This window comes from Budorcas taxicolor, chromosome 6 (assembly GCF_023091745.1).
Source record: "Budorcas taxicolor isolate Tak-1 chromosome 6, Takin1.1, whole genome shotgun sequence".
NCBI lineage: Eukaryota > Metazoa > Chordata > Mammalia > Artiodactyla > Bovidae > Budorcas > Budorcas taxicolor.
The window spans coordinates 796,842-868,930 of record NC_068915.1 but is presented as its reverse complement, the minus strand read 5'-3'; positions in this window follow the sequence as shown (position 1 = coordinate 868,930).

Sequence of the window (72,089 nt, the reverse complement as noted above, 5' to 3'; positions counted from 1 at the left end):
AAATAAATGGGGAAACAGTCAAAACAGTGTCAGACTTTATTTTTGGCGGGCTCCAAAATCACTGCAGATGATGATTGCAGCCATAAAATTAAAAGAAGCTTACTCCTAGGGAGGAAAGTTATGACCAACCTAGATAGTATATTGAAAAGCAGAGATATTACTTTGTCAACAAAGGTTCATCTAGTCAAGGCTATGGTTTTTCCAGTGGTCATGTAGGGATATGAGAGTTGGACTGTGAAGAAATCTGAGCACCAAAAAATTGATGTGTTTGAACTGTGGTGTTGGAGAAGACTCTTGAGAGTCCCTTGGACTGCAAGGAGATCCAATACTTTTGCCACCTCATGTGAAGAGTTGACTCATTGGAAAAGACCCTGATGCTGGGAGGCATTGAGAGCAGGACGAGAAGGGGATGACAGAGGATGAGACGTCTGGATGGCATCACCAACTCAATGGACATGATTTTGAGTGAACTCCGGGAGTTTACAATGGACAGGAAGACCTGGTGTGCTGCGATTCATGGGGTCACAAGGAGTCGGACACGACTGAGAGACTGAACTGAACTGAACTGAACTGAAAATAAAAAATATACATATCCTGAAAAGTATCTGTTTTCTATACACTAATAACAAAAAATCAAGAAGAGAAGCAACAAAAATTCCAGTTTAAAATGGCATCAAATAAATAAAATATCTCAGAATAAATGTAAGTAATGAGTTGAAAGACTCATACTGTGAAAACTGTAAAAGATAAATGAAGATTATACAGAAAAATGAAAATATATTTAGTATTCACAGTTTGAAAGAATTAGTGATGTTAAAATGGACATTCTACTCAAACAACCTACAGTTAATGCACTCTCTATCAAAGATCAGTTTTTACAGAACTAGAACAAATAATCTAAAAATGTATATGGAACCATAAAAGACTCAGAATTGCCAAAACAATTCTGAGAGAAAAGAATAAAGCAGAAAAATAACTCCCAGGCATCAGACTACATTTCAAAGCTATAGTAATCAAAACAGTATAGTACTAGAACAAAACAGGAATCATAAATGGAATAGAATAGAATGACTAGGAATTAACCCATGTTCTGATGGTCAATTAATCTATGACAAAGGAGGCAAAAATATGCAATGGAGAAAAGATGGTCTCTTCAATAAATGGTGCTGGGAAAACTGGATGGCTATATATAATATAATGAAATCAGAACATTCCCTCACACAACATACAAACATGAACTCAAAATTGTTTGAAGATCTAAATATAAGATGTGAAACCATAAAATTCCAAGAAAAGAACATGGGCAGAATCCTCAATTATAAATCATAGTGATATTTTCTTGAAACAATCTCCTAAGTCAAAAGACATAAAAGCAAAAGTAAACATATGGAGTCTAATTCAACTTATAATCTTTTACACAGTGAAGAAAATCATAGATAATTAAAAAAAAAAACCCTACTGAAAGGGAGTAAACATTTGCAAATAATACAACTGATGATGGATTAATATTAAATTATATAAACATCTTATACATTTTAATAACAAAAAGGCAACTTGATTTTAAAATGAACAGAAGTCCTGAATAAACATTTTTCCAAAGAAGATATACAGATAGTCAGCAGGCACAAGAAAAGATACTCAACATTGCTAATGGCCAGTGAAATGCAAATCAAAACCACAATGAGCTATCACTTCATACCTGTCAGAATGTCTTTCATCAAAAAGTCAAATAACAGAGGTTTGGGAAGATGTAGATAACAGAGATTTTTAGTACATCATTGGTAGGAATGTTAATTGGTACAGTCATTCTGCAAAACAGTATAGACGTTTCTAAACAAAGTAAAAATAAAACTACCATATGACCTAGCAATTGTACACTTGAGTATTCGCCTAAAGAGCAACCACAAAAACCCCTACTTAGAAAAGATACGTATACACCAATCTGCATACCAGCAATATTTACAATAATAAAGACATGGAATCAACCTAAGTGTCCATCAGTATAGGAGTGGATTAACTAGATGTGGTATGTGTGTGTGTGTGTGTGTATAGAGTATAAATAGATAAATATTCCATAGTGTAAATATACAAGCACACACACACACACACACATATACATATATATATACAAACACAGACTATATAGTTAACAAAACAGACACCATCAATGGAATAACCATGAAAAGAATGAAATTTTGTGATTTACAATGATATGAATGGATTTGAAGTGCATTGTGCTAAGTAAAATAATTCTGTCAAAGAAAGGCAAGCAGTGTTGAGGTTACTTGTAGTGGAATCTGAAAACTAAAATAATAAATGAATATAGCAAAACAGAAACATACTTTGAGATACAGAGAACAAAGTAACGGTTACCAGTGAGGCAAGGAAAGGGAAGAGGAATAAGATAAGGGAAGGGAATTAAGAGATATAAATTATGATGAATTAAATTAAAAAGAAACAAGGATATGTTTTATATCACAGGAAAATATAGCCATTATCTTACAATAACATTAAGTGAAGTATAATTTATAAAAATATTTAATTATTATAATTTACACCTAAAACTATTAAAATATAATATTTTAAATTAACTATATATTAATACATACATATGTAAATAATTTAACAACTCTGAAACTGAAATTTGGTTAATATATAAATTTTATTGACATATAGTTGACCTATAGAATTTCATGTGCACAGTGAGGTGATTTGGTTATACAAATACACATATATCATTTTTGAGATTATTTGCCATCATAGATTATTATAAGATATTGACTATAGTTTCCTATGCTACACAGTAAATCTTTGTTGTTTGTTGCATATCTTTTTTAATTAGAAGTCTAGCATTCTAGTGATATTAAGTCAAACAAGTGGAATCAAAATGTCATAATATTTTCAGTTAGGCAAAACTTGTAAAGTATTCATATATATATATATATACATACACACACAAATGCAAAAAAGCAAAATAGCTGTCTGGGGAGGCCCTACAAATAGCTGTGAAAAGACGAGAAGTGAAAAGCAATGGAGAAAACGAAAGATATACCCATTTGAATGCAGAGTTCCAAAGAATACCAATGAGAGATATTCAAATTTTCTTAGCTTCTGCCATACAACAATGTGAATCATCCATAAGAATACATACGGCCCCTCCTTCTTGAACAAAGAAAGTATTTTTTAAAGCGTGTCTTTGGAAATGATATAGCTACTGAGATGCACAGGAGGGATTATGATCCATTCTGATCTGTAGCATATAAATTGATCCCAGTATTTCAGTTGGGCTAAGGACATTTGGGCAGCATTTCAGTTGAGCAAAGGACAAAAACAAACTGAGCATTAATTATAGACCTATGTTTTTAGTTGTAGTAGTTCCTAATACTTAATACATTTTAACAGTCAGAGCTAAATTAGTAACAAAAGTGTACATACCTGAAATTCAGTATTCCTATAGTTACCCTTATCTAGTAAAATTATGAGACTCTAAACTGCCATAGAAATTATTTCAATACAAACATCTTCAAAATTCAGCCATCCTATTATGCTTCAAATAGGTTAGATTGCAATCTCTGAAAAAATGTTAAGGATTGTAAAGGAAATAATATTGTTTATGGTTAATTAATATGGTTGTTTTTCTCTAATATATATGAAAAATATATAGTCTTTAAAGGAGAATGTTCTGAATATTTTTTATATTAACCTGTGTATTTATCTCTCTCATACATTGTTAATTTAGTTTAGTTTTCTATTTATGTTTCCATTTAAACTAACCATTTAAAAATATATATGTGTTAAAAGAATTAAACTGTGCATGACAAAAATTGAGCATTTCTCTAATTTTGTGATCTGAGAGTTTTAAATCTTGCTAAATAAAATAAAGGCTGTACTGAAAAAAAACAAAAACAAAAGAAAAGCAATATGTGAACATTTTTAATATTCCAAAATAAATAAAGTACTTTCCGTTACATAAAAAAAAAAAGAAAAGAAAAGAAAAAAGAAAACCTTCCTTAGCAATCAATGCAAAGAAATAGAGGAAAACAATAGAATGGGAAAGACTGGAGATCTCTTCAAGAAATTAGAGATTCTAAGGGAACATTTCATGCAAAGACGGGCTCAATAAAGGACAGAAATTGTAGGGACATAACAGAAGCAGAAGGTATTAAGAAGAGGTGGCAAGAATACACAGAAGAACTGTACAAAAAAGATCTTCATGACCCAGATAATCACGATGTCTCCTAGAGCCAGACATCCTGGAATGTGAAGTCAAGTGGGCCTTAGGAAGCATCCCTATGAACAAAGCTAGTGGAGGTGATGGGATTCCAGTTGAGCTATTTCAAATCCTTAATGATGATGCTGTGAAAGTGCTGCACTCAATATGCCAGCAAACATGAAAAACTCAGCAGTGGCCCCAGGACTGGAAAAGGTCAGTTTTCATTTCAATACCAAAGAAAGGGAATGCCAAAGACTACTCAAACTACTGCACAATTGCACACATCTCACACGCTAGTAAAGTAATGCTCAAAATTCTCCAAGCCGGGCTTCAGCAATATGTGAACCATGAAATTCCAGTTGTTCAAGCTGGTTTTAGAAAAGTCAGAGGAAACAGAGATCAAATTGCCAACATCCAAGGGATCATCAAAAAGCCTGAGAGTTTCACAAAAACATCTATTTCTGCTTTATTGACTATGCCAAAGCGTTTGACTGTGTGGATCACAATAAACTGTGGAAAATTCTGAAAGCGATGGGAACACCAGACCACCTGACCTGCCTCTTGAGAAATGCAGGTGAGGAAGCTACAGTTAGAACTGGACATGGAACAATAGACTGGGTCCAAATAGGAAAAGGAGTACATCAAGGCTGTATATTGTCATCCTGATTATTTAACTTATATGCAGAGTACATCATGAGAAACGCTGGGCTGGATGAAACACAAGCTGGTATCAAGATGCTGGGAGAAATATCAATAATCTAAGATATGCAGATGACACCACCCTTTTAGCAGAAAGTGAGGAAGAACTATAGAGCCTCTTGTTGAAACGAAAGAGGAGAGTGAAAAAGTTGGCTTAAAGCTCAACATGCAGAAAACTAAGATCAGGGCATCTGGTCCCATCACTTCATGGCAGATAGCAGTGGTAACAGTGGCTGACTTTATTTTTCTGGGCTCCAAGATCACTGCAGATGGTGATTGCAGCCATGAAATTAAAAGACACTTGCTCCTTGGAAGGAAAGTTATGACCAGCCTCAACAGCATATTAAAAAACAGAGACATTACTTTGCCAACAAAGGTCCATCTAGTCAAGGCTATGATTTTTCCAGTGGTCATGTATGGATGTGAGATTTGGACTATAAAGAAAGCTGAGCACTGAAGAAGTGATGCTTTTTAACTGTGATGTTAGAGAAGACTCTTGAGAGTCCTTTGGACTGCAAAGAGCTCCAACCAGTCCATCCTAAAGCAGATCAGTCCTGGGTGTTCATTGGAAGGACTGATGTTGAAGCTGAAACTCCAATACTTTGGCCACCTGATGCAAATAGCTGACTTATTGGAAAAAAACATGATGGTGGAAAGACGGAGGGCAGGAGGAGAAGGGGACAACAGAGGATGAGATGGTTGGATTGCATCATCAACACGATGGGCATGGTTTTGGGTGTACTCTGGGAGTTGATGATGGACAGGGAGGCCTGGTGAGCTGTGTTTCATGGGGTCACAGTGAATCTGACATGACTGAGTGACTGAACTGAACTGAATGTATGCAAAAGCTTTTCTACTACACTTGATAAAGGCTTGAGAAAGAACCTCAAAAAACAAAAGAAGAAATGGAGAAATTGGAGAATCTAAACTAAATGACATGGAATATACAATATAAAATAGAAAAAGTGAAACAAACTAGATAAATGATCATCATATATTCCAGTTGTCCAGATAGAAACATATCTGGAAACATATCTGGAGCCTTGGAGAGAAAAGCAATACCTGAGAAATTTCATTTTTCAAAAAATTTCAAGATAATTCTGATAAGCATCTGGATTTTAAAAAGTGATTACATATTTTTCTATTAGGTCCTGGTTTTGGTGATTTGGAGTTCTGTTATTTTTCTGTTGACCAATCATGATGAAATGGTATTAAGTGATTAATAATTACATATTCACAATAGTAAAATATGTTTATCTGCTTTCACAATCAATAGACAAAAAAAAGAGAACATTAAAATAGCAAGGCTCAATGTGAACATGATTAACAATAATATAAAATAAAATAGATACATACAATTTGGTCTTGGGGGGGTGCACTGTCAAGCAGAGTGTTGTGGCAATTGGAAATGCATATATGCACATGTTTTCATCCACCCAGACAGTCTATGCCTTTCGGTTGGTGTATTTAATCCATTTACATTTAAGGTAATGATTTATATCTATGAACCTATTAACATTTTCTTAAATATTTTGGGTTTATTTTCTATAGGTCTTTTCCTTCTCCTGTGTTTCCTACCTAGAGAAGTTCCTTCACCATTATTGTAAAGCTGTTTTGGTGGTGCTGAGTTCTCTTAACTTTTGCTTGTCTGGGAAGCTTTTAATTTCTCCATCAAATCGGAAGCAGAGTCTTGCTGGGTAGAGTATTCTTGGTTCAAGGTTCTTCCCTTTTATCAGTTTAAATATATGATGTCATTCCCTTCTGACTTGTAGATTTTCTGTTGAGAAATCAGCTGATTACCTGATGAGAGATCCCTGGTATGTTTTATTTATTTATTTATAAATTGAAGGATAATTGCTTTACATAATTTTTTGTTTTCTGTCAAACCTCAACATGAATCAACCATAGGTATACACGTATCCTCTCCTTTTTGAACATTTCTTCCATATCGCTCCCCATCCTACCCCTCTAGGTGGATGCACAGCTCATTTGAGTTTCCTGAAACATACAGTGAATTCCTTTTGGCTGTTTTACGTATGGTAATGTAAGTTTCCATGTTACTCTCTCTATACAAATACCTTCTCCTTACCATGTCCATAAGTCTATTCTCTATGTCTATTTCTCCATTGCTGCCCTGTAAATGAATTCTTCAGTACCATTTTACTAGATTCCGTATATATCCATTAGATTATGACATTTATCTTTCTCTTTCTGACTTACTTAACTTTGTATAACAGGTTCTATGCTCATCCACCTCATTAGTGAAAAGTGAAAGTCACTCAGTCATGTCCGACTCTTTGCAAACTCAAGGACTATATAGTCCATGGAATTCTCTAGGCCATAATGCTGGAGTGGGTAGCCTTTCACTTGTCCAGGGGATCTTCCCAACCCAGGGATTCACCTCATTAGAACTCATGCAAATGTGTTGCTTTTTATGTCTGAGTAATATTTCATTGTGTATAGGTACCACAACTTCTTTATCCATTCATCTGTCGATGGACATCTAGGTTGCTTCCATGTTCTAGCTATTTTAAACAGTGCTGCAGTGAACAATGGGTTACATGGATCTTTTTCAATTTTGGTTTCCTCCAGGTATACGCCTAGGAGTGGGATTGCTGGGTCATATGGTGGTTTTATTTCTAGTTTTTCAAGGAATTTCCCTACCATCATCCATAGTGGCTGTATGAATTAATATTTCCATCAACAGTGCAGAAGCATTTCCTTTTCTCCAAAACCTTTCCAGAATTTATTGCGTGTAGACACTTTTTTGATGGCCACTCTATCTGGAGTGAGGTAATATTTCACTGTAGTTTTGATTTGCATTTCTCGAGGAGAGCGAAAAATTTGGCTTAAATCTCAACTTTCAGGAAACTAAGATCATGGTATCTGGTCTCATCACTTCATGGGAAATAGATGGGGAAACAGTGGAAACAGTGTCAGATTTTATTTTTTGGGGGGCTCCAAAATCACTGCAGATGGTGATTGCAGTCATGAAATTAAAAGATGCTTACTCCTTGGAAGGAAAGTTATGACCAACCTAGATATCATATTGAAAAGCAGAGAGATTACTTTGCTGACTAAGGTCCGTCTAGTCAAGGCTATGGTTTTTCCATCAACCTCTCTCCTTCTACAATCTTCTTTCTCAAGACTACTTTGGCTTTTCAAGGTATTTTGTGTTTCCTTATGAAATGTGAAATTGTTTTAGGAAGTTCTGTGGAAGGAAAACGTTGGTAATTTGAAAGGGATTACATTAAATCTGTAGATTGGATTTGGTAGTATAGTCATTTTCACAATATTGACTCTTCCTACTCAGAAACATGGAATATCTCTCCATCTGTTTACGTAATCTTTGATTTCTTTCTTTAATATCTTATAATTTTCTGTGTACAGTTTTTTCATCTCAGATAAGTTTATTCCTAGATATTTAATTCTTTTTGTTGCAATGGTGAATAGGATTGATTCCTTAATTGCTTTCTGATTTTTCATTGTTAGCATATAGAAATGCAAATGACTTCTGTGTTTTGATTTTGTATCTTGCAACTTTGCTAAATTCATTGATTATTTCTCGTAATTTTCTGGTACTATCTTTAGGGTCCTATGTACAGTATCATGTCACCTGCAAACAGTGAGAACTGTACTTCTTTTCCAATGTGGATGCCTTTTATTTCTTTTTCTTCTCTGATTGCTGTTGCTAGGACTTCCAGAAATATTTTGGATAATAGTGGTGAAAGTGGACACCCTTGTCTTGTTCCTTCTCTTAGGGGGAATACTTTCACTTTTTCACCATTAAGAATAATGTTTGCTGTAGGCTTATCATATGTGGCCTTTACTTTGTTGAGGTAGGTTCCTTCTATGACCATTTTTTTTGGAGAGTTTTAATCATAAATAGGTGCTAAGTTTTGTCAAGGCCTTTTTATGCATCTATTGGGATGATCATATGCTTTTTCTTTTTTTCTTTTAATCGTTAACATGGTGTATCACATTGATTGATTTGTGTATATTGAAGAATTCTTGCATCCCTGGAATAAACTCAGCATGATCATGGTGAATGAGATTTATGTTGTGTTGCTGAATTCTGTTTGCTAAAATTTTGTTGAGGAATTTTGTATCAAAGTTCATTAGTGACATTGGCCTGCAGTTTTCTTTTTTTTGTGTTGTCTTTCTCTGATTTTGGTATCAGGGTGATGGTATCCTGGTAAAATGAGTTTAAAAGTGTTCCTTCCTCTGCAATTTTTTGAAACAGTTTTAGAAGGATAGGCATTAGCTCTTCTCTAAATGTTTGATAGAATTCTGTGAAGACATATGGTCCTTGGAGTTTTGTTTTTCTTTCTTTCTTTTTTTTTTTTTTTTTGGTGGGGGGGACTTTTGATCACAGCTTTACTTTTAGTGCTTATAGTTGGGTTGTTCATAATTTCTATTTCTTCCTGGTTCAGCCTTGGAAGGTTGAACTTTTCCAAGAATCTGGCCATTTCTTCCAGATTATCTTTTTTTATTGCCATATAGTTGTTCATAATAATCTTTTATAATCCTTTGTATTTCTGCATTGTCTGTTGTAACCTGTCCTTTTTCATTTCTTATTTTGTTGATTTGATTCTTCTCTCTTTTTTCTTGATGAGTCTGTCTAAAGGTTTGTCAATTTTATCTTCTCAAAGAACCAGCTTTTACTTTTATTAATCTTCACTATTGTTTCTTTCATTTATTTTTGCTTGAATCTTTATGGTTTTTTTCTTTTATTAATTTTGAGTGTGTTTTTTTTCCTTCTTCTTTTTCCAGTTGCTTTAGGTGTACAGTTAGGTTGTCTATTCGATATTTTTCTTCTTTCTTGAAGTGGGATTGTATTGTTATAAACTTCCCTCTTAGAACTGCTTTTGCTGCATCCCATAGGTGTCAGTTGTTATATATTCATTGTCACTTGTTCCTAGATTTTTTTTTTAATTTCCCTTTTGATTTGTTCAGTAACCTGTTGGTTATTTAGAAATGTGTTGTTTGATCTCCATGTGTTTGTGTTTCTTACAGATTTTTTCTTGTAATTGATATCTAGTCTCATCATGTTGTGGTTGGAGAAGAGGCTTGATACAGTTTCAATTTTCTTAAATTTACTGAGGTTTATTTTGTGACCCATGATGTGGTCTATCCTGGAGAATGTTCCATGTGCACTTGAGAAGAAGGTATATTCTTCAGCATTTGGATGGAATGTCCTGAAGATATCATTGAGATCCATCTCAGATAATGTATCATTTAAGACGTGTTTCTTATTAATTTTCTGTTTTAATGATCTGTCCGTTGGTGTAAGTAGGGTGTTCAAATTTCCTACTCTTATTGTGTTACTGTCTATTTCTCCTTTTCTGTCTTTTAGTGTTTGTCTTATGTATTGAGGTGTTCCTATGTTGGGTGCATAGATATTTACAATTGCTATGTCTTCTTATTGGAATGATCCCTTGATCATTATGTAGTGTCCTTCCTTATTTCTTGTCATCTTCTTTATTTTAAGGTCTATTTTGTCTGATATGAGGATTAGTACTCCAGCTTTCTTTTGTTTCCTGTTTGCATGGAATATATTTTTCCATCCTTTCACTTTCAGTTTATATGTGTCTTTAGGTATGAAGTGAGTTTCTTGTAGACAGCATATATATGGGTCTTGTTTTTGTATTCATTTAGCCACTCTGTGTCTTTTGATTGGAGCATTTAATCTGTTTACATTTAATGTAATTATTTATATATACGTTCCCATTTCTTTTTCGGTGTTTTTTTTTTTTTGGTTTGATTTTGTAGACATTTTTGTTCTCTTGTATTTTTTGACTGTATAAGTCCTTTTAACATTTTTTGTCAAGCTCATTTGATGGTACTGAATTCTGTTAACTTTTGCTTGTCTGAAAAGCTCTTGATTTCCCCATCAATTTTGAATGAGATCCTTGCCATGTACAGTAATCTTGGTTGTTAATTTTTCTGTTTCAGTACTTTAAATATATTCTGCAATTCCCTTTTGGTCTGCAATGTTTCTGCTAAAAGATTAGCAGTTAAACATACAGGATTCCTCTTGTATGTTACTTGTTGCTTTTCACTTGCTGCTTTTAATATTCTTTCTTTGTGTTTAGTCTTTCTTAGTTTGATTAGTATGTGTCTTGGCAAGTTTCTCCTTGGGTTTATCCTGTATGGGACTCTTTGTGCCTCTTGAACTTGACTGACTTTTTCATGTTAGGGAAATTTTTAACTCTAATCTCTTCAAAAAATTTCTCATATCCTTTCTTTTTCTTTTATTCTTTTAGACCCCTATAATTGAAATGTTGCTGTGTTTGATATTGTCCCGGAAGTCTCTGAGACTATCCTCAGTTCTTTTCATTCTTTATATTTTATTCTGCTCTTTAGAATTTATTTCCAATATTTTACCTTCCAGCTCACTGATTCGTTCTTCTGTCGCTGATATTCTCCTATTGATTCCTTCTAGAGTATTTTTAATTTCAGTAATTGTGTTGTTTATCACTATATGTTTATTCTTTTATTCTTTTATGTCTTTGTTAATTGATTCTTGCATTTTCTCTATTCTGTTTTCAAGGTTTTTTTTTTTTTAATCATCTTTGCTTAAAGCTCAACGTCAGAAAACTAAGATCATGGCATCTGGTCCCATCACTTCATGGCACATACATGGGGAAACAGTGAAAACAGTGGCTGACTTTATTTTGAGGGGATCCAAAATCGCTGCAGATGGTGATTGCAGCCATGAAATTAAAAGACACTTATTCCTTGGAAGGAAAGTTATGACCACCTTAGACAGCATATTATAAAGCAGATATATTACTTTGACAACAAAGGTCTGTCTAGTCAAGGCTATGGTTTTTCTAGTGGTCATTTATGGATGTGAGAGTTGGACTGTGAAGAAAGCTGAGCACCTAAGAATTGATGCTTTTGAACTGTGGTGTTGGAGAAGATGCTTGAGAGTCCCTTGGACTGCAAAGAGCTCCAACCAGTCCATCCTAAAGGAGATCAGTCTTGGATGTTCATTGGAAGGACTGATGTTGAAGCTGAAACTCCAATACTTTGGCCACCTGATGTGAAGAGCTGACTCATTGGAAAAGACCCTGATGCTGGGAAAGACTGAGGGCAAGAGGAGAAGGTAACGAGAGAGGATGAGATGGTTGGATGGCATCATCAACTCGATGGACATGGGTTTGGGTATACTCCGGGAGTTGATGATAGACAGGGAGGCCTGGAGAGCTGAGGTTTATGGGGGTCACAAAGAGTTGGACACGACTAAATGCCTGAACTGAACTAATCATCTTTACTATCATTTTTTTCTGAGCTCTTTTTCAGGTAGTTTGCCTATTTCCTTATTATTTATTTGGGCTTTTGGGTTTCTAGTTTGTTCCTTCATTTGTGTAGTATTTCTCTCTCTGCCTTTTCATTACTTTTTTTTTTTTTTTTTTAGCTTATTGTGTTTGAGGTCTCCTTTCCCCAGGCTTTAAGGTTGAATTCTTTCTTCCTTTTGATTTTGCCCTTCCAAGGTTGGTTCGGTTGTTTGTGTAAGCTGTATATAGGGTGAGATTTGTGCTGAGTTTTTGTTTGTTTGGTTGGTTTTCCTCTGATAGGCAAGGCTGAGTGAGGTGATAATCCTGTCTGCTGATGATTGGGTTTGTATTTTTGTTTTGTTTGTTATTTAGAAGAGACATCCTACACAGGGTGCTACTCATAACTGGGTGATGGCAGGTCTTATATTCAAGCGGTTTCCTTTTTGTGAGTTCTCACTATTTGATTCTCACTAGGGTTAATTCTCTGGTAGTTTAGGGTCTTGGAGTCAGTGTTCCCAAAACTTCAGGGCTTATTCTCTGGCCAGGAATGAGAATTCCACAAGTGGTTTGTAATAGCATTAAGTGAAATTAAAACAAATACCCAAAAATCAGAAACCAAAGATGAACCCCAGACAAATGGCAGTTACAAAATCAGGCAAATAATAATTAAAATAATGAAGTATTGACATATACATATACACCCATAAGCAAAATCAAAGTAGTCCGATAAAAATAAAGTACAATATATTGACCCAGCGAACAAAGCAAACCAAAAATTTTATCTACCAGGTAAGAATAAAACTAACTAAAGCACAAACTGGAAAACAAATCTAAAACTAGAAAACTAACAAATATGTTGATACGAAAGGAAAGAAAGAAACAAAAAAGAAAGAATAGATATGCAAAGTTAAGTAGAGGTAGATAAAGAAGATGTATATACATTAAAGATTAATTGCAAGGGGAAAACAACAGTAAGAAAAACAAAAAAAGGAATAAATGTAAAAAAGAACTATAAATTTTAAAAAATTAAAATTAACAAAAGAAAAAAAAAAAAAGATACAACAAAGGAAAAAAAGAAAAAGGAAAACTCCACAGAACTGCAAAAGCCCAAAATAGAGGCAAAGGTTTATAACTACAAAAAAATTATTACTAAAAAACAAAATCAAAAGCTTAATTAGATTTCATAGTGCTCATAAAATTGACAACTACAATGGGTGAGGGAGGGAAGGGAAAAATAAGAAAAAGGAAAATAAATCATCAAGAATATACAGAACAAGTCAAAACATAAGAATAATACATGGTTTTCTTGAGTCACTGCTATCAGTGTCCTTTCCTTCACTGGAAGTCACAGTCCACCTCATCTCCCTATAATGCCCTCCAACACTGTGCTGGTCTCTGGACCTGCTGTAGGGGAAGCTCAGGTTCTAATCTGGTCCTATTCCTTTGTGTTCTTGCCTCCAATGTCCAGAGCTATCAGAACTACTGTGTTTTCTTTTCTGGGGGTTCTCAATGTCCTTTTATATATTTATTGACATAAAGTTTGCTTAGTTGACCCTGTGGATTTAATACAGTTGGTGGGAAGGTTTTCAGTCTTTTCCTTAGCCACACTGCAGCTGGGTTTCAATTGTGGTTTTATTTCTACCTTTGCATTTGGGTCGCCCACTGGGGTTTGCTCCTGAGGCTGCCCTGGAGGACTTAGGTTTGCCCCAGTAAGGGCCAGATATGTAGGTGGTGCAACTGATTGAGTCACAGGTGTTTTTGCAATACACAGGGGAGTTGGCGGCTAGGACAGAAGGAAATACAGTGCCTCAGAAGGGTTTGGCAACCAGTATTGGCCAATACATCCACTGTTCTTGCCTGGAGAACCTCCCCCCACCCCCACCCCCACCCCCTGACAGAGAAGCCTGACAGGTCACAGTCCACAGGGTCGCAGAGTCGGACACGACCAAAGTGACACCATGTGCCTAAACACAAGACATTTTTTGCCTGTGGCATCTCTGTGCCAGTGAGGGTTCAATGTGAAGGTGGTACAGCTGCTTGGGTTGTGGGGACCCTGGGGATGCCAAGTGTGCAGGGACATGGACTACCTCCATGACAGGAATTATGGCCCTATCAGTGTCTTTTTTCAAGCCTCTTGTAGCTGGCAATCAGAAAATCTCTTTGGCCAGTCTTTCTCCATAGCTCTGACCATTCAGGCACTTACAGGGCTCCCTTGCCTGGGGTCTTTCTCTGATTTCAGTGTGTCAGGTACATAGAGGGTCCCCCTGGCTGGACTCCTACTCTGTAGATCGGTGCACCAGGCACTTAAAGTGGCACCCTGGGTGGGGGTCCTACTCTGTAGTTCAATGCAATAGGCATTTAATGGGCCAGCCTCTCAATTGTTCAGCTGTCAATGCTGGCATGTGGGGAGAGACAGGCTATCTTGATGGCTCCACTCCCTACACGTGACTCAGCAGTATCACCCTGCTCCCATGGCTGCCTACTTTCCTCCACAGGCTTTTCCCACCCCCATCTCCTCCCTCACACCTCCTTGATCAATCTCTCAGCAGTCAGTAGCAGCCCTCACCCTGGAGTTTTTCCACAATCCCTACACTCCAGCTCCCAGCCTCTGTGCCATCTAAGAGACCTGTTCAGGGTATGTATGGCTGTGTCAAGGACCGTCTGATTCTCATTCCATTTAGGCTGTCACAGATCAGCTGTTTCTCTCTCAACCTTAAATGTTTCTCTTCTGACTCAGACAACGGCCCAGATGTGGGGATCCCCCACCCACCAAGGGCAGTTCCAGTCCTATTAACACCCCTGTTTTTCCCCCTAGTTCCCTCATCCTAATGAGTTCTGTGTGGTTCTCTAAATCATTTTCTGCTTGTCAGGTACTTCATCTGCTCTCAGCTGGTGTTCTGCATGCACTTCTGTGTCTGAAGGTGTATTCCTGATGTATCTGTGGAGAGAGATGTACTCCATGTCCACCTACTCTTCCACCATTTTGTTCTCTTCTCCTTGTATGTTATATGTCATTTTTCCCTAGTTGTTTTTACTATTTTATTTCTGTCTTTATTTATTTATTTATTTATTTCAGTTTTTGTCTCAGTTTTTTCCTCCTTGGGCTTATCCTTTCTGGGACTCTCTGTGCTTCCTGGACTTGGTTAATTGTTTCCTTTCCCAGGTTCAGAAAGTTTTTAGTTATTATCTCTTCAAAGGAATTTCTCAGATTCTTTTTCTGTCTCTTCTCCTTCTGGGACCCCTATAATGTGAATATTGATGTGCTTAATATTGCCTAGAGGTCTCTTAGCCTGTCTTTATTGCTTTTCATTCTTTTTCTATATTTTGTCCTTCAGCAGTGATTGCCACCATTCTGTCCTCCAGGTCATTTATCCATTATCTGCCTCAGTTATTCTACTATTGATTCCTTCTACTGTATTATTTATTTCTGTTTGTTTGTTCTTTAGTTCTTTTAGGTCTTTGATAAGCATTTCCTGCATCTCCTCAACCTTTGACTCCATTCTTTTCCCAAGATCCTGAATCATCTTCACTATCACTATTCTGAATCCTTTTCCTTGAAGGTTGCTTATATCCACTTTATTTAGCTGTTTTTCTGGGGTTTTATCTTGTCCCCTCATCTGGGGCATAGCTTATTGCTTTTTCATTGTGATTAAATTTCCATATATGGTTTATTATTTATAATATGAGCCTGTTCTTCTTATTGCTTCTTCTGTCTGCCCTCTGATGACTGAGCCTAAGAGGCTTGTGTAAGTTTCTAGGTGGAAGGGACAGGCAATGGGAAAAACTAGGTTTGCTCTGGTGATCAGGGTCTTGCTCAGTAAAGGTTTAATCCAATTTTCTGCTGATGAGTAGGGTTGCACTTCCTCCTTGGTAGCTGTTGGGCCTAAGGTGTCCCAGCCTTGAGTCTATTGGCTCTATGGTAGGGTTAGTGGCAAACTCAAAGAGGATTTATGCCAACAGGGACCTTCCAGTGTTCCCATCCCTGTGGTGAGTCTCTGCTGGCCCGGGCCTCCACAGGAGGTCTCCAACACTATCATGTAGTTTTGGTTCAGTCTCCTTTGGGGTCACTGCTCCTCTCTTCTGGGTCTTGATGCAGGCAAAATGTTGTTTGTGCACTCCAAGACTGAAATCTCTGTTTCCCCCAGTCCTCTGGAAGTCCTATCTATAATCAAATCCCACAGGCACTCAAGGCCAGATTCCCTGGGGTTTTCAAATCCCTTTGTGGGATGCTCAGCCAGGGAAGCTTGACATGGGGTTCATAATGTTCAAAATAGTGTGATAACTTCCTTGGTATTATTATTCTCCAATCTATACGTCACCCACCTGGCAGGTATAGGACTTGATTTCATTGTGATTGTGCCCCTACTACCATCTCTCTGCAGCTTCTTCTTTGTTTCTGTACATGGGGCATCTTTTGTTGGTGGGTTCCAGCATCCTCCTGTTTATGGTTGTTCAACAGCTAGTTGCAATTGTGGTGCTCTCACAGGAGGAGATGAGCACATATCCTTCTACTCCTCCCTCTTGGACTGATAGCCTAGAGATTTTTTAAATTGATGTACAGTTGGTTTACAATATTGCATTCATTCATGATGTATAGCAAAGTAAATTATATATAGTCATTTATGTGTATATTATTTTTCATATTTTTCTTCATTATGGTTTTCCACAGGATATTGAAGAGATCCAGCATCTCTTTCTATAAGGCTGGATCAGTATAATAAAAATAAATGTAAACATTAGATGAGAAGACATGTGAAATTACAGTCTTTTTGTGAAGACCAGGTATATGTGGATTAGTATCTACTATAACATTTTTATTAAAATAACCAGTACCTTATCTTATTGTTGTTTAGTTGTTAAGTCTTGCCACCTCTTTTGCAACACCAAGAACTGTAACCTGTCAGGCTCCTCTGTCCATGAGGTTTCCCAGACAAGAATACTAGAATGGGTTGTCATTTCCTTCTTCAGGGGATCTTCTTGACCCAGGAATTGAACCCACCTCTCCTGTATTGCAAGGCAGGTTCTTTACCACTGAGCATCAGGGAAGCCTTATCTTATTTTTCCTATAAAACTTCTTGCTAAATTCATTGATAATTCTAGAATAATAACTGTCACATAAGAAAAAAAAAAAAGCTGTTGAAGTAAATGTATAAACGATTTCCCTAGGACAATAAAGCAATAGTACAGTGATTTCCCTAGGGCAATAAAAGTGTAAGTGAAAGTGAAGTTGTTCAGTCGTGTCGACTCTTTGCAACCCCATGGACTGTAGCCCACCAGGCTCCTCTGTCCATGGGATTCTCCAGGCAAGAATACTGGAGTGGGTTGCCATTTCCTTGTCCACGGGATCTCCCTGACCCAGGGATCAAACCCAGGTCTTCAACATTGCAGGCAGATGTTTTAACCTCTGATTCACCAGGCAATACATTTCTTTTTAATCTGGCAAATGACAAGAAGATACACTTACCACAAATCCCCAGAGAGTCCAGAAATATTCCCCCTTACTGCCTTTCTGGCAGCATCAGAATATCACTTCCCAGTGTGAAAAATCTTGAAAAGCAATTAAAACCAGTGCCTTTGGTAGGTTTATATTCATGTGAAATTGTGTTCTTAATAATGCCAGGACTCTGAATCTATTCTATGAAATTGCTTTTATTCAGTTCAGCACCATTTTCTAAAATTGTTTGCACGTATCTGTGCTCAATCAGTTCACTCATGGTTGACTCTGTACCACCCTATGGACTGTATGTAGCCTGCCAGGTTCCTCTATTCATGGGATTCTTTGTGCAAGAATACTGGAGTGAGTTGCCATGCCCTCCTCCAAGGAAATTTCCCAAATCCAAGGATCGAACTTATCTCTAGTGTCCCCTGCATTGGCAGGTGTGTTCTTTACAACTATCAGTGGCATTTGACTTGCTGCAATAATATTTTTCTGGCGAAGTACTGGAAATGTTCTTTTTATATGTAAAAAAAAAAAAGCATGGTTGTAACAGAAATTGAGATAACATCTGATTTCTTTTCCAAGTAAAACATGATCTTTTCAATAATTTTTAAACTTTCACCTTTAACTGTGAAAAGGACACAATGCTATGGATTCTTCCAGGCTACAGGTTTGTTCCTTTAATCTCTCCTTGGAGGTACCCAAATGGGAAGACAAAGAAGTCTTTCAGTCAGTGGTACCAAAACCTGTCTCTGCCTCTGCCTCAATATCTCTGTATTTTTCACACACACACACACACACACCTCTTTCATAGTCTCACACGTATAGAAATCCATCTGCCTTGTGTGTCTCATTAATCCTCCAAATTCTGTAGCTCCTTTGTTTCAAAGACTATTCACAATTCCAATAATGGGGACAAAATTATGTGATATATTTTGCACAAGCTTTAATTGAAATATAAATATGTGTTAAGCTATTTCTTTCAAAATAAATACATTTTCATGGTGTTAATGATAGGAAGACAAGAGGGAAAATGTATTCTTGAATTCTAGGGCAGCATTAATGAATAGAAGATTTATTCCTTCCATTTTCTGAGATATACTTGACATTTAATGTCATGTCTGTGCTCAGTCATATCTGATTCTTTGGGACCCTGTGGACTGTAGCCCACTAGGCTCCTCTGTCCTTTGGATTCTCCAGGCAAGAATACTGGAGTGGGTTACCATTTCCTTCTCCAGGGGATCTTCTCAACCCAGGGATTGAACCCAGGTCTCCCACATTGCAGGCAGACACTTTAACTTCTGAGCCACCAGGGAAACATACAGCACTGTATAAGTCTAAAACTTATACAATAATACTGTTTTATAACATCATGATTTGACTTACATATATTGTAAAATGTTTATCACAAAAAGTTTAGTGAACATCCATCATCTCATATAGGTACAAAATAAGAGAAATAGAAAAAAATGTCCTTGTAATGAGAACTCAGTATTTTCTCTCTTGATAACTTACATATATAATATACTGCAGTGTTAATTATATTAATCATGTACATTAAGTCTCTTAGTTCAGTTAAGTGGCTCAGTTGTGTCTGACTCTTTGAGACCCCATTGACTATAGCACACAAGACTCCCCTGTCCTTCACCGTCTCCAAGAGCTTATGCAAACTCATGTCTATACAGTCATTGATGCAATCCAACCATCTCATCCTCTGTCGACCCCTTCTCCTCCCGCTTTCAATCTTTCCAAGCATGAGAGTCTTTTCTATTGAGTCAGTTCTTCACATCAGGTGGGCAAAGTATTGGAGTTTCAGCTTCAGCATCAGTCCTTCCAATGAGTATTCAGGACTGATTTTTTTAGGATTGACTGGTTTGATCTCCTTGCAGTCTAAGGGACATTCAAAAGTCCTTTCCAACATCACAGTTCAAAAGCACCAATTTTTCTGTGCTCAGCTTTCTTTATAGACCAACTCTCATATTCATACATGACTACTGAAAAAAAAAGAAGTACCTTTGACTAGACAGACCTTTGTTGGCAAAGTGAAGTCTCCTTTTTAATATGCTGTCTAGGTTGGTCATAGCTTTTCTTCCAAGGAGCAGGTGTCTTTTTAATTAATGGCTGCATTCACCATTTGCAGTGATTTTGGAGACAAAAAACAAATAAATAAATAAAATTTGTCACTGTTTCCACAGTTTCCCCATCTAGTTGCCATGAACAGATGAGATTGGATACCATGATCTTACTTTTCTTAATGTTGAATTTTAATTCAACTTTTTCACTCTCTTCTTTCACTTTCATTAGTTCTTCACTTTCTGGCATAAGAATGGTGTCACCTGCATATCTGAGGTTATTAATATTTCTCCCAGCAATCTTGATTCCAGCTTGTGCTTCATCCAGCCCAGCATTTCTCATGATGTACTCTGCATATAAATTAAATAAATAGGGTGACAGTATACAGCCTTGACATAGTCCTTTCCCGATTAGGAACCAGTCCCATGTTCAGCTCTCACTGTTGTTTCTTGACCTGCATACAGAATTCTCAGGAGGCAGGTCAGGTTGTCTTATATTCCCATCTCTTGAAGAATTTTCCACAGTTCTTTGTTATTCACATGGTGGAGTAGACAATAAAGTAGAAATAGACTTTTTCTGGAACTTTCTTTCATTTTCAAAGATCCAGTGGATGTTGGCAATTTGATCTCTGGTTTCTCTGACTTTTCTAAATCAGGCTTGAGCATCAGAATTTCATGGTTCACATACTGTTAAAGCCTGGCTTGGAGAATTTTGAGCATTCCTTGGCTAGTGTTTGAGATGCGTGCAATTGTGTGGTAGTTTGAGCATTCTTTAGCATTGCCTTTCTTTGGGATTGGAATGAAAAGAAGCTTTTCCAATCCTGTGGCCACTGTTGAGTTTTCCAAATTTTCTGGCATATTGAGTGCACCACTTTCACAGCATCATCTTTTAGGATTTGAAATAGCTCAACTGGAATTCCATCACCTCCACTAGCTTTGTTTACAGTGATGCTTCCTAAAGCTCACTTGACTTCATATTCCAGCATGTCTGGCTCTAGGTGGGTGATCACACCATCATTATTATCTGTATCATGAAGATCTTTTTTGCATAGTTTTTCTGTGTATTCTTGCCACCTCTTCCTAATATCTTCTGCTTCTGTTAGTTCCATAACATTTCTGTCCTTTCTTATGCCCATCATTCCATAAAATGTTCCCTTGGTATCTCTGATTGTCTTGAAGAGATCTCTAGTCTTCCCCATTCTATTGTTGTCCTCTATTTATTTGCATTGATCATTGAGGAAGGCTTTCTTATCTCTCCTTGCTATTCTTTGGAACTCTGCATTCTAATGGGTATATCTTTCCTTTACTCCTTTGCCTTTCACTTCTCTTCTATTCACAGCTATTTGTAAGGCCTCCTCAGACAACCATTTTGCATTTTTGCATTTCTTTTTCTTGGGGATGATCTAGATCACTGCGTCATGTACAATGTCACGAACCTCCATCCATAGATCTTCAGGCATGCACTCTGTCTATCAGATCTAATCTTTTGAATCTATTTGTCACCTCCACTGAATAGTTGTAAGGGATTTGATTTAGGTCATACCTGAATGGTCTAGTGGTTTTCCCTACTTTCTTCAATTTAAGTCTGAATTTGACAGTAAAGAATTCATGACCTGAGCCACATTCATCTCCCAGTCTTGTTTTTGCTGACTGTATAGAGCTTCTCCACCTTTGGCTACAAAGAATATAATCAATCTGATTTCAGTATTGACCATCTGGTGTTGTCCATGTGTAGAGTCTTCTATTTGTTGTTTGAAGATGCTGTTTGCTATGACCAGTGCATTCTCTTGGCAAAACTCTGTTACCCTTGACCTGCTTCATTTTGTACTCCAAGGTCAAGTTTCCTGTTACTCCAGGTATCTCTTGACTTCCTACTTTTGCATTCCAATCCCCTATAATGAAAAGGACATCTTTTTTAGAGTGTTATTTCTAGAAAGTCTTGTAGGTCTTCATAGTATCATTAAATGTCAGCTTCTTCAGCATTACTGGATTATTGGATTACTATGATATTGAAGGGTTTGTCTTGATAATGAACAGAGATCATTCTGTCGATTTTGAGATTATACCCAAGTACTGCATTTAGGACTCTTGTTGGTTCGGATGGCTACTCCATTTCTTCTAAGGGATTCTTGCCCACAGTAGTAGATATAATGGTCATCCATTTTAAATTCACCCATTCCAGTCTATTTCAGTTCGCTGATTCCTAAAATGTCGATGTTTACTCTTGCCATCTCCTGTTTGACCACTTCCAATTTGCCTTAATTCATGGATCTAACATTCCAGGTTTCTATACAATATTGCTCTTTCCAGCATCGGACTTACTTCAATTACCAGTCACATCTACAACTGGGTGTTATTTTTGATTTGGCTCCATCTCTTAATTCTTTTTGCTGTTATTTCTCCACTCATCTCCAGTAGCATATTGGGTACCTACCGACCTGGAGAGTTCATGTTTTAGTGTCTTATCTTTTTGCTTTTTTATATTGTTCATGGTGTTCTCAAGGCAAGAATACTGAAGTGATTTGCCATTCCCTTCTCCTGTCGACCACGTTTTGTCAGAACTCCTCATCATGGCACGTCCATCTTGGGTGACCCTACACGGCATGGCTCATAGTTTCATTGAGTTTAACAAGACTGTGGGCAAAGGAGATGCCCCAGCAAGACAGTAGGAGAGGCAAAATCACATTTAGAATCAAACCCAATACCCACCAGAGATGATTGGAGGGCTCAAACAAACGTTTGTGCACCAGGACCCAGAGACCATATAGAGACTGAGCCAGAACTGTGTTTGAGTGTCTCCTGCAGAGGTATGGGTCATAAGTGGACTGCTTCAGGGTCGGGGCTCTGGGTGCAGTAGACCTGGGTATGGCATAAGCCCTCTTGGAGGTGGTCACCAATTACCCCATCATAGAGCGGCCAGAACTTACACAGGCCTGGGGAATAGAATCTTGGAGAGCACAAACAAAAGCTTGTTTTCACCAGGACCCAGGAGAAAGGAGGAGTGATCCCACAAGAGACTGACCCAGACTTGCCCGTGTGTCAGGGAGCCTCCAGCAGAGGTGTGGGTTGGCGGTGGCCTGCTGCAGGGTTGGGGGCACTGAGTGCAGCAGTGCATGCATGGGACCTTTTAAAAAGAGGTGACCATCCTCTTCATTTCTTCCACCATAGTTTGGCCTCTAGTCAAACAATAGGGGGGGAACACAGTCCCACCCATCAACAGAAAATATGATTAAAGATTTACTAATCATGGTCCTGCCCACCAGACAAGACCGAGTTTCCCCTTCAGTCAGTCTCTCCCATCAAGTTTTCATAAGCCTCTTATCCTTCTCCATCAGACAGCAGACAGAATGAAAATCAAAATCACAGAAAGCTAACCAATCTGATTATATATATATATATATATGTGTGTGTGTGTGTGTGTGTATAATGATGAGATATATATATACAGATATATAGAAGTGATTATATATAAAATAATATTATGTATATGTACATATATATATATGTATATATATGTATATTATCCAGAAACGTATTATGACTGGGCTTCCCTGGTGGCTCAGTGGTAAAGAATCTGTCTACCAAGCAGGAGATGTGGGTTTGATTCCTGAGTTGAGAAGATCTCCTGTATAAGTAAATGGCAACCCATTCCCATATTCTTGCCTAGTAAATTGCATGGATAGTGGAGACTGGCGGGCTACACTCCATGGGGTCACAAGAGTTGGACACAACTTAGCAACTAAACAACAACAACAAATAATGATTTATATACATAATGATGTTGTATATATGTAAATACATAGGTACATATATATATAGAAGTGATTATATGTAATGACATAATTACATATATATATGATAAAAATAAATGAAAAAAATAAAGGAAATAATATAAAGATCAATAAAATGAAAAGCTCGCTCTTGGAAAAGATAAACAAAATTGAAAACTATTAAACCCTTCTTTTTTACAAACCAAAAAGAGAAGGGAGGAGACTCAAAGCAAATAAAATTAGAAATGAAAAAGAAGTTACAACAGACAACACAGAAATACAAATTATCATAAGGACTAATATGAGCAACTGTGGACTTCCCTGGTGGCTCAGACGGTAAAGCATCTGTCTACCATGTGGGAGACCTGGGTTCGAGTCCTGGGTTGGGAAGATCCCCTGGAGAAGGAAATGGCAATCCAGTCCAGGACTATTGCCTGGAAAATCCCATTGACAGAGGAGGCTGGTAGGCTACAGTCCATGGGGTCGCAAAGAGTTGGACACGACTGAGCGACTTCACTTCACTATGACTATAAAATGAACAATCTGGAAGAAATGAACAAATTCTTAGAAAAGTACAACCTTCTTATACTGAATCAGGAAAAATTTGAAAATATAAACAGACCAATCACAAGCACTGAAATTGAAACTGTGAACAAAAATCTTTCAACAAACAAAAGCCCAGGGCCAGATGGCTTCACAAGAAAATTCTGTCAAATGATTAGAGAAAAGCTCACACACATCCTGATCAAACTGTTCCAAAAAATTAAAATTTTGCAAACTCATTCTACAAGACCACCATTATCCTGATACTAAAGCCAGACCTCCCCCCCCCAAAAAAAAATCACAAAAACATTCATCAGTGATATTAATCAGACCAATATCACTAATGAACATAAATGAAAAAATCCTCAGCAAAGTTCTAGGAAATGTAATCCAACAACACATTAATAGAATCATACACCAATGATCAAGTAGGACTTAACCCAGAGAAGCAAGTGTTCTTCAGTATACACAAAGTAATCAATGTGTTAAATCATATTAACAAATTGAAAGGTGAAATCCATATGATCATCTCAATAGATACAGGGAAAGTAGTTGACAAAATTCAACTCCCATTTAGAATAAACACTCTCCAGGAAATAGGCATAGCAGGAACTTACTTCAACCTAATAAAGACCATATATGACAACCCTATATTAGACACTATTCTCAATGGTGAAAAATTGAAAGCATTTCCTCTAAGATCAGGAACAAGGCAGGGTGCCTATTCTCATTTCTAGTTTTTATTATCATTATTCAATACAGTTTTGAAAGTCCTAGTCATGGCAATCAGAGGGGAAAAAAAGAAATAAAATGAATCCAGATTTGAAAAGAAGTAAAACTCTCATTGTTTACAGATGACATGACACATTACACAGAAAACCCTAAAAATGTCACCAAAAAAAAAATACTACATCTAATAAATTAATTTAGTATAGTCACAGGATATAGAATTAATACACAGAGTTGCATTCCTATATAATAACAATGAAAAATCAGAAAAAGAAAATAAATAAAGAATCTCATTCACCATTGCAGCAAAAATAATAAAATATGCAGGAATAGACATACCTAAAAAGACAAATACCTGAATTCAGAAAACTAAAAGATGCTGATGAAAGTAATCAAAGACAACACAAACAGATGGAGAGATATATCATGTTCTTGTACTGGAAGAACCAATATTGTCAAAGTAACTATACTACCCAAAGCAATCTGCAAATTCAATGCAATCTCCATCAAATTACCAATGACATTTTTCACAGAAATAGAACAAATCATTTTGCAATTCGTATGGGAACAAAAAAGACCTCAAATAGCCAAAGCAATCTTGAGAAATAAAAAGCTGGAGGAATCAACTTCCCTCTCTTCAGATTATACCACAAAGATGCAGTCATCATGACAGTACGGCACCAGCACAAAAACAGAAAAATAGACCAATGGAACAAGATAGAAAGCCCAGAGATAAACATATGCACCTGTTGTTGTTCAGTTGCTAAGTCATGCCTGACTCTTTGCAACTCTTGAACTGCAGCACTCCAGGCTTCCTTGTCTTTCACTATCACCCTGAGTTTGCTCCAACTCATGTCCATTGAGTCAATGATGCCATCCAACCATCTCATCCTCTGTCACCCCCTTCTCCTCTTGCTCTCAATCTTTCCTGGAAAGAGTCTTTTCCAGTGAGTCACCTCTTCTCATCAGATAGCAAAAATATTGGAGCTTCAACTTTAGCACCAGTCCCTTTAATGAATATTCAGGGTTGATTTCCTTTAGAATTGACTGGTTTGATCTCTTTGCTGTCCAGGGACTCTCAAGAGTCTTCTCCAGCACCACAGTTCAAAAGCATCAATTCTTCAGCTCTCAGCCTTCTATACGGTCCAACTCTCACATCCATACATGACTACTGGAAAAACCATAACTAACTATACAGACATTTGTTGGCAAAAGTGATGTCTCTGATTTTAATACACTGTCTAGTTTTGTCATAGCTTTTCTTCCAAGAAGCATCCATCTTTTAATTTAGTGGCTCTAGTCAATGTTTGATTTTATTTTGGAGCCCATGAAATTGAAATCTCAGATGATTTCCACTTTTTCCCCATCTGTTTGCCATGAAGTGACAGGACGAGATGCCATGATCTTCATTTTTTGAATGTTGAGTTTTAAGTCAGCTTTTTCACCCTCCCATTTCACCTTCATCAAGATATTCTTTTGTTTCTCTTTCCTTCCTGTTATTAAGGTGATATCATCTGCATATCTGAAGTTGATATTTAAGGAGGCAAGAATATACAATGGAGAATAGACAGCCTATGGTTCTGGGAAAACTGGACAGCTATGTATAAAAGAATTAAGTTAGAACATTATCTAACATCATACACAAAAATAAACTCAAAATGGATTAAATACATAAATGTAAGGCCAGAAACTATAAAGTTATTAGAGAAAAATATAGGCACCACAATCTTTGACAAAATCACAACAAATTTCTCTGTGATCCACCTCTTAGATTAATGGAAATAAAAACAAAAATAAAGAAGTGGGACTTAATAAAACTTAAAAGTTTTTGCCCAGCAAATGAAACTCTCAGCAAGATGAAAAGACAACCCTCAGAATGGGAGAAACTAATTGCAAACAACTGACAAAGGATTAGTCTCCAAATATACAAGAACCTCATACAGCTCAATACCAGAAAAACAAGCAACCCAATCAAAAAGTGAGAAAACCTAAATATGCATTTCACAAAAGAAGATATACAGATAGCTAGTAAGCACATGAAAAGATTATCCACATAACTCATTATTAAAGAAATATAAAGCAAAACTACAATGAAGTTATCACCTCACACCAATCTGAATGGCCATCACCAAGAAATCTACAAACAATAAATTTTGGAGGGGATGTGGAGGGGATAGGCACTGTTGATGGAAATGTAAATGATACAGTCATATGAAAAAACACTATGGAAATTTCATATAAAACTAGGAATAAATCTACCATATGACCCACTAATCCCACTACTGGGCATATACCCTGAGAAAACCACAATTCTAAAAGACACATATATCTGAATATTCATTGCAACAGTATTTGCAATAGCCATAGCATGGAAGCAACCTAGATGCACATCAACAGATGAATGGATGAAGGTGTGATACATATATTCATGAAATATACCCAGCCATAAAAAGGAACAAATTTGAGTCAGTTGTAACGAGGTAGATGAACTACAGCCTCTTATACAGAGTGAAGTAAGTCAGAAAGAGAAAAACAAGTATCATATATTAATGCATATGTATGGAATCTAGAAAAATGTTGCTGATGAAGCTAGTAAATAATGGAATTGTGGATACAATGGGAGAAGGAGAGGGTGGAATGAATTGAAAAAGTAGCATTGACATATATACACTATCTAATGTGTAAAATAGCTAGTTATTGGGAAGTTGCTATATAAAACAGGGAGCCCAGCCTGGTACTCTGTGATGACCTAAAGGGAGGAGATGGAGATAATTATATATATATATATATATGTGTGTGTGTGTGTGTGTGTGTGTGTGTGTGTGTGTGTGATATAAAATTATATACATATATATATATATAATTATGACTGATTCACCTAGTTGTGCAGCAGAAACCAAGACAACATTTTAAAGTAATTTTCTATCTGTTAAAAAAGAAAAGAAAATATGTTAAAAGAACTTTGGAGAAGAATGGTTGAACACAGTATTTAGAAGTGTATTGTTTAGCCTCCATGCTTTTGTGTTTTTCTCCTGGTGGGGGGACTGGTGTTTATTGGTTGGAGTTGGATATTGTTTTTCTGAAATTAAACATCATGCTCAGTGGTGTGTTATAGTGTTTCTGTCAGCTTGGTATGACCTTGAGCAGCCTGTCTGCTAATTGGTAGAGTTTTTTTCCTGCCTTGCTAGTTGCTTGGTGTGAGCATCTTGTAGTGGAGCTTGCTGACCTTTGGATGGTGTCAGGTCTTTGTGTTGAAATGAAGGCCTTTGAGAGAGCTCTCATTGTTAGTATTCAGGAGTTCTCTGGTGATCCAATGTCCTTGACTCAATTATCCCACCTTGGAGGTTCAGACCCAAAACCTTGCTGGAGCACCAACAGTCCATGAGCCATACAGCACAGAAGGGAAAAAAAGAAAGATAGACATAGGGGGAAAGAATTCAAGAACACATACAAACAAAGCACAAACAGAAAAAGCCCGGAGACAAATGTTGAAAGCAACATTAATCAAACAGGAATGCACAAACTCAAACTCCTACTCACACACACAAAAAGGAAGAGTAAAGAGAGAAATTGAAAAAGAAGAGGGCACTCAAACCAATAAAGCCATAAATGAAAAACAAACATTGAAAACTAGAGTAGCAAAAATACAAAACCAAAAACGTGGGGAAAGTGTAATACAATGAAAAGACATTGCAGAAATAGGAAAAATAATAAAATGAATTTATTTAAAAATAAAAGCACTAAAAAAAGGAAAAAGTAAGTACAAATAAAAATTCAAGGATTAATAAAAAGAAGGAACAGTGATAGAACAAAATTAATGGTAGTTAAGAAAAATATTTTGCTGTGACTTCAGTTGCCTTTACCACAAAGTGTGCTCCTGCCAATCTACCTACTCGGAAAGTCCTCCGATATTTCTAGAAAGATCTCTGGGCCTGCTGTGGGCACTATGAGGTCAGTTCTGACTCAGTTCTGGCCTTACTCCAGCTTATACTTGCTTCCAAAGTCCACAATTACCCCCTGGAGTCCACAGTCTCAAGCTAAATTTATGGATTTTATCCTCTACACCTGTTGCTACAGGAGTGAACTCCTTCCCTCTCCTTTGATCACACAGCCCCTGGTGCTCCATTTTGGTTTCAGCTCTGCCTCTGCTTATAGGCCTCCCTTCAGGCTGTTTCCTGCCAAGAAGAGGGGGGTCAAAGGCCAGGCTTGTTAGGGCTCACTAGCTCTGTTGGGGTGGGGAAACAGAAAAGTAAAGCAGACACAGTTGGGGTATGCGGGTAGTGCCTGTGGTGGTAGAGATCTGACAAGAGATACTTCAGTCTAAGGGGGCTTGTGGGCTCTTCCAGGGGAATTGGCTCCATGTTCTGCATCCCTCAGAAGGGCCAATTTAAATAACCTGCCAGGAAGTTGTGTGTATTGAGCTGCACCTGTGCGTAGCTTGGTGGCCACTGTGGTGGCCATCAAGCTCTGGGGTTACAGACCACAGCCCTGTCTCACCCTCTACCTCTGACATTCATGCCAGCCTTGACAGTGGCAGGCCCATGGGCATACCCACTTCTGGGGTCTTAGACCACAGCTACCTTATCCCACCTATGACACTCATGAAGGCAGGGTCCTGTGGTCTGCATGGGCATGGAGCTAGAGTGTCCCTGCAACAATGACCTCTTGCATCTCTGGGAGGCCCAGGCTTTATCCTGGACTCTTTCTGCTGTGTTGTACTCCTCCCCATCAGAATATCTTCTTAGCAGTCAACCTCAGTCCAATCTCCCAAGCCTGAGACTCAGCACTCAGCCCCTACTCACTGCGGACAGCATACAAACTGCTTCTAGTCTGGGGAGTGTTGGTTGACAATGATCTCTGTGGTGAGTTCTCTCCATTTGCCTTCTGAGCACCTGTTGTTGCATTTCCTTCTGAGGCGCCAAAGCTCCTCCGTGTCCATGCCTGTGAGGAGCTTCCCAACTTTCCATGCCTGTGAGGAGCTTCCCAACTCTTCCTTCTTTACTGCTCCCTCTGAAAGGTGCAGGGCATGTCTGGCTTTATCTCTTTATTTTCTGTTGCTTTTTCCATACCATTTTATGTAAAGATTAGCCTGCCTTTTTGGAAGTCTGAGGTTTTCTGCCAGTGTTCAGTAAGTGTTCTGTAACAGTTGTTCCACATGCAGCTGTATTTTTGATGTACTTGTGCAGAGAAACATGCTGTCCACATCTTTACTCCTCCACCATCTTCAACCCCTACTTGAGCATTCTTATGATCACTATTCTGATCTCTTTATTGTGTAGACTGCTTATTGTTACTTTTCTTAATTCTTCTTGAGTTTTTTCTTGTTCCTTCATTTGGAACACATTGCTGTGTCACATCATTTCACCTAATTCTGCTTTTATTTGTATGTTTTACAGAGGTTGGTTACTTTCCTCATCTGGGAGAAGTGCCTTTCTTAGGAAACATCCTATGGGGCCCAGCAGTGTACTTCCCTCACCAGAGCTACATGATTCAGGGGTGCCCTATGTGTGGGTTGCATGTGCTTTTCTGTTGTGGTAGAACTAAATACTATGGGTGGTCTTGTAGGCTTGGCTTATCCCTGGCTAGTTGGTATCGAGGTCCTGACCATTGCAGTAGCTGGCAGCTGCTGGTAGGTATGTGTGAGTCTTAATGCATTTTATTGCATGGCCCAGGGAGTAACCATCCTGGTGATGCCCAAAAAAATCAAATCATTGGGCATCTGACTGAGTGATACAAGATGTTTTATACCTGGTGTTCCTCTCTAGTGGATGAGATTATGGCCCAAGGGTTCCCCAAGCTAGTGTAGCCTGATGGCATGCCTAGGGATAGTCCTGGACCACTTGCCAGTGAATCTGGTCCCTGTAGTTTCTGTCTACAGGACCAGGGGACTCCAAAGCTTGTGTTGGCCTGCTGGCGTGTAGAGCTGTTTCCCCATTTGGCTGGCTGTAGGGTGTTGGTGGGTCTCAGGGCTAGTGCTGGCTCACTGTTGGGTGGATTTATCTCCTAGATCCTCTGGTAAAGAGGGCTAGATGCCTGGGCACCTCAGGGGATTTCAGAGGGGCTACAGTGGTCTGCTGGTGGCTGGCGATGTGTATTCATGAAGCTAGATGCTTGGCCTGGAGGGGTCTCAGGACTGGTGCCCACTAGCTGGTGAGCAGGGCATGACCTGGGGCTAATAATAAGAGGATTTCAAAATGGTTCTTGCCAGCATCCATGTCGACATGGTAGAATGATCTCCCCAAATTGGCTGCTGTCAGTCTCCATTCCCGAGATGATTCCCAGCTGCCTCCTTCCTCTCCAGGAGTCTCTTCAAAATCAGTTGGTATTTCTGCCATGGGCCAAACAGCAAACAATCAAAAAGACAGAGGGAAGTTTCTCTTTCTTATAGCCCTCCTGACAGCAACCCCCTAGCCTTCAAAGCTGAATGTTCTGGGGGTTCATCTTCTTCATGTGGGATCTCCAGACTATGGAATCCAGTGTGAGGCATGAATTCCTTGCTTTTGGGGAAAAACTCTCTGCAATTGTGATTATCCTTCCACTTGTGAGTCACCTACATGTGGTGTTGGCCTTGACTATACTTCATCTCCAGCTCTCCTACTGGACTCATTGTTCTTTTATTGTATCTTTAGTTGTAGAATATATTTTCTGCCTGTCCACAGGTTGCTCTCTTTGATAATTGCTCTGTAAATAACTGTAATTTTGGTGTGTCTGTGGGAGGAGGTGAGCTCACGGTTTTCCTATTCCACCAACTTCTAGGATAATGCTTTTGAGGAAAAGATTGCTGATTTTTATCAGATAAAATACTAGTATCTAAGCATATTTGAGAAAGCATTTTGGAGATAGCTTTCTGATCTTTGACCCTAAAATTATAGGGTCAATTGAATAAAAAATGGACTGCTACTTTTTGTTCAAAGACAATTGTCTCCAGCACTTAGATTTCCTTCTTTCTGCTCTTCTTCTACATTGTCCCCTAGGCTACAGTTTTCATGTTTCCTACACTTTCACAAATCTCACTGCTCAGATTTTGTGATTAGTCCCAAGGCAATAGCTGAAATAAGGGTGAATATGCACAGTGACATGGAAATAAGTTATGGATTTCACTACAGGATAGGCATAAGCTGATAGAAAAGAGTATAGAGTAGTAGCCATCAAAAACAGGATGAGTGATGGTATGGAAACCAAAAGCCAAGAGAAACTTGAGGGAATGGGAGTGGCTCATGACGAAAAATGTACCCAGGAGGCCAACTAAGATATAAAAATACATTGGACTTAGTTTTTGGTAAAGTGATGAGTTTGATTGAGAGGTAAAAGTAAGGAGTAAGGTGAAAAGTGGGCATAACACTTAACCTATTTATTTCAATTATCTGTTGACACATCTGTCTTCTCCAGGGTATTGTCTTTGACTCATACCTGTTTCCTTTGAGGTCTGCACTTACTCTTTTTAAGCAAAAACAGATTGGCTAAATTGTAAATAAATGATCTGGAAAATGAAACAGAAACTTGAGTTAAAAATCCTATTATTACTGTAGATGTCAGTAAGAATAATATGGATCAGTATTTTCTGTTCATATTAAAATCAAAATCAATGGAAATCACTCTCTAATGGGAAGCCAATTCAATTAATGACCACCCTTTCCTGACAGAGAAGGACATTATTGAAATTTCACAAGCATTATTACATTATATCATGGATATAAAAGCCTTCCCTTTGCTGATAATCATTAGCACTCCCTAGATAAAAGTACTATTCATTTGATTACATAAACCAAGTATCATATTGAACTATAGTCATATTGACTATCCTGTGTGTTTTATAAAAGCCACAGGGAGAAGTTGTTCCACACAGATTTTCTGTGTAGCTGAATGTTTGCCATTCTGGATTGGTCAAACACATAAAATTGTAATACTCCAGATATGACAGACTTCAGATGACCCAAGTTAGACTAGATAAAAGCATTCTTCTTTTTCCAGACAGAGTTACCTTCCTGAATCTGATCTAAGTTACCATGTCAGAGAAGAATTAAACCAAAAAAAGAGAAAAAAATAATAGCATGCTTTGTTCAGCCAACCAGATGAAAACTTTCAGTCATTAGAGGAAATATGAATTAAGGAAAAGCAATAATAGACTTTGGGAACTCTTATAATTCAGTAACACAAAGCAGATCTGCTGCTTCTTTCCAACTTGTGTTTTTTTTTTTTTAATTAATTTATTTCTTTTAGTTTATTTCTTTTAATTTATTTATTTCTTTAATTAATTCATTTACAATATTGTAGTGGGTTTTGCCATACATTGACATGAATTAGCCATGGGTGTACATGTGTTCCTCATCCTGAATCCCCTCCCACCTCACTTCCTATTCCAGCCCTCAGGGTTGTCACAGTGAACCTGGCCTGAGCACCCTGTTTCATGAATTGAACCTGGACTGGCGATCTATTTCACATATGGTAGTATATAACTTTCAATTATATTCTCTCAAGTCATCCCAACCCTGCCTTTGCCCACAGAGTCCAAAAATCTGCTCTTTATATCTGTGTCTCTTTTGCTGTCTCGCATATAGGGTCATCATTCCATCTTTATAAATTCCATATATATATATTAATATACTGTATTGGTGTTTTTCTTTCTGACTTACTTCACTCTGTATAATAGGCCCCAGTTTCATCCACCTCATTAGAACTAATTCAAATGCATCCTTTTTAATAGTTGAGTTCAGTTCAGTCACTCAGTGGTGTACGACTCTTTGCGACCCCATGAATTGCAGCACTCCAGGTCTCCCTGTCCATCACCATCTCCCGGACTTCACTCAGACTCACGTCCATCGAGTCCGTGATGCCATCCAGCCATCTAATCCTTGGCCATCCCCTTCTTCTCATGCCCCCAATCCCTTTCAGCATCAGAGTCTTCTCCAATGAGTCAACACTTCGCATGAGGTGGCCAAAGTACTGGAGTTTCAGCTTTAGCATCATTCCTTCCAAAGAAATCCCAGGGCTGATCTCCTTCAGAATGGACTGGTTGGATCTCCTTGCAGTCCAAGGGACTCTCAAGAGTCTTCTCCAACACCACAGTTCAAATGCATCAATTCTTTGGTGCTCAGCCTTGTTCACAGTCCAACTCTCACATCCATACATGACTACTGGAAAAACCATAGCCTTGACTAGATGGATCATAGTCAGCAAAGTAATGTCTCTGCTTTTGAATATACTATCTAGGTTGGTCAAAAATTTTCTTCCAAGGAGTAAGCGTCTTTTAATTTCATGGCTGCAGTCACCATCAGTAGTGATTTTGCAGCCCAAAACAGTAAAGTCTGGCACTGTTTCTAAAGTTTCCCCATCTATTTTCCATGAAGTGATGGGATCAGATGGCATGATCTTCGTTTTCTGAATGTTGAGATTTAAGCCAACTTTTCGCTCTCCTCTTTCACATTCATCAAGAGGCTTTTTAGTTCTTCACTTTCAGCCATAAGGGTGGTATCATCTGCATATCTGAGGTTATTGATATTTCTCCTGGCAATCTTGATTCCAGCTTGTGTTTCTTCCAGTCCAGCGTTCTCATGATGTACTCTGCATATAAGTTAAATAAGCAGGGTGACAATATACAGCCTTGATGTACTCCTTTTCCTATTTGGAATCAGTCTGTTGTTCCAAGTCCAGTTCTAACTGTTGCTTCCTTACCTGGATACAGATTTCTCAAGAGGCAGGTTAGGTGGTCTGGTATTCCCATCTCTCTCAGAATTTTCCAGTTTATTGTGATCCAAACAGTCAAAGGCTTTGACATAGTCAATAAAGCAGAAATAGATGTTTTTTTCTGGATCTCTCAGGCTTTCCCCATGATCCAGGGGATGTTGGCAGTTTGATCTCTGGTTCCTCTGACTTTTCTAAAACCAGCTTCAACATCTGGAAGTTCACAGTTTATGTATTGCTGAAGCCTTGCTTGGGTAATTTTGAGCATTACTTTACTAGCATGTTAGATGTGTGCAATTTTGTGGTAGTTTGAGCATTCTTTGGCATTGCCTTTCTTTGGAATTGGAATGAAAACTGACCTTTTCCAGTTCAGTGGCCACTGCTGAGTTTTCCAAACTTGCTGGTATATTGAGTGCAGCACTTTCAGAGCATCCTGTTTCAGGATTTGAAATAGCTCAACTGGAATTCCATCACCTCCACTAGCTTGTTCGTAGTGATGCTTTCTAAGGCCCACTTGACTTCACATTCCATGATATCTGGCTCTAGATTAGTGATCACATCGTCATGATTATCTGGGTCGTGAAGATCTTTTTTGTACATTTCTTCCATGTATTCTTGCCACTTCTTCTTAATATCTTCTGCTTCTGTTAGGTCCATACCATTTCTGTCCTTTATCAAGCCCATCTTTGCATGAAATGTTCCCTTGGTATCTCTAATTTTCTTGAAGAGATCTCTAGTCTTTCCCATTCTGTTGTTTTCCTCTATTTCTTTGCATTGATCGCTCTCTGAAGAAGGCTTTCTTATCTCTTCTTGCTGTTCTTAGGAACTCTGCATTCAGATGCTTATATCTTTATTTTTCTCCTTTGCTTTTCACTTGTCTTCTTTTCACAGCCATTTGTAAGACCTCCGCAGACAGACGTTTTGCTTTTTTGCATTTTATTTTCCATGGGTATGGTCTTGATCCCTGTCTCCTGTACAATGTCACGAACCTCATTCCATAGTTCATCAGGCACTCTATCTATCAGATCTAGGCCCTTAAATCTATTCCTCACTTCCACAATATAAACATTAGGGATTTGATTTAGGTCATACCTGAATGGTCTAGCGGTTTTCCCTAGTTTTTTCAATTTGAGTTTGAATTTGGTAATAAGGAGTTCATGATCTGAGCCACAGTCAGCTCCTGGTCTTGTTTTTTGTTGACTGTGTAGAGCTTCTCCATCTTTGGCTACAAAGAATATAATCAATCTGATTTCGATGTTGACCATCTGGTGATGTCCATGTGTAGAGTCTTCTCTTGTGTTGTTGGAACAGGGTGTTTGCTATGACCAGTGCATTTTCTTGGCTAAACTCTATTAGTCTTTGTCCTGCTTCATTCTGCATTTCAAGGCCAAATTTGCCTGTTACTCCAGGTGTTTCTTGACTTCCTACTTTTGCATTCCAGTCCCCTATAATGAAAAGGACATCTTTTTTGGGTGTTAGTTCTAAAAGGTCTTGTAGGTCTTCATAAAACCATTCAACTTCAGTTTCTTCAGCGTTACTGGTTGGGGCACAGACTTGAAAAACTGATATTGACTGGTTTGCCTTGGAGACAAACAGAGATCATTCTGTCGTTTTTGAGATTGCATCCAAGTACTGAATTTCAGATTCTTTTGTTGACCATGATGGCTACTCCATTTCTTCTGAGCGATTCCTGCCCACAGTAGTAGATATAATGGTCATCTGAGTTATATGCAGCCATTCCAGCCCATTTTAGTTTGCTGATTCCTAGAATGTCAACGTTCACCCTTGCCATCTCTTGTTTGACCACTTCCAATTTGCTTTGACTCATGGACCTGACATTCCAGGTTCCTATGCAATATTGATCTTTATAGCATTGAATCTTGCTTCTATCACCAGTGACATCCACAACTGGGTGCTGTTTTTGCTTTGTCTCCATCCCTTCATTCTTTTTGGAGTTATTTCTCCACTGATCTCCAGTAGCATATTGGGCACCTAATGACCTGGGGAGTTCCTCTTTTGGTATCCTATCATTTTGCCTTTTCATACTGCTCATGGGGTTTTCAAGGCAAGAATACTGAAGTGGCTTGCCATTTCCTTCTCCAGTGGACCACACTCCGTCAGACCTCTCCACCATGACCCACCTGTCTTGGGTTGCCCTGCAGGCATGGCTTGGTTTCATTGAGTTAGACAAGGCTGTGGTCCTAGTGTGATTAGATTGACTAGTTTTCTGTGAGTATGATTTCAGTGTGTCTGCCCTCTTATGCCCTCTTGCAGCTCCTACCATCTTACTTGGGTTTCTCTTACCTTGGGCGTGGGGTATCTCTTCATGGCTGCTCCAGCAAAGCACAGCTGCTGCTCCTTACTTTGGACGAGGGGTATCTCCTTACCACCACTGTTCCTGACCTTCAACATGGGATAGTTGAGTAATATTCCATTATGTAGATGTCATCACATCACAGCTTTCTTATCCATTCATCTGCTAATGGACATCTAGTTTTCTTCCGTGTCCTGGCTATTGTAAACAGTGCTGTGATGAACACTGGGGTACAAGTTATTATTATTATTTTTTTTTCAATTTTGGTCTCCTCAATGTATATGTCCAGCAGTGGGATCGCTGGGTCATATGGCAGCTCAGTTTTCATTTCAATCCCAAAGAAAGGCACTGCCAAAGAATGCTCAAACTACTGCACAATTGCACTCATCTCACATGCTAGTAAAGTAATGCTCAAATTTCTCCAAGTCAGGCTTCAGCAAATCGTGAACCATGAACTTCCAGATGTTCAAGCTGGTTTTAGAAAAGGCAGAGGAACCAGAGATCAAATTGCCAACATCCGATGGATCATGGAAAAAGCAAGACAGTTTCAGAGAAACATCTATCTCTGCTTTATTGACTATGTCAAAGTCTTTGACTGTGTGGATAACAATAAACTCTGGAAAATTCTGAGAGAGATGGGAATACCAAACCACCCAACTTGCCTCTTGAGAAATCTGTATCCAGGTCAGGAAGCAACAGTAGAACTGGACATGGAACAACAGACTGATTCCAAATAGGAAAAGGAGTATGTCAAGGCTGTAAATTGTCACCCTGCTTATTTAACTTATATGCAGAGTACATCATGAGAACGCTGGACTGGAAGAAACACAAGCTGGAATCAAGATTGCTAGGAGAAATATCAATAACCTCAGAAATGCAGATGTCACCACCCTTATGGCAGGAAGTGAAGAGGAACTAAAAAGCCTCTTAATAAAAGGGAAAGAGGAGAGTGAAAAAATTAGCTTAGAGCTCAACATTCAGAAAACGAAGATCATGGCATCCAGTGCCATCACTTTATGGGAAATATATGGGGAAACAGTGGAAACAGTGTCAGACTTCATTTTGGGGGGCTCCAAAATCACTGCAGTTGGTGACTGCAGCCATGAAATTAAAAGACGCTTACTCCTTGGAAGAAAAGTTTTGACAAACCTAGATAGCATATTCAGAAGCAGAGACATTACCTTGCCAACAAATGTCCGTCTAGTCAAGGCTATGGTTTTTCCAGTAGTCATGTATGGATGTGAGAGTTGAACTGTGAAGAAGGCTCAGCGCTGAAGAATTGATGCATTTGAACTGTGGTGTTGGAGAAGACTCTTGAGAGTCCCTTGGACTGCAAGGAGATCCAACCAGTCCATTCTGAAGGAGATCAGCCCTGGGATTTCTTGGAAGGAATAATGCTAAAGCTGAAACTCCAGTACTTTGGCCACCTCATGCGAAGAGTTGACTCATTGGAAAAGACTCTGATGCCGGGAGGGATTGGGGGCAGGAGGAAAAGGGGACGACAGAGGATGAGATGGCTGGATGGCATCACTAACTCTATGGACGTGAGTCTGAGAGAACTCCGGGAGTTGGTGACAGACAGGGAGGCCTCGCGTGCTGTTGTTCATGAGTCGCGAAGAGTCAAACATGACTGACCGACTGAACTGAACTGAACTGATGGCAGCTCTATTTCCAGTTTTATAAGGAACCTCCACACTGTTCTCCATAGTGGCTGCACTAGTTTGCATTCCCACCAATGGTGTAAGAGGGTTCCCTTTTCTCCACACCCTCTCTAGCATTTATTGTTTGTAGACATTTTGATAGCACCCATTCTGACTGGCATGAGATGGTACCTCATTGTGGTTTAAATTTGCATTTCTCTGATAATTAGTGATATTGAGCATCTTTTCATATGTTTGTTAACCATCTGTATGTCTTCTTTGGAGAACAAATGCGACCTAATTAAACTTAAAATCAGCGAGGAGGGTTCATGTTTGGGAACACATGTAAGAATTAAAGATTTTAAAATTAAAAAAAAATAAATTAATTAAAAAAATAAAATAAACTTAAAGTCTTTTGCACAATGAAGGAAACTATAAGCAAGGTGAAAAGACAGCCTTCAGAATGAGAGAAAATAATAGCAAATGAAGCAACTGAGAAATAATTAATCTCAAAAATATGCAAGCAGCTCATGCAATTCAATTCCAGAAAAATTATCTATGCAATCAACTTGTGTTTTAAAATGCAGTGCACGCTAAGTCACTTCAGTCATCTTCAACTCTCTGCAACCCCATGGACTATAGCCTGCAAGGCTTCTTTCTCTAAGGGATTCTCCAGGCAAGAATACTAGAGTGAGTTGCCATACCCTCCTCCAGGGGATCTTCTCCACCCAGAAATTGAACCCATATCTCTTATGTCTCCTGCATTGTCAGGTGGGTACCACTAGTACCACTTGGGAAGCTCTTAAAATGCAGAACAGAATTAAAAACATAAATCTTCCAGTTTTATCCTTCAATTTCCATATTTTATAACCTGTATGAAACAGCTATAATTGGGTCAATGTATCCTTCTGATGTCCAGAAATGAACAATAAATAGCTCTAATTAAAATCTGAAACTGATTTATAAGTAATGACTCTGGATTCCTTTAAGTTTGTTTGTTAGTTGCTATCACATGATTTTGAGAGTGGGTTAATGGAGATCTTGATAAATATAAGACCTCTCTTTAGCCTGATTTTAAATTTTTGGTTTTACCTGATTGTACCAAAAGATTATTTACTGTTTTGTGACATTTTGTGCATATTATAGTGGCTAAGCTACATATAAAGTTAGGATAAACTATAAGTAGATAAACGTGTAAAAATTCTGGCTCTTCCTTTTAAAAACTGTGATCTTGGGGGAAATTATTTAACCATATTGAGCCTCAATTTTCTCATCTGTAAGAGGAGAAGTGAAGATGATTATCATTACCATGCGGAATCATGGATGACACCTGCCACAACATGGAGGGATCTATATGGATACAAAGCCATTCTTTCCCTAAACGGTGTTGTAGTTGCAGGTGTATTAACTTGAAAATTGTGTGGTATGAGAAGAGATGGAGAAGATGATTTCTTCATGGACAGTTCCAGCCTCACCAGAAGATAGTTCTTGCATAGTTCTCTATGCAAAGATGCATAGATGGTGTTTCCTCTTTGGTCACTGTATTTACTATAGACACAAATGGCCCTACATCTTCCTCAGTCTGGGGAATGGAGATAAACTTTGGAATCCAAAGGTATGAGTCTGGGTCTCATTTTGCTGCTTATAGAGAACTGGTGCTTACTTAGCCTATATTCATCTTATTTAGAGAAATCTCAACTCTCTTATTTTATGTTTTAAATTACTTCAGAGACAAAGGTGGGGGGATGGGGAAAGGGTTATCATTGGAATATATGGAATCATGTGTATGAAACTTGAAAGTTGTAAAACTATAGAATTTAAAACATCTTTCATTTAATAAAAAATAATAAAATATTTTTAAAACTCATGCAAAAAAAACAAAAAGAACAAACCCTGTATTTTGATAACACAAAAAGTAATGATATTAAAAAAAAAGTCATAATAATATTCAGTTCTCCATGCTATTATTAACATTCAAAGCATCAGACCTGCTAGGAAGTCATTTGTATCTCAGTTCTGGAGAGCATTCAATATCATTTTATTCTTCAAAGTGAATGTAGCATTTTCGAAGTTCTTGACTACTTATCAGTTAAGAGGTAGTAATAAAAACTCGCTCCCTTTGGTCAGCAGTGTTTACCAGGGAGTAATTGCGATAAGTGAGACATCCTCCTGAAGCTGCAAGGAGATGCTTTGTAATTCAAAACACTGAGTTCAACATTCATTACTCCGTGCATCCTGAATTTGGAGCATTGATGTTTAATGCATAAAAATTAAAAGTTATATTGAATATATTTGTGACTACTCTTTCATTTCAGTTGTTCAGAAGATTTGATGACCAGGTAAGAAGACAAAGCCTATATTCACACGTGCATACAGGCACGTTCTCCATGCACTTAAATTGGTGCACCTTCCTGTAGTCAGTTTGCAAAGGAGGGAGCTGAGACCAAGGGTGAAGACCTCACTGAGATGTCAGGAGAGACTGCAGCAAGGTTAAACACTGACTTGGCGAGTTCGACATCAGCTGCTACTAGCTGTTTTATGAACATGCCTCATCCCTTGGATAAAATCACTGTTTGATCTAAAATATTTCTCACGGACCAATTTAAAGACCTCTCAAAACTTAGAGCTTATATAGCTCTTCCTGGGATTCTGCCAAAAATGTTTGGATTTCCTTTCTTGAAATAACCATCAAGAATAGCTTTTTAAGACACATATAGACATAGAAACCACTTTAGTTACTTTGTAGTTGCATTTTTTAAAGTTAAAATCTGTACTACCCATCTCAGTTACTGAGTTCATTCATCTTTGTCTCAGTTACTCTCACTCCTTCTGAAATTGTGAATGAAAATCTGCTGACAATGAGTTTATGAAAGGTATTTTACTAGTTTTTGTAGGTGCTCCAAAATAACAGTTCCAAAGATATGTTTAACAATGACTATCCTATGTCATACTTACTTTATAGTTTGTACTGTGCTGTGCTTAGCCACTCAGTCATATCTGACTCTTTGCAACCCCATGGACTAAGCCTGCCAGGCTCCTCTGTCCATGGTGATTCTCCAGGCAAGAATACTAGAGTGGGCTGTCATGCCCTCCTCCAGGAGATCTTCCCAACTCAGGGATCAAACCCAGGTCTCCTGCATTGCAGGCAGAGTCTTTACAATCTGAGCGACCAGGGGAGCCCATGAATCCTGGAGTGGGTAGTCTATCCCTTCTTCAGGGGATCTTCCCAACCCAGGAATCAATCTAGGGTCTTCTGCATTGCAAGGTGAATTCTTTACCAGTTGAGCTATCAGGGAAGCCCCACTCTATAGCCTATTATGTGGGAAAAATGAACTCAATTACATTCCTAATGGAAATAGTAATTATTAAAGACAAGTTACATGGCATCTTGCAAATAATTTGATTCACCTGCTAAGACAGCATACTTAGTTTCTGTAGTTGGCCTTTGCATGTGTGGCACCTGTCACAATGTCTTCTAAGTCACTAACAAGTTGCATATGGGCCCAGAAGGACACATTGGATCTAAAATAAAGCAATTATTTCTGAAATGTTTTCTAAAATACTAATTCCTTGAGATGCTCTAATGCTCTAACTTTGTGATATTATATGAAACTTGAAAACACTGCATATTACATTCTCTTGGAGAGATACAATGCGTATAGGCATTTTTAAAGCTCTGAAAAACATTCAGTTAAAAAAAATGTTATCTTTGCTTTACAAAGGTTTTTTTTTTTTTTTTTCCCCCAATGGATTCCTTAATTCACATAAGAACAGTTAGCTTCCCACAAAGCTACTAATTTTGTATAACATGTATTGTGAAACACTGTGTCAAAATCTCTAATTAAAAAAAAAAAAATACAGGTTAAAATATCTCTCTATAGGAGCCTGAGTAAATGTTTTCTTTGTCATCCTATACATCCCTTATCCCTATTGGTTTCATTCTATTCTGAAAAGGCATAATAATCCTGCTTCCCTTTGATTTCTTTAAGGCACTTACATACTTAGAGAATTCAATGAATGATTTAGCAGTAAAAGTTTATGATATGATATAAAAATTGTATATCAAAAATAATTTCATTCCTTGTCTCTGAAGCCTGGGTTCCACTTAGTAAATTGGTCCCATAAAACAAAATATTGAAAGGAGAGGGAGAAAAAGGAACTTTATTTACAGTGGAAGAACTTAACAAGCATTACCTAGGCCAGTGGTCAAGGTCAATAACACGAGAAATAAATCATAATTAAATATACCTCTGGAATGATGCAATGGTACTGTACCCCAAAATTAATAATTCCAATCTAATTGTGAGGAAAAACTAGATAAACCCAATTTGAGACACATTACAAAATGCCTAACAAGTACTTCTCAATACTTCCAAATTCATCAAAAACAAAGAAAGCCTGAGAAGCTGCCACATACCAGAGAAGTTCAGTTCAGTTCAGTGGCTCAGTCATGTCTGACTCTTTGTGACCCCATAGACTGCAGCATGCCAGGCTTCCTTGTCCATCAACAACTCCCAGAGCTTGCTCAAACTCATGTCCATCGAGTCTGTGATGCCATCCAACCATCTCATCCTCTGTCATCCCCTTCTCCTCCTGCTTTCAATCTTTCCCAGCATCAGGGTCTTTCCCAATGAGTTGGTTCTCCACATCAGGTGGCAAACGAATTGAAGTTTCAGCTTCACCATCGTCCTTCCAATGAATATTCAGGACTGATTTCCTTTAGGATTGACTGGTTTGATCTCCCTGCAGCCTAAGAGACTCTCAAGAGTCTTCTCCAGCACCAGAGAAGCACTTTCTTGTAAATCTAAACTTATTCCAAATATAATGTTTATTTAAAAATAGTAATAATTTCATCTATAGTTTGTAAGTATGTAAATCAGATCATATGGAAAGAGAAATCATAAGTCAAGAGCATGAGTCTGGATCTACAGTGTCTAAATTTTTTAATTGAAGTATAATTGATTTACAGTATTTTGTCAGTTTCAGGTGTACAGCAAAGTGATTCAGTCAAACATATATATATATCTATTATTTCAGATTCTTTTTCCTTATAAATTATTACACAATATTGAGTATGGTTCCCTGTGTTATACAGTAGGTCCTTGTTCGTTATCTGGTTTTTATACAGTAGTGTGTCTGTGGATCTATTTCTGTTTTTTATATAATTTCACATGTATTATTCTTTTTATGATTCCACATATAAGCAATATCATATGATATTTGTATTTCCCTGTCTGACTTACTTGATTTAGTATGATAATCTCTAGGTCTATCCATGTTGCTGCAAATAACATTATTTTGTTAATTTTTATGACTCTATATATGTATCACATCATCTTTATTCATTTTTCTTTAATGCACATTTAGGTTAATTTCTTGTCTCAACTGTTGTAAACAGAGTAGCAATGTACATCAGGGTTCATGAACTTTTTGTATTTTTTAATTTATTTTTTTAACTGGAGGAGAATGGTTTTACAATGTTGTGTTGGTTTCTGTTGTACAATACTACAAATCAGCCATGGTTATACATAAATCACCTCCCTCTTAAGGCCCCCTCTCATCCTCCCATCTCACCCCTCTAGTCATCACAGAGTGGCAGGCTAGGTTTCCTGTGTTATACAGTATTAATAACTTCTCACCAGCTATCTATTCAACACAAGGTAGTGTGTATATGTTAATGCTACTTTCTTCATTCATCCTACTCTTTCCTTCCCTACTGTGTCCACAAGTCCATATTTTCATCTCCATTCCTTACCTGCAAATAGATTTATCAATCCTATTTTTCTAGATTCCATATATATGTGTTAATATATCATATTTGTTTTACTCTTTCTGACTTACTTCACTCTCTACTACAGGTTCTGGGTTCATCCACCTCACCGGAACTGACTCAAATTCGTTATTTTTTTGGCTGATATTCCATTGTATACATGTACCACATCTTCATCTATTCACCTTTTGATGGACATCTAGGTTTCTTCCATGTCCTAGCTATTGTAAATAGCTGTGAACTTGGGGATACATGTATCTGTTTCAATTATGATTTTTTCTGGGTATATGCCCAGTAGTGGGATTGCTGAGTCATATGGTAGTTTTATTCCTAGATTTTAAGGAATCTTCATAGTGTTCTCCATAGTAGCTATATCAATTTACATTCCCACCAACAGTGCAAGAGACTTCCCTTTTCTCCTATCCTCTCTAGCATTTATTCTCTGTAGATTTTTTGATGGTGGCCATTCTGACTGGTGTGAGATATTTCATTATAGTTTTGATCTGCATTTCTCTAGTAATGAGCAATGTTGAGCATCTTTTTATGTGTTTATTGGCTATCTGTACATCTTCTTGAGAAATGTCTGTTTAGGTCTTCTGCGCACTATTTGATTGGGTTGTATGTTTTTCTGATAATAAGCTGTATGAGTTATTTGTATGCTTTGGAGTTTAATCCTCTGTCAGTTGTTTCATTTGCAATTTTTTTTTCCCCATTCTGATAGTTGCCAATTTTATTCATTGTTCCATTTACTATACAAAAGCTTTTAAGTTTAATTAGGTCTCATTTATTTGTTTTTGTTTTTAGTTCCATTACTCAAGGAGATGAGTCAAAGGGGATCTTGCTGTGATTTATATCAAAGAGTTTAATGCCTATGTTTCCCTCCAAGAGCTTTATAGTTTCTGGGTTTTCATTTTTTGAGTTTATTTACTGTTTTGAGTTTATTTTTGTGTATAATATTAGGAAGTGGTCTGAAAGTGAAAGTGAAGTCGCTCATTTGTCTCAGACTGTTTGGGACCCCATGGATTGTGGCCTGCCATACTCCTCTGTCCATGGGATTTTCAGGGCAAGAATACTGGAGAGGGTTGCCATTTCCTTCTCCAGGGGATCTTCCCGACCCAGGGATTGAACCAGAGATTCCTGCATTGTAGGCAGACCCTTTATCATCTGAGCCAGCAGTGAAGCCCTATAAAGCCCTATGAAAGAACTAGGAAGAGTTCTAGTCTCATTCTTTTACATGTTGCTGTCCAGTTTTCCAAGTAAAGGGTACATGCACTTTTTGAGTTATGAGTTTCTTTGTGTATCTACCTAGGAGTGGGATTGTAGGGTCATGTTTTAGCTCTCCTTTTTTTTTTTTTTTTTTTTCAGGAACATCCTTACTGTTCATAGTGGCAGTCCCAATTTACATTACCACCAACAGTGAAGGAGGGTTCCCTTTTCTCCACATCTTTTCCAGCATTTATGCTTTGTAAACTTTTGATTGCAGCCATTCTGACAGAGGTTAGGTGATATCTCATTGTAGTTTTGATTTGCATTTCTCTAATAATTAGTGATGTTGAGCATCTTCTCATGCACCTATTGATCTCTTTGTCTTCTTTGGATAAATGTCTATGTCTTTTGCCTAGTTTTTGGCTAAGTTGATTTTTGTTTGTTTGTTTGTTTATTGAGTTGTATGAGCTCTTTGTATATTTTGGAGATAATTCTATGTCAACTTGCAAATATTTTTCCTGAGTCTGTACTTTTTTTTGTTTGTTTGTTTGTTTATTTATGGTTTCCTTTGTTGTGTAACATCTTTTAAACTTAACTAGGTCCCATTTGTTTATTTTTGTTTTTATTTCCATTACTCTATGAGACATATATACAAATACCATTGCATCAAAAAGAATAAAATACCTAGGAACAAGCTTATCTAAGGAGGCAAAAAAAATCTACACCCTGAAAACTTTAAGAAGTTTATGAAAGAAATTGAAGATGACACAGATTGAAAGACACACTGTGTTCTTGGATCAGAAGAATCAATATTGTCAAAATGACTATACTACCCAAGGGAGTCTACAGAGTCAATGCAATCTCTATCAAATTACTAATGGCATTTTTCCACAGAAGTAGAACAAAAAAAAATTTCAATTTATATGGAAACACAAAAGTCCCTGACTAGTCAAAGCAAAAATAAAAGGAAAATGTAGAAAGAAAAATGGAGCTGGAGAAATCAGGTACCCTGACTTCAGACTATACTACAAAGCCACATTGTTAAAAATATTATACTACTGACATAAAGACAGAAATATAGGTCAATGAAACAGGTTAGAAAGTCCAGAAATAAACCCACATACCTTTGGTCAGTTAATCCACAACAAAAGAGGCAATAATGTACAGTGGGGGAAAAGCTAGTCTCTTCAATAAGTGCTATTGGGAAAACTGGATAGCTCCACATAAAAGAATGAAATTAGAACATCCTCTAACATCATATACAAAAAATAAATTCAAAATAAAGACCAGATACTACAAAACTGTTAGTGGAAAATATAGACAGAATGCTCCTTAACAGACTGCCTAACTTTTAATCCCAGTTCTGCCACTTGCTAACTTCCGATGTAGTGTCTAAATTTACTTTCACTTTAGGGGGTGGTGGTCCTAAAATGGCAGAGGAATAGGACACGGGGACCACTTTCTCCCTGACAAATTCATCAAAAGAACATTTGAACGCTGAGAAAATTCAACAAAACAACTTCTGAATGCTGGAAGAAGACATCAGGCAACCAGAAAGGCAGCCTATTGTCTTTGAAAGGAGGTAGGACAAAATATAAAAGATAAAAAGAGAGACAAAAGAGGTAGAGATAGAGATCTGTCCCAAGAAAGGAGTCTTTAAAAAGAGAGAAGTTTCCAAACACCAGGAAACACTCTCACCGGCAGGTCTGTGGCAAGTCTTGGAATCTCAGAGGGAAACATAACCAGGAAGAAAAATAAATAAATAAATAAATAAATAAAACCCACAGATTACATGCCTAACGGCAACTCCCAGCAGAGAAGCCGCCCAGACACTCGCATCCACCTCTAGCAAGCAGGGTCTGGACAGGGAAGAATGGGCTGCATTGCTTAGGGTAGGGACTGGGCCTGAGTGCCCCAAGGGCAATCTGAGGGAACTAACGTGCGATAACAACCCAGACTGTGGGATAGCTAGAGAGAGAGAAAACAAAAGAGAGAGAGAGAGAGAGAGAGAGAGAGAGAGAGAGAGAGAGAGAGAGAGAGAGAGAGAGAACTATCCTGCAAAAAGCCCTAACCTAAGACACTGCATTCTTTGGTATTGCCTTTCTTTGGGACTGGAATGAAAACTGACCTGTTCCAGTCCTGTGGCCACTGCTGAGTTTTCCAAATTTGCTGGCATATTGAGTGTAGCACTTTCACAGCATCATTTTTCAGGATTTAAAAGAGCTCAACTGGAATGCCATCACCTCCACTAGCTTTGTTTGTGTGATACTTTCTAAGGCCCACTTTACTTCACATTCCAGGATGTCTGGCTCTAGATGAGTGATCACACCATCGTGATTATCTGGGTCATGAAGATCTTTTTTGTACAGTTCTACTGTGTATTCTTGCCATCTCTTCTTAATAATTCTGCTTCTGTCAGGTCCATATTATTTCTGTCCTTTTTTGAGCCCATCTTTGCATGAAATGTTCCCTTGGTATCTCTCATTTTCTTGAAGAAATCTCTAGTCTTTCTCATTCTGTTCTTTTCCTCTATTTCTTTGCATTGATCTCTGAGGAAGGCTTTCTTATCTCTTCTTGCTATTCTCTGGAACTCTGCATTCAGATGCTTATATGTTCCTTTTTCTCATTTGTTTTTCACCATTCCTCTTTTCACAGCTATTTGTAAGGCCTCCGCAGACAGCCATTTTGCTTTTTTTGCATTTCTTTTCCATGGGGATGGTCTTGATCCCTGTCTCCTGTACAATATCACGAACATCATTCCATAGTTCATCAGGCACTCTATCTATCAGATCTAGGCCCTTAAATCTATTTCTCACTTCCACTGCATAAACATAAGGAATTTGATTTAGGTCATACCTGAATGGTTTAGCGGCTTTCCCTACTTTCTTCAATTTGAGTCTGAATTTGGTAATAAGGAGTTCAAAATCTTTGCCGACTAAGGTCCGTCTAGTCAAGGCTATGGTTTTTCCTGTGGTCATGTGTAGATGTGAGAGTTGAACTGTGAAGAAGGCTGAGCGCTGAAGAATTAATGCTTTTGAACTGTGGTGTTGGATAACACACTTGAGAGTCCCTTGGACTGCAAGGAGATCCAACCAGGCCATTCTGAAGGAGATCAGCCCCGGGATTTCTTTGGAAGTTCAATTCAGTTCAGTCTCTCAGGAGGATCTGACTCTTTGTGACCCCATGTATCGCAGCACACCAGGCCTCCGCGTCCATCACCAACTCCCGGAGTTCACTCAGATTCATGTCCATCGAGTCAGTGATGCCATCCAGCCATCTCATCCTCTGTCGTCACCTTCTCCTCTTGCCCCCAATCCCTCTCAACATCAAAGTCTTTTCCAATGAGTCAATTCTTCACATGAGGTGGCCAAAGTACTGGAGTTTCAGCTTTAGCATCATTCCTTCCAAAGAAATCCTAGGGCTGATCTCCTTCAGAATGGACTTGTTGGATTGCCTTGCAGTCCAAGGGACTCTCAAGAGTCTTCTCCAACACCACAGCTCAAAAGCATCAATTCTTTGGTGCTCAGCCTTCTTCACAGTCCAACTCTCACATCCATACATGACTACTGGAAAAACCATAGCCTTTACTAGACGGACCTTAGTCGGCAAAGTAATGTCTCTGCTTTTGAATATGCTATCTAGGTTGATCATAACTTTTCTTCCAAGGAGTAAGCGTCTTTTAATTTCATGACTGCAGTCACCATCTGCAGTGATTTTGGAGCCCCCCCAAAATAAATCTGACACTGTTTCCCCATCTATTTCCCATGAAGTGATGGGACTGAATGCCATGATCTTCATTTTCTGATGCTAAAGCTGAAACACCAGTACTTTGGCCACCTTATGTGAGAAGTTGACTCATTGGAAAAGACTCTGATGCTGGGAGGGATTGGGGGCAAGAGAAGGGGATGACAGAGGATGAGATGGCTGGATGGCATCACTGACTCGATGGACGTGAGTCTGAGTGAACTCCGGGAGCTGGTGATGGACAGGGAGGCCTGGTGTGCTGCGATTCATGGGGTCATAAAGGGTCGGACATGACTGAGTGACTGAACTGAACTGAACTGAAGACACTGCAGGGCCCGCTCACAGAACAAAGGACTGAGTAGAGCTAGCCAGCTAGGGACCAGCCCATCCTCCACCTGAGACGGGCAGGTGGGGGCAGCCAGAGTTGGAAGAAGGCAATCGTGGCCCCAGAGGGACATCCTCTACCAAACTGTAAGCAGGCTTCATTGCTAACCAACACTTCTTGGGATTCTGAACAGTTGGCATCCACCAGGAGGGTCACAGACAGAGATCAGCTCCCCAGAAGAGACACACAGCACACCTGAGAAGGTGCACACGTTGTATACCCAGAAAACCGAGCAGCTGGGATGGGGGAGGTGATAAGACGTACCCCATAACTTGGGGTGACTGTGCTCAGCAAGCACCTGGTCACCTGAGCTGCAGACCTCGCAAGGGCACAAAATGCAAGCCCAACAGAGTCTGCGCCTTTGTGGAGTACCCGAGAACCTGTACCTGAGTGGCTTAGACCTCGGAAGTGCATGCAACCCAGGGCCCACCTCTGAAAGTTCTTTGCAAAGCAACCTAGAGCCTGAGAAGTGTAGACTGGGAAAGCACACATACAGTGAGCGGGGGCAAACCTCGTGCAGCTGAAACACTGTGAGCACTCCCTACACATGCCAGTGATATTTGTTTGCAGTTTTCCTCACTCCCCACAGCAGGACTGAACAAGTGAGCCTAAAAATGTGACCACCATTGCCCCCTTGTGTCAGGGTGGAAATTGGATACTGAAAAGACCAGCAAACAGAAGAAGCTAAAATAAAGAGAGGGAACCACTTTGGAATTGACAAGTGCAGCAGATTAAAATGCTGCAGTTAGCACCGACTATATAGGAAGGGGCCTATAGATCTTGAGAAGTATAAGCCAGATCAAGGAACTATCTGAAAATGAACTGACCCCACATTGTCCACAACAGCTCCAGAGAAATTCCTAGATATATTTTTACTATTATTATTTTTTAATTAAAAAAATATTTTAAGTCCTCTATTGCACCTTTATTTTTCATTTTATAACCTTGCACAAAAAAGACCCTATTTTTAAAGCAAACTTCACATATGTATTTTATAATTTTTGTGACCTTTTTTTTTTTTTTTTTAAATATTGTAGTTTTGAGAATCTAACCTCTACTCTAGATTTTTAATCTTTGCTTTTTGGCATTTGTTATCAATTTTGTACCTTTAAGAACCCAATCTTCAGTACCCATTTTTACTTGGGAGCAAGATTACTGGCTTGCCCACTCTCTCCCCCGCTTTGGACTCTCCTTTTTCTCCTTGGTCACCTCTCTCTCCTCCCTCCTCCTTCTCTTCTCTACCCAACTCTGTGAATCTCTTTGTGTGTTCCAGACTGTGGAGAACACTTAGGGAACTGATTACTGGCTGGATCTGTCTCTCTCCTTTTGAACATTTGGGTATAATAGCCAGGACATGGAAGCAACCAAGATGTCCATCTGTTTATAAAAGCCAGGACATGGAAGCAACCTAGATGTCCATCAGCAAAAGAATGGATAAGAAAGCTGTGGTACATATACACAATGGAATATTACTCAGCCATTAAAAATAATGCATTTGAACCAGTTCTAATAAGGTGGATGAAACTGGAGCCTATTATACAGAGTGAAGTAAGCCAGAAAGAAAAACACTAATACAGTATACTAAGGTATATATATGGAATCTAGAAAGATGGTAATGATAACTTTATATGTGAGGCAACAAAAGAGACACAGATGTATAGAACAGTCTTTTGAACTCTGTAGGAGAGGGTGAGGGTGGGATGATTTGAGAGAATGACATTGAAACATGTATATTATCATATGTGAAACAGATCGCTCATACAGGTTTGATGCATGAGACAGGGTGCTCGAGTCTGGTGCCCTGGGATGACCCAGAGGCATGGGATGGGGAGGGAGGTGGGAGAGGGTTTCAGGATGGGGAACAAATGTACACCTGTGGCAGATCCATGTCAATGTATGGCAAAACCACTACAATAATGTAGCGTAATTAGCCTACAATTAAAATAAATAACTTTATGTTAAAAATTAATTTACTTTCACTTTAAAAGTGAAAGAATGTCACACCTAATTTATAAGGTTACTGAAGGTATAAAATTGTTAGTCAGGCAAGCTGTTTTAAACAGCTTTTACAGCTACTAAGCACTCTATTAGCTACAACTTTTATGGTTATTACTCATTAACATGAGCTAAAATACTTTAAGAGTTCTAGTTGACAGTGACTAAAATATAGTTATATATATATTGACAAAATAAACCAACTGATATAAATTCAAGTACATCAATAATGGGCTTCCCTTTGGGCTCAGCTGGTAAAGAATCAGCCTGCAATGAGGAGACCTGGGTTTGATCCCTGGATTGGGAAGATCCCCTGGAGAAGGGAAAGGCTACCCAATCCAGTATTCTGCCCTGGATAATTCAATGGACTGTATAGTCCACGGAGTTCCCTAAGAGCCAGATATGACTGAGCGATTTTCACTTTCACTTTTCACCTCAGTAATAATAGTAAAGTGTTTCAAAAGTGGAAAACAAGTCCTCTGATTAATTCATCAGATCTTACTAAGGACATTATAAATGGTTCTAGGTGTTAAAGTTTAAACAAAATATTAGTAAACCGATTTCTTCAAACAAAGACTCAGATTATTAAAAACTACTTGTGAAGAGGCAGTTGATGGGACTTCTTTGGTGCTCCAGTGGCTGAGACTCTGTGCTCCCAATTCAGGGGCTCAGAGTTTGATCCCTGATCAGGGAACTAGATCCCACATGCTTCAACTAAGTGTTCACATGTCACAACTAAAAGATTCTGCATGCTGCGATCAAGATCAAAGATCTTGAATCCTGCATCTAAGATCCGGCACAGACAAATAAATATTAAAAAATAGGCAGTTGGAAACTATAGGAATGTTTAAACCTGGAAAATAGAAAACTCAGTGGCATAGGGTGTCTCCCTTAAATATGAGACATTTTCACATTAAATAACTCAATATTTATGTAACAACTGCAAAACAAACTTGGAAGGAAATTAAATAACTTGATCATACAAGACAACCATTGATACTTACCAAGGAGGGGTTGATGACATACACAAAGAATATAAAATGACTAACAGAACTTCCTCTTCAAAAATACAACACTTGATTATAATAAATTCACATTTTGAATGTCTATATATGCATTTTTTACATCGGTTCATTTATGTCATCCATCAATGTACTAAGGTGTATTGAAGGAGACAGTATGCAAAATGTGTTTAAGTGGTAACTATTTTAAAATTTCATAAGTTCTGCCTTTACTTAAAACAGAGTAATAAATATGTTACATGCTTTGAAACCCTAAAGCAGGGCTTCTGGTTCCAGACGAGGGAGAAGAACATGCACTCATCTTCTTCTCTCCTCGTCTATAGCACCAAAATTGCAACTAGCTGTTGAATAACCATAGACAGGATGATGCCTAAACCACCAAAAAAAAAAAAAAAAAAAAAAAATTCTCACGTCCAAAGACAAAGAAGAATCTGCAATGAGACAGTAGGAGGGGCACAATCATGATAAAATCAAATTCTTTACCCACCAGGTGGGTGACCCACAGACTAGAGAGCAATAATACTGAAGAAGTTCTCACACTATTGTGAAGGTTCTGAACCCCAGAACATTCCTACCTGGGTTTTCCACAAGGGGGTTGGGAATCCTTAGGGAATCTGGCCTTGAGAGCCAGTGAGATTTGATTATAGGGTTTCTAGAGGACTGAGTGAAACAGAGATTCCAGTCTTGGAGGGCACAAACAAAATTTTGCATGCACTAAGAGCCAGAGGAGAGAAGCAGTGACCCCATAAGAGACTGAACCAAAACCACCTGCGAGTTTTGGAGGGCCTCTTGTGGAAGCGTGGGTTGGCAGGGACTCACCACAAGGATGGGGGCACTGGAAGATCCCTGATGGCATAAACCTCTTGGGGGTTTGCCACTAACCTTACCATAAAGCCTGTAGACCCCAGGGTTTGGTTGCCTTAGGCCAAAAAGCTATGAGGGAGGGAGTGCAACCCCACTCATCAGCAGAAAATTGGATTAAATATTTACTGAGCAAGACACTGATCATCAGAGCAAGACACAGTTTTTCCCATCTCCAGTCCCTCCAGCATCAAGAAGCTTACACAAGCCTCTTAGCCTCATCCATCAGAGGGAAGACAGAAGAAGCAAGAAGTACAGTCTCACAGTGCCTAAAACAAAAACCATATTAAAGAAAGATAGACACAATGAAAAAGAAGAAAGTTATTTCCCTGATGAAGGGACAAGATAAAACCACAGAAAAACACCTAAATCAAATGGAGATAAGCAACCTTTCAGAGAAGGAATTCAGAGTAACGATAATGAAGATGATCCAGAATCTTGGGAAAAGAATGGAGGCAAAGATTGAGGAGATGGAAGAAATGCTTACCAAAGACCTACAAGAACTAAAGAATAAACTGAAATGAATAATACACCAGAAGGAATCAATAGCAGGATAACTGAGACAGGAGAACAGATAAATGACCTGGAGGACAGAATGGTGGAAATCACTGCCACAGAAGAGAGTATAGAAAAAAGAATGAAAAGAAATGATGAAGACAGCCTAAGATACCTCTAGGACAACATTAAGCACACCAACATTCACATTATAGGGGTCCCAGAAGGAAAAGCAAGAGAGAAAAGTTCTGAGAAATAATTTAAAGTGATAATAGCTGAAAACTTTCAAAACATGGGAAAAGAAATACATCAACCAAGTCCAGGAAGTGCAAGGAGTCCCAGGAAGGATAAACTCAAGGAAGAACACACTGAGACACATAGTAATCAAACTGACAAAATTTAAAGACAGAGGTAAAATATTAAAAGCAACAAGGGGAAAATGACAAAAACAAGGAAACTCCCATCAGGCTATCAGCTTATTTCTCAACAGAAACTCTACAAGCCATATTTAAAGTGATGAAAGAACCTGCAACCAAGAATACTCTATCCAGCTAGATTCTCCTTCAGATTTAAGGAGAAATTGAAAGCTTACCAGACAAGCAAAAGTTCAGAGAATTCAGCACCACCAAACTAGCTTTAAAACAAATGCTAAGGGTACTTCTCTAGGCAGGAAATACAAGAGAAGGAAAAGACCTACAGAGAGTAAACCCAAACCAATGAAAAAAATGGTACTCTGGTGGCACAGTGGTAAAGAATCTGCCTGCAAAGTGGGAAACCCAGGTTTGATCCTTGGGTCAGCAGGATCTCCTGGAGAAGGGAATGGCCACCTACTCCAGTACTCTTGTCTGGAGAGATATAGTCCATGGAATTGCAAAGAGTCAACAGTACTGAGAAATTAACATATTCAATAGGATCATACATATTGATAATTACCTTAAATATAAATGGATTAAATGCACCAACCAAAAGACATAGTTTAGCTGGGTGGATGAAAACATGTGCACGTATGGACTACCACTTACTGCATCATGCTGCTTGGTCCACCCCCCCCCCCAATTTTATATAATTATTTTATGTTGTTAAGTTAATCATGTTCCCATTATGGCTTTCAATTGTAATTTTCTTTTATTTTTGGTCTGATGATTGATTTTACTCTTGTGATTAAATAACTATTACTCACTTAATATTACTGAATCATGATTGGTTAACAGAAAAATAATAGAACTCTATATCACCAGAACTAGAATCTAATAAAAAAATTCTGCAATCAGTTTTTAAAATCCAGATGCATATCAGAATAATGTTGAAATTTTTTGAAAAATACAAATGCTCAGGTACTGCTTTTTTCCCAAGGCTCCAGGAATGTTTTGAATGAACAACAGTTGTTTAAGAACAACTTAAACTCATATTCCAGAAAGAGTGGGCAATGCAACTAGGTAATCTGAGCCTACATTTGTGGATAGTAGATGTGTCCTAGGAGACATGGAAACTTGAATTTGAATAACTTGAGAGTCAGACATCACTAAGATATTCATGTAGGCATTTGGAAATAATTCAAGCTGGCCCATTCAGAAGTCTAAACACCAAAGTGTGAACAGAAACAATTTGTAGGCATCTAGTTTCCGCTTACTTGTTGGACACTGAAATGCTAGTTTATTAGATGATTTTCCTATGACCACATAATTCTTCACTTATAAAAGTAAAACCATAATTCACGATTACTGATCCAACTTTTAGTTAGCCTTTAGAAATTCCCTTCTTGAAAGTAAAATAAAAATAAGAGTACCACTGATATATATACACTACCATGTGAAAAATAGCTAGCTAGCAGGAAGCTGCCATATAGTACAAGGAGCTCAGCTCAGTGTTCTGTGGTGACCTAGATGAGTGGGATGGAGCTGTAGGAGGAAGGCTAAAAAGGGATAGGATATACCTTTTCTTTTCTTGTGCTCCAAAATCAGTGAAGACAGTGACTGGAGCCATGAAATTAACAGACACTTGCTCCTTGGAAAGAAAGTTATGACAAACCTAGACAGCGTACTTAAAGCAGAGACATCACTTTGCTGACAAAGGTCACGGTCCAAACCATGGTTTCTCCAGTAGTCATGTTCAGATGTGAGAGCTGGACCTTAAAGAAATCTGAGTGCTGAAGAGTTGATGCTTTCGAATTGTGGTTCTGGGGCAAATGGACAGCAAGGAGATCAAACCATTCTATCCTAAAGGAAATCAACACTGAAAATTCACTGGAAGGACTGCTGCTAAAGCTGAAGCTCTAATACTTTGGCCACCTGATGCAAAAACAAAACTCATTGGAAAAGAGCTTGATGCTGGGAAAGATTGAAGGCAGACAAGAATTGAGGGTAGCAGAGGATGAGATTGTTGGATGGCATCACCGGCTCAGTGGACATGAATAATGAAGGACAGAGAAGCGTGGCATGCTGTTGTCCATGGGATCAAAAAGAGTCGAACATTACTGAGTGACTGAACAACAATAGCTGATTCACTTCATTGTATAACGGAAAGTAACATTGTAAAGCAACTATATTCTTTTTTTTTTTTTTTTTTAAGTTAAAAAGGGAAATAATGGGGAAAAAAGTTTCACCAGTGCTGCCAAAAACTGATTTCCAATCAGAGGGTCATCAGAGACAGAATTCCTAGGTACCTAAGGTTCTTTCTTTCTCTACACGAAGTGATGTTTCATGTCCTTTTTACTTTGGGAGGGGCAACATCTGAAGGGAAAGTAAGTGCAGTTGACCTGTTTGAGTTTTAATACAGATTTATAACACTGTTCCTCTCTGCTGCTGCTACTGCTAAGTCGCTTCAGTCCTGTCCAACTCTGTGCGACCCCATAGACAGCAGCCCACCAGGCTCCACCGTCCCTGGGATTCTGGAGACAGGCAAGAATGCTGGAGTGGGTTGCCATTTCTTTCTCCAAAGCATGAAAGTGAAAAGTGAAAGTGAAGTCGCTCAGTCCTGTCCGACTCTTCGGGACCCCATCGACTGCAGCCTACCAGGCTCCTCCGTTCCTGGGATTTTCCAGGCAAGGGTACTGGAGTGGGTTGCCGTAGCCTGATTGTTTTCAGGTAACAGTAAATATAGTCCCTTTGGCTTTTTTTTTTTTTTTTTTTTTAAGAAATAGATGTGAAGAAAATAAGCTGCCACATTAAATCATGCATCAAATTATTAGACAAAGGGGCTATTTGGTCTTGTGCAAGATACCAAAGCAGAAATTATGCTTTTCCTTTTTTGGAAAATGAAGATAACAGTAGTGCCCCCTTTATAGGGTAGTGGTGAGGATTAAATGAGATAATCCACGTAAAATCTGAGTTCAGTGACTGAAAATAATTATGCCTTGCTATTTTGGTTTGATACCAGCTAACTAGGATATATTTGGCATATAAAATTGTCACCAGAGAAAACCACAAGATAACTGATTACATGCTAAAAGGAATCCAAACGAATAAAACTGCAGCAGAAATTTACAGAAATGTATTTGTTACTTTAGACACTACATGTATGATATTGTGCTTAGTCAGTCTGTTGTGTCCGACTCTTTGTAACCCCAAGGACTATAACCTACTAAGTTCCTCTGTTCATGAGGATTCTCCAAACAAGAATATTGGAATGGGTTGCCATGCCCTCTTCCAGGGAATCTACGCAACCCAGGGATTGGACCCAGGTCTCCCACATTGCAGGCAAATTTTTTCACCAGCTGAGCCACCAGAGAAGCCAGTGCGATATTGTAAGTAATCAAATAAACTGTTCTTATTTTCAGAGAAATAAAAATATTTTGTAAATTAAAATAATCTATTCCCAATCTAAGAATTTTGTGGGATGATACTATGCTGAGGGCATGTTTGCACACTGTTTTCTGACTGAGGCTTAAATAGTTTATTTTCCACTTGAAAAAATTAATTTTAAATATAAATTGTCCCACAAGTCAGTTGTAGGTTTTGAGGTCATTTTGTGTTGCTCCCCGCTAAAGTAACCAGCAACATCATTTTGCAATACAGTGACCTACTTTACTCAAATCACTCTACATCACTTGGATATAATGATAGAATACTACTTTCCATCAATTTTATCGTAATGTGTTAGGAAAAACCTTGTTTTGCATCATTTAAATTTGAGTCTTAGTACCACTATAAATATGCTTCTCAGGTGGCTCAGTGGTAAATAATCCGCCTGCCAACGCAGAAGATTCAGGAGACAAGGATTCAATCCCTGGGTCAGGAAGATGCCCTGGAGAAGGAAATGGGAACTCATTACAGTATTCATGCATGGAAAATTCCATAGACCTCAGAGGAGCCTGGTGGGCTCCATGAGATGGCAAAGAGCAGGACATAACTGAGCATGCACACACTGTTATTAAATATAGATTGGATTAAGATCTCTGTCTCAAACAATAGGACTATTAGTGTTTTGATCTAAATAAAATGAAAAAAAAAAAAAGACAGAAAATTAAGCAGCTGAAAATACCCCTAATTTAGCAATAACACAAATAATTATGCTATTTAATCACACTAGGATCCTGTCTTACTTTGGCTGCAGTAATCAATACTATCAAGCATTTTCCATACTATATTGTCTCACACATATATTCACTGTAAAGTAATGCTTAGCACAATTTCCCCTTCTTTTTACAACTAAGAAGTACAGGATGATCTGTAAGCAACTTTTTCTAACTTAATGGTATTTTCTTCTTCTCATTCTTTTATCATTAATATTATAAATTTTTATATTTAAACTTTTAATTTCAAGATAATTTAGATTCACATAAATTGTAAGCTGTAATGAAGAGATTCCATGTAACCTTTGCCAGTTTTCCCAAACAGTAACATTGTGAAAAATCATCCTACAATAATTGTCATCAGGATGTTGACATCTATGCAATAAAGACATACCGCATTTCACCTCCAAAAGGACCCTTCTTCCCTTCCTTCCCTATCCTCTCTTAAAATTCTGGTAGTTTGTTCTCCATTTCTACAGTTTTGTCATTTCAATATGTTATATAAATGGATTCATGTTAAAAAGTATGTGACTTTGGTAATTAACTTTTTTCATTCAACATAATTCCTGGAGATTCATACAAGTTGCATGCTTCAATAGTCTGTTCCCTTTTATTGCTGAGTGGTATTTTGTGGAGTGAATATATGCCTTTTGTCTAACTCCTCCCCTGTTGGAAAATATCTATGCTGTTTTTTTATTCATTGATCTTAAATTCTGAGTTCACATTTGTAAAGCTTCTACTGTATGATACTGATTCTCTACTGTTTCTATAACCACCCAGACCTCTAGATCACTGTGTTCCATAAATGCAGTAGCTTCTATACTTTTCAAACATGTGGTTTTCTCATTCAGTCACATCTCTCTTGACTTACATCCTATTGGACAATCCTTTTGTATCTATGTGGATGTTATCTTACTGTTTCTAAATCAGAAGAGAAGACAGTCCATGTTGCCTGTTGCTGCTTAGCCTGGACTTAGAGAGCAGGGGAGAAAAATGATTACAGACACCACATAAAGGAAGGCTCAGCTCTCACTACCCAAAGGAAGGCCTCTGTCTCCCGTCTTCTCTTTCTCCTCTTCATGCTTTAGTTCTCAGATGCAAAGATAGCATCCCTCAATTCTGAATCTCCAAGTCCTCCCATTTTGCCAAAGAGGATACTGGTCATAATCTACCCGCAGAAAATGCAGAACGAGAACCGTCCATGCGTATCCTAGAGACAAAAACAGTAAAAGAAACAAGTAGTGGTTCCTTGTGCTAGAACAAGTATTTCCCAAATATTTCCATTCAATGCACATTCACGAAGTGGACAAACACCCTGCTGAATTCTGTTGCTGTGGGGTATATACACTAAGATAACCTAGTTCTCTATCCTGGCCAAAGGGAACTCAAATGGAAAGAGCAGATGAGAATAATGATCTTGCTGCACAATGAATGAATGTCAGCAAATACACCTGATGGCCTGAGAACATTGCCGCCCCCCTTTTAAAAAAGAGTGTGTATATATATAGTGTATATATATATAGTGTGTGGATGTATATATACATATTAAGTATCTAAAAGTATATATGTATGTGTGTATATGTATATAAAGTATCTAAAATGTGATATTTACAAGGTATTATTAAAAATCTTTTTTAACTTTTTTGAAGTTCAAAACCATTGAATAAAAATTCTGTGTAAGTCTTGAAAATGATTTATTTAGAAAATATTTAAATGGTACACAATCTTTCTTAGTTTTAGTCTTTTCAAGTTACAGGGTATCTTCCCAACCCAGGGATCAAACCCAGGTCTCCCACATTGCAGGTAGATTCTTTACCAGCTGAGCCACCAGGGAAGCCCAAGCAAACTGGAGTGGGTAGCCTATCCCTTCTCCAGAGGATATTCCTGACCCAGAAATGGAACCAGAGTCTCCTGCATTGCAGGTGGATTCTTTACCAGCTGAGCTACAAGGGAAGCCCTCATTACTATGCTGTTGGCTTAAATGCAAATGGACAGCTCTGAAGACTGCAGTACCTGATGTATCCTGATTCAAGTAGTTTGGCTTATCTGTGTGCACTTCACTTCACTCACTCAGTCATGTCCGACTCTTTATGACCCCATGGACTGCAGCACTCCAGGCCTCCCTATCCATCACCAACTCCCGGAGTTTACTAAAACTCATGTCCATTGAGTCGGTGATGCCACCCAAACATCTCATCCTCTGTCACCCCTTTCTCCTCCTGCCTTCAATCTTTCCCAGCGTCAGGGTCTTCTCAAATGAGTAAGCTCTTCACAGCAGGTGGCCAAAAATGATTGCAATATCCAAACAGGAAGCTGCAATATTCTTAACCTAACATTGGAGTTGAGTTTCTGTATTGTTTTTTCTGAATGCTGTGGAGAAACACACCCTAGGGAAGAATAAAGTAAAATCACTGAGTGTAAAAATTTTCCCGCAAGATTTTTTATGTTTTTATTTTATTTAATTTTACATCTTGAGCGTACTATGACTATTAAAACTGTTTCTTCGAGATTTTTAAGATGTCCTTCCCCCATTGCTTTTAAATGATCCATTAGTTGGGGAAGAAAGTGGGAAAATAATAATAGTTTTCTAATTCCATTTGTCTGAAGAAGAAATCCATCTTTTGTATGATTGCATCATGATGAAACATTATCAAGCCCACTCTTTAATGAACCTTAAAAAAATAAAGTACTCAGAGGGCTGATGAGCATAAGACCCAGCAAAAAATCATAGCCATCTTCTGAGATCCATTAAAGCAAGTAAGAAAATAGCCTGTTTTTTCATGTGACAGACCATCAACCAAAATTCTTTTGGCAAGGATATCCTTTCTTTAAACATTTAGTTATTGTTTTGGGCACAGAAAGTATATTTGAATGCAGCAGTCATTTAGTAAAAGAGACCAAAAAAAAAGAAAAAAGAAAGAGTAAGGCTCAGGGATATTGTGTGTTTTCACATAAAAAGGCTGCAACTAAACAAAACACAATCAAGGTGCAAATAAATTTGCAAGGTGCAAATAATTAAGGACCATTATTATTCTTAAAAAATGGCAGCAGCTTGTAGAAACTTTGTAACTTCTCTTTGGTGGGCAAGCTGGGTTTTTTATTTTCTCTAAAATACTTTATCCTTAGCAGATATCAGATTTTCATTGCATTTTATATCCATGTGTGTCCAAAGCACTTTATTTTTATTGTCTCTTTGCCTATCATAATAATCAATTATTTTCCTAAAATAATGATAATAATCAATCAGCAGTGTTTACTGAGTACTTTCCACGGTCAGCATAGTGCTAGAAGAAGTACAGAAACAAAAGGAACTCAGACAGAATACAATTAAACGCCATGTATGTGATAGAGAAGGTTGTTTAGAAAACAGAAGGGTGCATGAAATCTTCACAGGGCAAGAGGGACCTTGAGCTTGGCCTTGAAGTTCACGTAGAACAAACACAAGAGAAAGACAGAAGATTTTCCAGAACAAGGGAGAGCGCAGAGGTCAGATGTACATGTCTCTATGTTCACAAACGTATCCCCATAGCCAACATAATACCTCCCACTTAGTATGCATGGGGAGACTGTTGAAAGGTTATACGGTAGTGTATGCAGGTATTATTGATATAAGCAATGACCCTGGATCTTACAGTCTTCTGAAGCCATGCAGAATTCTTTTAAATTGAGGCAGTGAGCAAGGAAAGGTATCACTATCAATGTGAAATGCATCACTGCTGTGCGGTTTAAAAAGGTCAATTTACCCTCAAGAGTGGCAGTGACAATTACTGGATTATGACATTGCAAGAATCTTAAATATCATTGCAAGAATTTTCCACTGGATAGTACTGATGGAGCTTGGGAATGGACACCTTTAGAAGGGGGGTTGGAAGGACCTTCAGCTCATCTGCTTTTTCCAGACTTTGTCTTGAGTCCAAGCACCTTCAGTTCAGTTCAGTCACTCAGTCGTGTCCGACTCTTTGTGACCCCATGAACAGCAGCACGCCAGGCCTCCCTGTCCATCACCAACTCCCGGAGTTCACTCAGATTCATGTCCATCGAGTCAGTGACGTCATCCAGCCATCTCATCCTCTGTCGTCCCCTTCTCCTACTGCCCCCAATACCTCCCAGCACCAAAGTCTTTTCCAATGAGTCAACTCTTCACATGAGGTGGCCAAAGTACTGGAGTTTCAGTTTTAGCATCATTCCTTTCAAAGAAATCCCAGGGCTGACCTCCTTCAGAATGGACTGGTAGGATCTCCTTGCAGTCCAAGAGACTCTCAAGAGTCTTCTCCAACAACACAGTTCAAAAGCATCAATTCTTCAGCACTCAGCCTTCTTCACAGTCTACCTCTCACATCCATACATGACTACTGGAAACACAATAGCCTTGACTAGACAGAACTTAGTTGGCAAAGTAATGTCTCTGCTTTTGAATATAATATCTAGGTTAGTCAAAACTTTTCTTCCAAGGAGTAAGCATCTTTTAATTTCATGGCTGCAGTCACCATCTGCAGTGATTTTGAAGCCCCCCAAAAATAAAGTTTGACACGGTTTCCACTGTTTCCCTATCTATTTCCCATGAAGTGATGGGACCAGATGCCATGATCTTCGTTTTCTGAAGGTTGAGACTTAAGCCAACTTTTTCACTCTCCTCTTTCAGTTTCATCAAGAGGCTTTTTAGTTCCTCTTCACTTTCTGCCATAAGGGTGGTGACATCTGCATATCTGAGGTTATTGAGCTTTCTCCTGGCAATCTTGATTCCAGCTTGTGTTTCTTCCAGTCCAGCGTTTCTCATGATGTACTCTGCATATAAGTTAAATAAGCAGGGTGACAATATACAGCCTTGATGTACTACTTTTCCTATTTGGAACCAGTCTCTTGTTTCATGTCCAGTTCTAATTGTTGCTTCCTGACCTGCATACAAATTTCTCAAGAGGCAGGTCAGGTGGTCTGGTATTCCCATCTCTCTCAGAATTTGCCACAGTTTATTGTTATCCACACAGTCAAAGGCTTTGACATAGTCAGTAAAGCAGAAATAAATGATTTTTCTGGAACTCTCTTACTTTTTCCATGATCCAGCAGATGTTGGCAATTTGATTTCTGGTTCCTCTGCCTTTCCTAAAACCAGCTTGAACATCAGGGAGTTCACAGTTCAGGTATTGCTGAAGCCTGGCTTGGAGATTTTGAGCATTACTTTACTAGCATGTGAGATGCGTGCAATTGTGTGGTAGTTTGAGCATTATTTGGCTGTGCCTTTCTTTGGAACTGGAATGAAAACTGACCTTTTCCAGTCCTGTGGCCACTGCTGAGTTTTCCAAACTTGCTGGCATATTGAGTGCAGCACTTTCACAGCATCATCTTTCAGGATTTGAAACAGCTCAACTGGAATTCCATCACCTCCCCTAGCTTTGTTCGTAGCAATGTTTTCCAAGGCCCACTTGACTTCACATTTCAGGATGTCTGGCTCTAGATTAGTGATCACACCATCATGATTATCTGGGTCGTGAAGATCTTTTTTGTACAGTTCTTCTGTGTATTCTTGCTACCTCTTCTTAATATCTTCTACTTCTGTTAGGTCATACAATTTCTGTCCTGTATCGAGCCCATTTTGGCATGAAATGTTCGCTTGGTATCTCTCATTTACCTGAAGAAATCTCTAGTCCTTTCCATTCTGTTGTTTTCCTCTATTTCTTTGCATTGATCTCTGAGGAAGGCTTTCTTATCTCTTTTTGTTATTCTCTGGAACTCTGCATTCAGATGCTTATATCTGTCCTTTATTCCTTTGCTTTTCACTTCTCTTCTTTTCACAGCTATTTGTAAGGCCTCCGCAGACAGCCATTTTGCTTTTTTGCATTTTTTTCCATGGGGATGGTCTTGATCCCTGTCTCCTGTACAATGTCATGAACCTCATTCTATAGTTCATCAGGCACTCTATCTATCAGATCTTGGCCCTTAAATCTATTTCTCACTTCCACTAATTGCAAATGGCTGCGGCTGGTGCACTAAGCACAGCTGAGAGGAGCTAACCCATGTCCGAGGTCAGGGACAAGTGGCCTAGAGTGCCAGGCTGCAAAGACGCAGGAACGGCTGAGAGGAGCTACCCCATGTCCGAGGTCAGAGGCAGCGGCCGGGAGGAGCAACCCCACGTCCAAGGAGTGGTGGCTGCGTGCGTGCACGATGGGCTAGAGGAGCCATCCCACGTTGAAGGTCAGGAAGGGCAGCGGTGAGGAGATACCCCTCATCCAAGGTAAGGAGCAGTGGCTGTGCTTTGCTGGAGTAGCTGTGAAGAGATACCCCATGCCCAAGGTAAGAGAAACCCAAGTAAGATGCTAGGTGTTGCAAGAGGGCATCAGAGGGCAGACACACTGAAACCATACTCACAGAAAACTAGTCAATCTAATCACACTAGGACCACAGCCTTGTCTAATTCAATGAAACTAAGCCCTGCCCGCGGGGCCACCCAAGACAGGTGGGTCATGGTGGAGAGTTCTGACAGAATGTGGTCCGCTGGAGAAGAGAATGGCAAACCACTTCAGTATGCTTGTCTTGAGAACTCCATGAACAGTATGAAAAGGCAAAATGATAGGATACTGAAAGAGGAACTCCCCTGGTCAGTAGGTGCCCAATATGCTACTGGAGATCAGTGGAGAAATAACTCCAGAAAGAATGAAAGGATGGAGCCAAAGCAAAAACAATACCCAGCTGTGGATGTGACTGGTGATAGAAGCAAGATCCAATGCTGTAAAGAGCAATATTGCATAGGAACTTGGAATGTCAGGTCCATGAATCAAGGCAAACTAGAAGTGGTCAAACAAGAGATGGCAAGAGTGAACATCGACATTCTAGGAATCATCTAACTAAAATGGACTAGAATGGGTGAATTTAACTCAAATAACCATTATATCTACTACTGAGGGCAGGAATCCCTAAGTAGCCATCATGGTCAACAAAAGAGTCAGAAATGCAGTACTTAGATGCAATCTCAAAAATGACAGAATGATCTCTGTTCGTCTCCAAGGCAAACCATTCAATATCATGGCAAAACAAGTCTATGCCCCAACCAGTAACACTGAAGGAGCTGAAGCTGAACTGTTCTATGAACACCTACAAGACCTTTTAGAACTAACACCTAAAACAGATGTTCTTTTCATTATAGGGGACTTGAATGCAAAAGTAGGAAGTCAAGAAACACCTGGAGTAACAGGCAAATTTGGCCTTGGAATGTGGAATGAAGCAGGGCAAAGACTAATAGAATTTAGCCAAGAAAATGCACTGGTCATAGCAAACACCCTCTTCCATCAACACAAGAGAAGACTCTACACATGGACATCACCAGATGGTCAATACCGAAATCAGATTGATTATATTCTTTGTAGCCAAAGATGGAGAAGCTCTATACAGTCAATAAAAACAAGACCATGAGCTGACTGTGGCTCAGATCATGAACTCCTTATTGCAAAATTCAGACTTATAATTTAATAAAGTAGGGAAAACTGCTAGACCATTCAGGTATGACCAAGCACACTAGCAGGTATCCAAAGACAGAGAGCATCACTGTGTCAAAATCAGCTCTGTCTTGAGCTGTAGCTGACTGGAACTATTTTTCTTAAAACAATGTTCTCTTTAAAAAGAGTACTAGTTAAAGAACTATGAGCAAGGTTTGGAGAAACAGATAGCATTTTCATCTGCTTGGGTACTCTTGATGCTCGAATTCCAAGCTAGACAACTGGAGAGAGAACACTGTTCATAACCTCAGAGTCTTGGATCTTCTCTTCATTGCTGTAGTTCTTTCTTGCCTTTAAATTTTACCCACAGAGGACTGAGCTGTGCAATTTAGCATTTAGTGGATATATTAGCTAAAGGCTTATGTTTCTGCTCCTTAATTTTTGAGCAGATGGTTAATAAATGTGCTTGTGTATGTACATTTATGTTCAAATTGGTTTCTCTAAAAAGTAGGCCAGAAATTAAATAGCACTATTTTTTTAAATCTGTGACTCTCAGATATAATCCGTGTGCATCCATATCTCTCTAAAAGGACTTTGATCTCTCAGATAGTTTTAAATATCTCTACTATATTTAAAAATTATTTTAATACATGACACATATTATGTATATGGAAATATTCGGCTTTCCTGGTGTTTCAGTGGTAAAGAATTTGTCTGCCAACATAAGAGATATGATTCAATCCATGGGTCAGGAAGATCCCCTGGAGAAGGAAATGTCAACCCACTCAGTATTCTTGCCTGGAGAATTCCATGAACAGAAGAACCTAGTGGGCTACAGTCCATGGGGTTGCAAAGAGTCAGACATGACTTAATGACTAAACAACAATGACAACTAATTGGAAATATTAGCAATTCCAATTGGCTTCTGCAAAATACAGTGGGATGATGTCACATCATCTCTGCCACCATCCCAATTTCTTCTTCCCTTTCCTCTCACTCTTCATGATTAAAACTGATTCTCCATAGGTTTATCAGACTGAAAAACAAAACAAAACAAAAAAAGGTATGTAGGATGCAACACATCCTTTATACCTTCTATCGACTTGTATTTATTAGCATGAGCCAAATTTACTGTTTTTATCATTCTAGTACCAAAGGACAGGATAATATTAACAAAATGTCAACATAATGGACTATAATTCGTTGCTACTTTTCCCTGAACTTAGTCTGTGCTGTCTCTAACAAATTATTTTGTGAAGTACAGGCAAGAATATGGTATAAAGAACTAAAAGCTTAAACCACACTGGGAAGATCAAAAGCTTCCATGATGACAAATATAAGAAAAGAGTAAATACATTTTTATTTCACAGTTAAATATTTTTTATGTAAAATGGTATAGTCTTCCCAAATAATAAAATGACATTGAGATGTGGTAAATACTGTAGAATACATTCTTCAGACATTTTTAGGATTATCACTGATATTGGGGGCATGTACATAGATAAAGAGAAACAGAAAGAAGAGCAGCTTAGATATGATATGATTTCAACCTGAATAGAAGCATTACCTGAAAACCAGCCAGGAGGCATGTTTGTGGGCGAGACTTCTCATCATCATGGCCTGGAACCACCCATCTCACCTCTTGTCTTGAAATTTCTTCACCCACACAATAAACATGTTTCAATAAGTTTTCTTCTCTGTATTCTTGCCTAGTAGGGCCCAAGCTGTGAGAGCTCTGCTCTTTTGGTGTTGGCTTTCCATAATTCTTTTTTTTTTTTTTTTTTTTTCCTTAGCAAACATTATCTGCAATTTTTTTTTTTTTAAACCCAATGGAACACTCAGTGGTGCGAAGCCATCCAGAAACAACAAAGCGTGCACGCACAAGCTTTACCAAGAGCCAAGTAGCCATAAAATGACTCGTAGCAAGTACACATAAACCAGCATTGCCCACTCTCTATATAGGAGAGTGCTTTAAGTTAGCCACGTCAAGCTAGTAAGGGATAAATATGGGTGGAATCAGCAGGAATTTCCCTGTCTATAATACAACTTCATAGCTTTAAACCTTCTTACTATGTACAAAATATTGTATGTATTTGAATGCAGAGTATTTAGAAATGGCTTCCTATTTTACTTAACTATTCCTAGTTTTTCTAAACAAAAACTGGATTGGTAACAACATAAGAACAGTGACAGAGACTGAGTCTTATTCACACTGATACTTCAACTTGGCCCCATGCTTGACATTCAGTATAGTTTATTGAACTAAAATGTAAATGAATGAATTCATAAATGAATGAGTGGATGAGAAAGCTAATGAAGGAAATCACTTGGAACTTAGTACAAAAGACTAGAGATGATATACTCTGGTAAAAAAGCTCTCTGTGCATTAATTTTAACATATTAAAGTCAGGATCTATAAAAGGGGAATCCTTGCTAAAAAAAAAAAACTTTATTTATATAATTATGTCAGTTTTGAAAATGCTCAATGTTAGAGTTACAAGCTGTTTTCTTTGGGACAAAATGAAGACTATAGCCCAGGAGACAGCATCTCAGATAACTCTGAGAAATTACTCCAGAGAGATACGGGGGAAGGTCAGGATAAATGTGATTTTGGTGAATGGAGGGTGGGTGCAATCAAGCACATATTTTTTTCAAAATGTTTCTGCTAGTCACAAGGAATAGACATCACCAACAAAGGATTTTAGTGCTTTTCTAGATATGTGGAGATACAAGAATTGGGCTCATATAATCAGCTCCTGAAAATATCTAACTTTCTAAAGACCAGTTCTGCCAGTTTTTCCCAGAGTACAGAATGCATCATTCTTGATCTCCACTCTGAAAGCCTTTCAGGGTGTATTGAAATCAGCAACTGCAGCAGCACGATTTAATCCTTGAAGAGGTTGATGGCAAGGCCCAATTTGTAATTAACAGCCCCATAAATGTCTCTTCCTCCAAAATGATGGCAGAAATATCACTAGATGTGGAAGTTTTCTAAATACCTGAAACAACCTATAGTTATTTAAGATATTTATTCAAGATTAAAAAAAAAAAAAAGTAGCATCATTCGGACAAAGAGAGATGGCCACTTTTAGGGAACTGATGAAGATGGGGTAAACAGAGAAGCATAGGGGTAGTAAGTAATCCCCAAATCTTTGTGCTTTAAAACAACAAAAGAGAGAGATAATTTCTACCCTATGCACTATGCCTGTCACAGATGGGCAGAGTCTTCTGCTTTGTATCTTCCCATACAAGTGACTGGCTAGTGGGGCAGCCAGTATCTCAAATGTGACCAGTCACCATGACAAAGAGAAAGAGAGCTTATTGCAAAGGCAATTCAGTACTCTGGTGCAGAAATACCAGTCACCTGACCCATAGATAGCACATCTCACTGTGTGTCCAGAAGAGAAAAAGTGCAGATATACTTCATAAACTGACTACCACATGTAGAAAGTAAATCCTGGCTGATTTTCACTAAAACAATAAAATCTTGTGTACATCTTAAAAGCATAGTGGTCTAAAATGTCTTTAAACCCAGCAACTTTATTTTCTTGGTTTGTAAGTAAGTTAAAGGCACCTAAATGCTCATATCTTTTGTGGCCTTCCAACAGAGGGCCACAGGCAGGCCGGGACTCAGTGCTTGCAAAGAACGTACAACTGCGAGTACAGGTACTTAGGGCACACTGTTTTGCAAGTTATGAGGAACAGAGGCACTCCTCTAAAGGACAAAGAGTTTAAATGTGAATACAAATGTTCAAGCGTTTCTCTCTAGAAGGGAGAGTGGTGTGTATGTGTGTGTTTGTGTGTGCTCACAATTCACCTGGCTGCCCTTGCAAGAAACAAAGAGCGATTATGAACAGCCCAGTAAAGACAAAGAAGAGGGAGGCCTAAGTAGTAAACTCAAAGAAGTTCTGGAAGAATATTTACATATAGAATATCTCCTTACAAGAGTCAATAAAGATTAATGAGGAGACAGTGTGAAAGGAACAGGATTTATAATCTGTAAATGTCCCCAGTCTCCACCCACCACAGTGAGGAGAACAAGGGACCCTCCCATTCCCCCCTCCTCTGCCTTTTGACAAACTAATTCAAGGACACTCTTGCAGCAGAAGGCCAAGAAAGACTGAAACTGAGAATGTAAAAGAGGAGAAGGCGAGCCTATGGAGAAGATAAAGTATAAGGGTGAAAAAGAGAGAAAGTCCAGAGACAAAGAGAAGGAGGTGTGAGAGGAGTAAGCCTTAGGAACTGGTAAAAAGGAAAGTTTATTCTGTAACTTTTTGTCATGTTTTGGGAGTGGAGGGTCACAGATGAGGGTCTTCACATAAAATGGTATGAAAGAGAAGACGAAGAGGAGCAGAAGAACTGAAAAGCATTCCTAAAGTTTATGTATGGCATCTCCTTGATGGTTTTCCAGAGACTGGATGCATTCCTTACCTTTGGTTACTTAAAAATGCTTGCTTGAGTATGGCTCTCTTAGGCTTGCATTTATTTTAAAAAATAATAATAATAAAAAGACCAGATAATAAATTGCTTTACCTAAAAACACACAAATTAATATGCTAGAATACACTGAAGAAATATCAAAGATTTTTTAGTTGTTTTCTTTTTTTTTTTTCAACAGGATAAAAAAAGTTGTTTGCCATGATCTTCTTAAGGGTTCTCCTTTTGCAGACAGAAAAGAATCACTGATTTTTAAGTCTTCACTGTTCCTGATTCCAGTGTCAGTTATCAGTCTATTGCTTCAGGAGTCTCAACACATCCTTGAATATAATGCTTTATGACCGCAAATCCCTTTAAGCATTTTTCCTTTGCAGAGCACAATCTAAAGTAATCAGAAGTTTCTGGCAATTCCCAGCAGAGACAGGGAGGCCGGTGATATCTTCCATTGTGGAAGAAGCCTGTCCAAGCCACAGGACCAGACCACTGTCCCTCTGCAACCTTGCCTCCGTGGTTTGGTGAAAGTCTGCTCATATTCCCATGCATCCCACCCTCTGAAGGCCTCTGCCCCACTCCCTGCCCAGCTTCCAGACTCCCACTGTACACTACATGATCTACTGCTGGTAACCTACTCCCCATCTGCACTTGCAGGGCTGCCTGCTGTTTGCCCCTCCATCCACTCCAACCAACTTCTCTACTCTTGAGGGACTAAGACATACTTTATCCAGAAGCCTGTAGTCCTTCCAAGTGCAGTCTTCCTTGGATTTTCTCCCTCAACCCTTGGTTACTAGATGGAGTTTCCTTGTGTCTTACAGTTACTCTTTAATTAGAGTTAAAATTCTTATACAAATGTCAACTGAAAAAAAAAAAATAAAGCATACCTTAAACGTTGAGAATTACATTTTACTTGGCAGACAAAATTGAGGACTTAAGTGCAGAGGCTGCCTCTCAGATAGATTGCTTTTGTTAGGTAGTTAGAATAGGAAACAGGTGTCCAGAATGGCAGTGGCTAAATGACAAGGAAGGGAAAAGCCTGCAAAAATATAACAAAGGAAGGTCCACGGATCAGAATGAGGACCTTAGGTAGAACAAACAGCACTCCTGGCTAGCCCAATTTACATAGGGCAGGCCCAGGGAGAGGAAAAGAAACATATAAAAAGAGGAGCCAAAGGGCTGGGGATCTCAGCACTCTCCCACACCCTGGGGCACTCCCCCACGCTCTTCTCTTTCCATCTTTGGGTCAGCATACCCTCACACCTTGAGGATGGATTTTTCCTGCTATTTTCTAAATAAAATTGATCTGTAACACTGATCTAAGAGCTATAACACGGTCTGTTCGAGACCTGAGAACTATAACATGGTCTGCCAAGACCCAAGAGCTATAACACGGTCTGTCTGAGAGCTATGACACTCTGCGGTCTCTAATGTCCATAGCTTCAAATTTTTGTTGAGACAACACAGAACCAAGGAGAATACACTAACTCTGAAGAGGGAATGAAGAAACCAGGATATACAGAAGTTTTGGTAACAAACAGCAGGTAGTCACAATTTCAAGAGGTTACTGTTAATTAAAGAAAACCAGACAATTCAAGTTAAAGAATTTAGCATTTTATATGTATGGGCAAATGCCAGAGGCTGGGCTCACCGAAACCATTCTTTTATGAGCACTTCAGCTATCACAGATAGCTGTATGGAAGTGAGAGTTGGACCATAAAGGAAGCTGAGCACCGAAAAATTGATGCTTTCAAACTGTGGTGCTGGAAAAGACTCCTGAGAGTCCTTTGGACTGCAAGGAGATCAAACCAACTGCAAGGAAATCAACCCTGAATATTCATTGGAAGGACTGATGCTGAAGCTGA